This window comes from Solanum lycopersicum, chromosome 4 (assembly GCF_036512215.1).
Source record: "Solanum lycopersicum chromosome 4, SLM_r2.1".
NCBI lineage: Eukaryota > Viridiplantae > Streptophyta > Magnoliopsida > Solanales > Solanaceae > Solanum > Solanum lycopersicum.
In genome coordinates, this window is record NC_090803.1 from 66942236 (window position 1) to 67005696 (window position 63461).

The following is a 63461-nucleotide window of genomic DNA, read 5'->3' on the forward strand; positions in this document are numbered from 1 at the left end:
ATAGTAGTAATTTTTTGCTTCATATAAATATTCAAATGTATAAAAATGATAAATACGATACAATTGTTCCTTTCATTAATGTATAATATACATAAATCACATAGTGTAAAGAGTAGATTATATATCATTCCTAATTTTTTTCTAATTACAATAATTTCTTAAAATTTGTACCTTCCGGATACATTAAAGAGTTTTTGGATACATTATTAATATAAATCGGATACATAATCTGTTGCCTCGAATACATTATAAAATAAATCGAAATATATGATAGGTAGCTCAGATACATTAAATATTTGCTTGGATACATTAAATACATTAGGAGAGAAATAAGGGAGTTTAGAGGGGGTTTTAGAAATAGAAGGGAATATTGAAAATAAGGGAAATATATGACGTGTATTTCAATAACTTTTCCTTTAATTAAACCACACATTTAACGATATGTACATGTATATTCATCAACCACAAAGTGGAATATTTATTTCTACACGTATAACTTTATATTTAAGATATATTATTCTGTCAGTATATATAACTTTGATCCTATTCAATAATCATACAACGTAGTATATACTTTATTAGAAAATATGAAATCAGCTACTGTGTGTGTTGATAATTTCTAGCTAATTCGCGCTATTAGTAAAAAAAATTAGATCATCATGAATATGTCACTAAATAGTTTGAGATTTTGTTGTTTAGCTGCAACTTTTTTCTCTCGTTAATTTCTTATTTTCTATGATTATTTTACCATTGGTGTAGATATCAAACTCAGAAATCTTACCATTCAAATAAACTATAAACTTAATTTGTACCTGCCTGCATGTACCTCCAGCTAATTAGAAGGAAAATTTGATTTGGTACTCTTTTTAATTAATTCATTTGTCCCCATTAGCATCTAGCTAACCCAATTTTCACTTTCTTTAATCCTACTTAATTTGTCCTATTATCAATCTCTCTCCTATATTAATCTCTAACTAGATACATTAAACTCCATTAATTCCTTCAAATATGTTGATGAGAATCACCCCAATATTAGATGAAATAATCGTCACACCTAATACTCATGAGTCCGAAAACCAAAATACTATACCAGATATTGATATTGCTATCGATGATTCCCCTCTCAGTTCATCAGAAAATCATAGTCTACGATTCTTAGTATTTTCAATGCTAACGAGGATTCATGCAGGCTATTTTAGAATAAGCCTATCTTTGTGTTGGGAAACTTTGTTATGGAAAACACTTCTCGATCCAAATAATAACGAAACAAAATTCTTACATCGCGTCCCTCAAATAATCTATCGTCCTATTTTAATTTTCTTATGGTCGTTTGCTTTATTGATTTTAGTTCTACTTTCTTTACTCTACCTCTTGAAATGCGTCTTTCGATTTAATTTAGTCAAAAGGGAGTTTCTACACCATGTTGGTGTAAATTACCTTTTTGCCCCTTGGATTTCTTGGCTTATTTTACTCGAATCCTACCCTTTTATTATAGCTCCAAAACACGCTGTTTACAAAGCTCTTTGGTGGGTTTTTGCTGTTCCGGTTTTAATTTTGGATGTGAAAATTTATGGACAATGGTTCACTAAGGGGAAAAGGTTCTTAACAGCCGTGGCTAACCCTACGAGCCATTTATCGGTCATTGGGAACTTAGTCGGGGCTCGAGCCGCGGCTAAAATGGGCTGGCAAGAGGTTTCCGTTTGCTTGTTTTCACTAGGCATGGTTCATTATTTGGTCCTTTTTGTTACGTTGTATCAGCGGCTATCGGGAAGTGACCGGCTACCGGCTATGTTACGGCCCGTTTTCTTCTTGTTCTCGGCTGCTCCGAGTATGGCTAGCTTGGCTTGGGCATCAATAACCGGAACCTTTGATACGGCTTCGAAAATGTTCTTCTATCTCTCGTTGTTTCTCTTTACGTCACTGGTAATGTTACATTTAAAAAAAAATTATTTTTCTATAAAAAATTTCAAAATATATTATTCGATATTATATATAACATGTTAGATTATATTGAAATCTATTATTTGAACTATAAATCAGATAAACTGCTATAACAAATTATATTACATCAATAATATGAAATTCTTTATAGGGTATATGAGTTGAATCCAAAATTAAAAGAGTCTTCGACTCGCAAAAGTTTTGTAAATTAGCTTTAATTTATGTATTATTATTATTATTATTGTTTTTCTTTTCAATCCTAAGTTGAATTTCCACTTCATTGCATGTGCAATTAGATGAAATTGACTTTACAACAACTTTATCTTCAATTCTACGTATGTGTTTGTATTAAGAATATAATTATAATATCGTTTTCTTTTTAGGATCACAACTTGTTATTTATGTTTCTAATTTCATTGTTTTTGTCTTTTTGTATATTAAAAATATTAATGTTATTAAATATTAGCTTGCTATTTAAACTATTCGTGTTTTCTTGTACGAGCCGTACATGCCGTGATCAAGACGACTCTCATTTGTCAGTCTACTAGATCCACTATCCCAAGAAAATCTAAGATTGATCAAATCTTTTTAGGTAGTCAAAAATATTAAAATTATAGCACCTACATTTTTTTATATGTATAATATATTTGTGAAATATTATTTTGAGAGATATTTTGAGCGTGATAAAGATCAAGATAAACAGAGTCAAATGTAAAAGATAACATTAGGGTTCAGTCAAATTCAATAATCTGTTTCAAATCTTGTAATGTGCTATAAAATTCAAGTTACATAATGTATTGAAAACTTATATTATAAACTAACTTATTGGTATAACGTTGATGTTCCCAAATCTTGAATTTGCTTTTGAACAATCGTGATTAATTATAGTTTTTTTTTTTTTTTTTTAACTTTTTAGGTATGCAGGCCAAGTCTTTTCAAGAAATCAATGAGAAAATTCAATGTGGCATGGTGGGCATATTCATATCCAGTAACACTATTAGCATTGGCATCTACAAGATATGCAAAAGAGGTTAAAGGAAAAGTTCCACACACCATAATGCTAACTCTATCATCTCTCTCAGTTTTGGTCATCATTGCTTTATTGCTCTCCACTGCTCTTTACTCGAAAATCCTCTTACGTGACGATGATCCTTCTCTCAAGCATTCGTGTTTATCAGAGACGCATTCAGAATATTAAATAAGTGTGTTTTTTCGCTTTTGCTATCGACTATGATTGAGTTTAGTAGTCTCCAGCTAGCGCATGAGTCTGCCCTATGTATTAATTAATTATTGTAATTGTAATTAATTAAGTGCTTAGGGCTGGTAGCTACAAGTCATTATCGTTCCTAAAGTATTAATTAATATATGTTATTGTATTGGAAATATCGTCTACTTGCCATAACTAGTCTTTACTCTTTGGGTTCTATCTGTATTACTTAATTTATATGAATTTAATAAAGTAGAACTTTATATATATATATATTTTTTTTTTTTTTATTTGGGTTTTTTTTTTTTATCATATTCTTTGTCACATATATGACGACGTTTCAAATATGCCCATGTTTAAGTGACCAACTTTTTGTCTATAGATAAATGACAAATCATTTTTTTTTTGTTATATATAGACAGCTAATTAGATGCCTAAGTTTGATGAACTATATATATACACTCTACGTACGTAGTACACATTTATGATCTTCATCAGATATGGGAAGATCAGAATAAATATATAACTTTCGATAATTTCTACGATAATTGAATTTTCTTTAAATTCGTTGCTACTTATAATAGCTAAACGAGATTGATATGAAATTTTTATTCTTTAACTATAAAATATTGTTTCCGTCGCTGATTATTTATTTTCTAGTAGTGAATTGGGCGTAATCATCAATTGGCAAATATAAAAACTATATGATAATGACAAGTGAAGTTTCTCCCATCGTTAATATCTTATACAGTAAAATCTCTATAAATTAATATTGATGGGACCATGAAATTTTATTATTTTATAGAGGTATTATTTAATTAATTAATATTTATTAATTTAAAGAATGGTTTGAGATTTGATGAAGATTAATATTGATTATATCAAAATCATTGTATCATATTAATTTATATATCATACTTATTGATTTCACATTAAAAGAAATATTATACATAAAGTACAACGAATACATCAAAATCGTTAAATCTTACTAATTTCAACCTTGTGATACTGTGATAATAAGAGCTTTTAAGATGTATTATCAAGCAGATTTTATTGTAGGAATTAGAAGGCTATAAGTGGACAAACTAATCTAACAAACTAAGATCAATGTTTGGATGCTATCAATTATGTACTACCTGTTTGAATTATCCAGGTGAAAGTGATTAATATTCAGAGGTCCAGAACTTAGAAGAAATTGTGGATACCATCGGAAAAAACAATGTTGTAAACGCAGTTGAAGATGATATTATACCTTTGGAACCAATGACGCGTAAGGAAACACTTATCACATTTATAATTTTTCACAATTTTATGATACAGTTCGAAAAGACAACACCCAAGCTCGTGAATGTAATAAGAAAAGTTAGAGATGAGCTTTAAATATATTTAATTTTTTAAAAAAAAACAGAACAAAATAGAATCATATTTCACTAAATTGTCTTCAAATATATTTGTACTTTAAAGAATTATTAATTTACGATATTAATTGGACCATATATTTATATAAAAATCTTCTAAAAATATATTATCTTATTATCTTATTGAAATTGGTGAATTTTTTTCCCTGGCCCAAGTCGACACCAAAAAAAATATTATTCTAAAGAGATTATTAATTTATCGAGTATTAATTTATAGAGGTTTTACTGTACGTCAATTAAGAGAGATTAGTAGGTTAGGGTGGTTTGGACATAAGCTTTAAATTATTTAGTTGATAGTAATTACTACTATTACTTTCTCACTTTAATTCCTTATTTTGACTTGTAAGTAAAATTTAAGGTGTTCATTTAATATTGACACATAAATATTAGATCAAGCTATGCCCTTCTTATTTAATTGTCGTGATGAGTGAGAATATATATATATATATATATATATATATATATATATATATATATATATATATATATATATATATATATATATATATATATATATATAATCACAATTTTACTTAAATATTATATTCTACAGGACATTTATAGCTGCCAAGCTGTCAATTTCTCATATTGCTGACTAACCAACTGATCATAAATATTTAATATCAAATTCTCTGAAAAATTCAATTCAATCGAGGTATCTAAATAGCATTTAAAATTCTGACTTAGAACAAACTAGATCTCATAATTAAATTCGTATTAGCAGTTAATTAATAAGCACGACAACGTGAATAGAGTATGACTGTATAATGATATATGGAATCCTTTTTTAAAAAATCCAGGCCATGAGACTTGAGAAGCGATCGAACATTGTACGAGCATAGAATATACGTTTATTGACTTGAGATAAATATTAAATGTGAGCATATTTTCATATACTTAAGGTGCAATAGAATCAATTTTGTTTGTGTATTCTGATACTCAAAGTCGAAATTCACTTGATGAAAATATATAACAACTAACAAGTACAAAACCATGTACAATGTGTTAAATTATTGTATGAAGTATTTTTAACATAAGAAGAAAAAAAAACTAAGTGATATAAGGTATATAAATGGAATATTTTTTTTGTGAAAATGAACCCATTGAAAATTTTATTAAAATAGTTTTATTTTTATTTTCTTAATAATTAGAAGCAAAAATGTGCCTAGCAAGTTGGGGTGGCTTTCCAAAAATGGGCTCAACTAATGATGGGCTTTTCTAGTCCAGTTTGTATTAAGTGAGTAAGCCCACAATAATGTCAACATATATTACAAATAATAAGTTTAGAATTTTTTTTGTCTTTTTTGACATAAGTTTCGTAGAAATTAAGTAGTATGACATAGGTCGTGTAAAATCTAATTCATGCATTAGATTTTAAATAAGTTAAGAGAACTTTTGTCTCACACGAAATAAATTTTGTAGATCAAACTATGCCTTTTACCATATGACTTGTGCATTTTGAAACTGAACTTTTACGTAACATTAATTTTGTAAGAACTAATATGGTTTTTGAACCGAATGAATTATGCCTTGATCAACATAAGCTATGTATATAAATTAAGCAACATAACTTGTGTGGTTATAGACTATAGTAAGTATGGTACGAAAATATAAGCTCATAGAAATCAATTTTTTTTTGGTTATTTCGACATCAAAGAAATCTTTAGCTACATATTATTTTTTGCTTAATATATGAAAAGATAAACAAAATACCATCAAATTTAAAAGATAAAAATTAAAGACCATCGATATTTGTGCGAATGACCCATACATGAAAGGAGTAACGAGGATGAACAACGTTAATATTTCAAGATTCCTTGTCATATAGCCGTGCAAGTAATCACAAAGTTGTAGGCTTTTAGTATTCTTTTTTTTTTCCTAGGCTAAAGTTTAGTATCACTTTTTAGGGTTTAATGTTAAACCATTGGTTCTTTGTTTGTCCCTTTTAGATATATACTCGTTATTGCAATGTATTCATAGTCCTGACATTTTGCCAAATCACTTATATTCTGGTTAGTTTTATGAAATGTCTATATATGTATTTAGTAATTTGTTTGTCATTCGAATAATTCTATTCTAGGATTAGTTTTCTCAATGTCTATATTTAGTATTAGTTCGAGGTTTACTCTATTGAGCAATATTTTGAAGTTTGTGAGTTCTGAATTTACTATGGAATTAGTTCGATTTGTTTTAGTTACTGAATTACTAATTTAAAAGTCTAAGAAAAAGCTATTGAATTTGTCTAATCAGGCTTGTACCTAATACCATTTAAGTTGACTATTGAATTTATTGTAGCTCGTTTTGTTTATTGAATTACCAATTGAAAGGTCTAATTAAGCAAAAGTCATTGGATTCGTTTGATCTAAACTTGTACCTAATATTGTAACTCCGCTCTTGTATCCCTTTTCATGAAATACATGCACATCGATTTGCCTTATCTATAATTATTTTTAAAAATAAAATAAAATAAAAATTCCCCTAGTTAGTACGAGTATTATATATCATGAGAATAAGTAAATGAGAGGGGCTTGACCTTACCTCAACATACAACACAAAGGATAAAACTTTTATTCTTTCAAAACGAGGGTTAAAGAGATGACTATCTACGTACCGACTAAACGCCCACACATATAAGAAAGTAAATTAGCTTAACAAAAAAGTTCGCTACAAACCACACCCTTTAGGCCTCTTTGAACTCCATTATGAGATTATGCTGAATATATTATTGATGTATAGGATTGAATTGATAGATTTGAAGATCACAAAATAGATGAAAGCATCAAATAATATTCGCATAAAATCAAAAGTAGTTTTAGGGTAGGTAGTTGCCCTAAACTTAGAGCATATGCCATATTATCTGTTGGTATAACTTAATACATATTATATATAAAAGAAGAGACCGCAATCACTTGTTTAACACAATGGTCCCTTATTTGCATTTCCTTCATGTAATGCTCTACTAATTATATATACTAGCTATACAGAATCTTAAGCAAAATTTATTGAACAAATCTTTCATTTGCAAAAATTGGTGTAAAAGATACTTAAATCTAGCTTAGTGTAATGGCAAGAAGTTGGTTCCCTTTTTTAGGTAAAAAAGGGACCCACAATGTGAAAGAGTCCCACATCGATCTGTCTTTTAAAGAATGTGTAGTCTCTTTAATATGACTTAAACAATTTTCGCCTCTTAAACTAGCATTAGATCTATATATGATCAGACTTATTTATCGATATAATAATTCACATAATAAGAAAATAAATTATACCAATTCCTCTTAGCATGTTTTAATTAAGTTTTAAAATAGGATAACCATACATTTTAACTCACCCTTGACTAAAAATATAAAGGGAAGTATTAAAAACATCTTTCAATTTGACATAGATTATTATGAGTTTTGTCACGAACTATGATTGAAATACATTCTTAATTCTCGTCAAGTTAATGAGTGTTTCAATACTTTCCTGGACTTTCTATTAAGAGATACACTTTTACCAAAGTATTAAGACTATTTACTACGCCATGTGACAAATCAAATGTATATTCAAATTGAATTAGTTAATTAGAGACTATTTGAAACAAACTTGATTCCAATAGAAGTATTGTTATATATATTAATTACTGAATACAAGTTACAACTTAGATTACACACAACAAAGTGATGACACCACTAATTAATAAGAGATTAACAAAGAAAGAAGTAACTAGAAAGTGATGAGATACAATTCTGTAGAAGGGAGATGAGAAATATAAGAAAATCAAAGCTTCGACATAATTTTCATAACCGTTCTTCTAACTCCTAATCCTTTTTAATAAAGTGTAAATGGGCCTTTTTAACAATATTTTCGTAATTGTCAATAATTTAGAAAGAAAACTAATAACTCACGATCAGAGGTGTTATCAGTACTTCTCTCGAATATAAATGCTGTTGGGTGACAAGTGACTGATAACTGAGACGTTGTGATGGTAGGGACAACTACAACAAGTGACAATTGATTGATTCTTAAATTACTTTTATCAAATTCTGCAATCACCTTTCATTGTTTTGGCATCCCTTTCCATTTTTAGTAACTCCATCTTTCTAAGACTCTTCTCCTCCTCCAATATCTTATCACAAATCAAAATAACAAAAAACATAAAAAAAATAAAAAAAAATTGCACAATAAAAAGTTAACTTGGCCTTCTAGGGTTTGAGTATTCAAGATCTCAAAAAGAAAAAGAAAAAGGTTATGGCTCGTGGTAAGATCCAGATCAAGAAAATAGAAAACCAAACAAATAGACAAGTGACTTATTCAAAGAGAAGAAATGGGCTATTCAAGAAGGCTAATGAACTTACTGTTCTCTGTGATGCTAAAGTTTCAATTGTTATGATTTCTAGTACTGGAAAACTTCATGAGTTTATAAGTCCCTCAATCACGTAAGAAAACAAATTTTATTATTATTATTATTTTCAAAATTTTTGTGTTTGTTTTAATTATTTTGATGTTGTTTATGTTTTGTTTAGGACCAAACAATTGTTCGATCTGTACCAGAAGACTATTGGAGTTGATATTTGGACTACTCACTATGAGGTTTTAATGTCTTTGATTTCTTCCTTCTAAGATCTTTAACTTTCCCCTTTTTTTTGGTTAAATTGTGTAACAAATTCATCTTAAAAAGTGCTTTTTATATTTGTTTTTAGAATCGATCACACTTTCTATTTATTTGGTTATATTTTCAACATGTCCTTTACGGTTAAATTTGATTCTTTTTTATGTAAAGATTCTTAAAATAACGGCTGAGATATGAATTATCTAAGATCTCGATCGATCCCCATGTTTTTATACAATAGCGAAGTCAGGAACTTCATTTAATCAAGATTTTATATAGATCTATGAAAAACAATTTTTAAGATGTACATATTACATTATTTTCTATATAATTTTGAGTGTTCAATTGATCATCTAAATCACTTTTTTGATATGATGTTGAACTGTATGTGCGTCTCATTTAAAAGTTCAATTACTAGAAAAATTGTTTTATTTTCTTGATTACATATATTTTTGAGGTATTTTTACGATTTATTATTTGTTAAAAATGAGCAGAAAATGCAAGAGCAGCTAAGGAAGCTAAAGGATGTTAATAGGAATCTACGAAAAGAGATCAGGTAGATATCTAGATCTTTAACAAGAATCTATGACTTTTTAATTTATTGATAAAAAATCTTAATAAAATAAAATTATATTATATTGTTATTTATTGATATTATAATTTATGGGCAGACAGAGGATGGGAGAAAGCCTAAATGATCTGAACTATGAACAGTTGGAAGAACTCATGGAAAATGTGGACAATTCTCTGAAGCTTATTCGTGAAAGAAAGGTTAATTCCAATTATTAGACTAAAATTTCTAAAATTGAAATAATCGTAATCGAATCACTTTATAGTTGTCAAGTGAAATCTAAGAAGGTAATTAATATGTTGCAGTCTTATTCTTACCTTTATCACTTTATAGTTGTCAAGTGAAATCTAAGAAGGTAATTAATATGTTGCAGTCTTATTCTTACCTTTATGGGTAAAGATGTTTTCTCCTTCAATTGACCCTCGACAATCCTTTTCATTTAGACGAACATGAGAATGATGATGTGAACAAGCTCACGAGGACGAATTTTAGTTGAATCTTGATCAAAATAACTAAAAAAGATAAGAGATACAATATGATCTAAAATGATGGCGTGAACAAGCTCTCAAAATACTTTGTTAGGACGTTTTATGGAGAGTCAAACTATTCAATATTTTAAGATATACTAAATTCAATCGAAATTCAGAAGTGAAATTTAATAATTATTTTAGAATAAAATAGTATATATATATATAAAATGACAATGTTTTCTTTCTACCTTGGACTTTTACTTCATAGTCCTAAGAAACTCAGCTTCTTCTCATTACCAAACACCTATTATTCAAGAACTTGAGCTAATACATCTAAAGGCCGATCGAATGGATGCAGATCTAGAGATTGGATTCTTCATCACTAATTGTGATTCATATTACTTATTACTATCCGTTTATCGTGTAGATTCATGAGTATTTTGTATGATGCATATTGCTTATTAATATAATTACCTCTTTTTACATAAAACTAAATGTATAGAAAAGAGTAATCAAATGTGTTCATTTTTTATTTGCTTGCCTTCCATAAAGTTGGTCATTTTCTTTAAGTAATGCCTAACTTTATTTTATTTGTGAAAGAACAGTTTAAGGTGATTGGCAATCAGATTGAAACTTACAGGAAAAAGGTAAGATGTCATATTTCTATATGTTCGAAATATAATTAACTAATAAAAAGTGTGTTATCTCTTTAAGTTAAGTTTTTAGATGAAATGATCACACACTTGAATACTAAAAAAAAGAAGAATTCATATTTTGGTTGATTGCAGGTTAGGAATGTGGAAGAAATAAATAGAAATCTCCTACTTGAATTTGTAAGTGCTTGAGCTTGTTAATACTTTTTTTTTTTTTGCATAGCATAGAAATTAAGTTTGTTTTTTCAATCATCCACAACCCTATTTTGCAATATTGCTTGATAGAAGTAGTAGTTAGAAGCAAAAGCATTTGTCTAGGATTTATATTGTTCTCTAAATCTAGAAAGAATTGCTGTTTTGCTCGGGTTATTCAAAATGCTATTGCACTCGTTTTTTATTCTACAAAAATGCACTACTTGAGGAGGATCTGGGACATATCTGTCAACTTTTTAAAAAGTTCGAGCAAGATAGAATTAAGTAGATGATATAGTTGGGAATAGTATTCTTGCCAATGGTTTGTGATCTATCCACACAATTACTAAAAGGCACACATGAGATTCTACCATAAGGCATTTGATTTACTTGGTGCAAAATCAAGTATTTATACTTGTATAGTGAATTTTATGATAACGTTACTAGGACAAGATGGAGTTTTACGGATGGTAAACATCTTCATCTCCGACCTTAAAATTTTGATACCTCTGAGTTTTAAAAAAATTCAATACATAATGATCAACTATTCTCAACTCATTTGTGCAAGATACATATTGTGTGGCAAATGAAGGATTTTCACAAAGGAAAATTTTAACCTCTATTATACATAGCTAAAAGACTTTTAACCTTATATATACAATATGATTAATCGACAAAAAATATTCATTAAAATCCCGTTTCCTTCCCTCTTTCTCTGCCCCAACAATACATGATACTGATGATTGATTTTGACTGGCGTAGGATGCAAGACAAGAGGATCCATATGGTGGATTAGTTGAGCATGATGGAGACTACAATTCCATGCTTGGATTTCCAACTGGAGGGCCTCGTATATTAGACTTACGCCTTCAACCAAACAACAATTATCATAATCATCTTCACAGTGGAGGTGGCTCTGATATTACTACTTTTGCTCTAGGTTGAGTAGTAACTTTCACCTTATTGTAATATTGTCATATTTTCTAAATAATCACATGCAATGTTTGTTCACTAGACATGCATGAGAGTACTGACTGTTTAGACTATTCTCCTACTTTTGCTTAATCCAGTGTGTTAAAACCTAAAAAAAGAAAAACTATAAGGATGTCAAAACTCTATTGTATTTGGATTGAAGTGTTGTGTATCTTCTAATGTTTAATGTAATGTTTTAGTACTATCTTATATATATAAAGATCATCTGGAAGTATGGAAATGTTTTAACTTTTAGTTTCGTAAAATGAATTTTATATCAGCAATATTTATTAGTTGAAATTATGTTTTTTCCCCTTCATGTTGGTATGTTTGTCATGATACAATGTCTACATTATGTCTTGTATGTATATGGTTTAAAGTTTTGTATAAAATGAAATTAGTCCTTAGTTATTATTATTTTTACACATGTATGATGTATCATAAGATCATAGTTTTCACTCAAATTATTTACTTGAAAATTTTGCACCTTTTTAAAATTGTCTTTGATAACAATAAATGAATATGAACTTAATTACATGCAACATAAACAATAAAAATTTATATAGCCAACATAGAAGTAAAAAATGTTTTTTTTGGGGCTGCTGTTGTTCAAGGCTCCCTTTCAAAGTTTCACCACTTGCATTTTATATATTTTTGGAATGAACACGTAGTGAAAATCTAAATAGATAGATATTTTTTTTTTTGTTATTGGAAGCTTAATTAAAACTCAAAATATATTGTTTATTTGTTGTAGTTTATGTTCATATAGGTACTACCAAATTTCAGTCACAATATTGTTTGTTTTATCAACAATATTAGAGCAAGGAAGCTTCATTTTTTTTTTGCTCATGGTAAGTGGATATTCTTTAGTATAGATAAAAATTTAAATAAGTTGCTAACAATTCTTTTATATATATTTTTAAGTGAATCGTATCATGAATTGAAGTGCTTAATTAGAATAAATTATAATTAGAGTATCTTTATCCACAAGTTTAAATGATTCTATCTTCGATACGAATGCTAATTTAACCTTCTTTTTTTTTTGGATCAAATGACTTTCACTCGTTCTAATCTAAACGATGAGCGCCTATGTGGAGCTTATCACAATCAAATTAGTCAAAATAAAAAATCAAAGTTTTATTAAAAAAAATTCTATTTGTGGCTGTCCACTCAAATTTACAAAAAATTAACTTCTAAGGAAATATTTTAATGTTTTGATCTCTCCAGACTAGTATAAATAAGTACTTACATTAAGCTTATTTTCACTCACAAATATAAAATATTTCCCCTCTCTTATTCTCAAGAAAAAGTCATTTCTGCAACGCTGCTATGGTACCACAAAAAAATTATTCTTTTTTTTTTTTTGTCTTTTTACTTGTTTTGATGTTTTATTCTTTAAATGTATAATTTCACGTTGAATTAACTTCTTTTTTTTTTTTGCTTATTTGAGAAGGTGCACATGCTTGATTTTTTATTTTTTTTTATTTCAGAAATTGATTTTTGTGATTTTTATTAGTAGAGGACGAATAGTTATTCTTTTTTCTTTATTGCTTTGTTTTTTTCTCTCTCTATATATATGAGTGTACCTAACTCTAATTTGATCTAAAATGTGGTTTGTTTGGTAGAATTTAATTAAAGAATGATAATAATTTATAGTTCCCTAGAAGTTTTTTTAATTGATTTTTTTTATGACATGTTTGGATGTTTAGGGTACCTCTAATGAAGTTCAAAAAGTTGAAGATCAAAAGCTTCCCATTTTCGAAAGTATCCATCCCAAAGTGACAGCTGATCCTACCATGCGCGATGGAGTTATCTGTTGCGTTATAAATACGGAAGCCCTAGATATTCCGAACAACGACCACATTATATTTCCTCGTATTAAAAGGTCATCAATATCATCTGCAAATCAAAAAAATACTAAGAAGGCCAAGAAACAACATTGCAACAAGTCCCGTTAGGAACTTCAAGTGCAACAAATACATTTCATGGAGCAAAATGTATTTTATTACTTTATTTGAATTTACTTTTCTTGTAAGGGAAATAGTCTCATGTTCGGTAATTTAATTTATGGTATTTTTGTATATCGAAAGCTCATAAAATATTAATGGAAGATCAATGACTTTATTATTTTTTTTTTACAACTACTTAACTTTTAACTTCCTATCTCTTGCTTGCTAAAAAGTGTTCAAAGTTTTATATAGTCTGTTTTTCTTTTCCTATTTATTGTGTTTTTTTTTTTTTGAGATTAACTAAATCTCAAAATACTGCTAATATAGTTGGAAAAAGTTCAAATAAATTATTATATAGTACTCTAATAGTTTATTTTTATATAGGTACTATCAAATATCAGTAACAATATTATTTAGTATTGGTACAAATTTGAATAAGTTACTAATAATTTATGTTTATCAACAATAATAGAGAAGGAGGCTTTCATTTATTTTTTTTGTGAATGGTAAGTGGATATTGTTTAGTATTTGGCAAAAATTTAAATAAGCTACTAACAATTGTTTTTATATTTCAAGCATATCTTATAATGAGTTCAGGTGCTTAATTAGAATAAATATAATTTGAGTATTTTTACTCATAAGTTTAAATGGTTGTCTATGTATCAAGTTCAAAATCGTCCTAATTCAATCTCTTTTTGTATAGTTTTAAGAAAGGAAAGTTGAATTCTTATTTAGAATTTCTTTTCTTGTAGTCAAATAACTTTCACTCTACCTAATCTAAACTACATGCGCCAATTTGAATCTTTTCACCGTCAAAGTAAAAGTTCTTTTTTGGAAAAACTTTTAGAAAAAATTCTATTTCTAGTTGTCCAAGCTAATTTACAAATTCCCTAAAATGAAATTCTTAATCGGACTAGAAATATTATCTAATAAAACACTTTAAATGCATTGGTGTTCCCAAACTAGTATAAATAAGAGCACTTGTTAAGCTTATTTTCACTCACAAATATAAATTATATCTCAAGAAAAAATCATTTCTTCAACGCTGCTATGGTACCAAAAATAATATATTTATTTTTTATTGTTTTCTTTTTCTTTTTGTTTTGTTTTTTAGTTATTTTGATATTTTATTCTTTAAAGAGTGTAATATGTTTTTAGTATTTATTTGAGAATGATTTCTTGTTGAATTGAGTTTTTTGCGTTTTGCTTTTTTGAAAAGGTGCACATTTGTTCCCGTATTTTTTTTTTCATTCATAAATTGTTTTTTTGTAATTTCTATTTGAAGATGAGATTTGTCATTTTATTACGATTATTTTAACTTTAAACTTCCTACTTATTACTTGCTAAAAAGTGTTCAAAGTTTTATATATATAGATCCACAAAAAATAAATTGATCGGTAACTAGTACAAAATTAATTATTGAAGTGAAAGCAAACTAAAGGAGCAAGATGATTTATACTAAAGTTTAATGGGAAATTAAGAAGAAAAAAACATACTTAATATTAACTGTATGATTTATACTAAAATTTAACGTATGCATATGCATGGTAGACACATTTTTTAATTGAAGTGTTATGTATCTTCTAATGTTTAATGTACTTTCTAAAAAAAAAATTCGTAGTTTCGTAAAATAAATTATTTTTCTTTTCTTCATGATTACGATGTCTACTTTATTTTCAATACGTATGTTTTTTATGAATCTTATTCTATAGGTGCTATCAAATTTCAGCCACAATATTGTTGAGTATTAGTAAAAAAATTGAATAATTTACTATTCAATTTATGTTTTATCAACAATATTAGGCAAGAGAGCTTTATTTTCTTGCTCATGGTAAGTGGATAGTATTTAGTATTGGCAAAAATTAAAATAAGTTACTAACAATTGTTTTACATAGTATTAAAAATATTTTATCATGAATTCAAGTGTTTAATTGAAATAATTCACAATTATGAGTGTCTTTACTCACAAATTTAAATGGTTGTCCTATGTATTAAGTTTAAAAATCGGTTTGATTCAATCTCTTTTTGTATAGTTTGGAGAAAGGAAAGTTGAATTTTAATTAGATATTCTTTTCTTGTAGTCTAGTGACTTTCACTGTTCTAATCTAAATCGTGTGTATTTATTTGAAATTTTTCACCGTAAAAATCGGAATTTTTTTTAAGGAAAAGAGTTGATTTTTTACTAATGAATTTTTTTAATTCTATCTTTGACTAATGCGATTTTAAAATTTAGATTATAATGATCTTAAATTTTATAAGATGTATTGTACTATAACTGAGTTACATGTGAATCCCACCACTAAAAATCTTACACCTAATTCATAGATTTGATTTTATATTTATAAATAAATAAAATTACAAACTTGAAATTAAAATCCTTTTCAAATAAAATTTTTGTCCAAAGTTTATAAATAAACACTAATTTCAAATTAAAATTCTCTCCAAATCTTTTTATCAAATGTTTTATTTGTTTCAAAATAGCTCATTTCTTAATTAATATGTTATGTTAGTAACTACATTTATAACTCTACTATTTATATCCTTTGGTTTAATTATAAAATTGAGCCTAAATAAGAATAAAAATCATACATGATTATGATAAACCAAAAAGAGAAATGATCACTTGAGCATATATAGAAAAACTTCAAAATTTTATTTTGACCTTCAAATCATAATTATTTCAATAAGCACTTCATTATACAAAAGAAAATATTTTAATTTGACTTATATTTCTGACTGTCAAAACAATATTTACAAAATTTAAAGAGAATATTATCTGATATAGAAATACTTTAATTGCACTGCCCCTCCAAGCTATTATAAATACACAAGCTTGTTAATTAAACAAATATCAAATATTTTTCTTCACTTTACTCAAATTAAAAAATAAATGGCATCTCTTCCACCAAGTTCTTCATGGACCCCTCAAGATGACATTTTGCTTATCAACGCTGTTATGGTAACCATAAATTTTTATTTTTTTTAAACTTGTTTTGATTTTTTAATTATTCTTTAACGAATGTATGGTTTTTAGTGTTTATTTTTCATTCCGATTTTGATTTTTGTAATTTTTAATTTGAAAGGATATATGTTGATTCATTTATTTTATATCTAGTTAATCGATTGTTTTTGTAGTTTTGCATGGACAACTTTTTTTATTAATCTCAAATTTATTAGAAATAACATTTTTGTCCTTTTAAGATAGAATTAACCACTGAATATATCTTACTCTCGATTGTTTGATTTCACTTGATATGTAATTATTGTGTTAGTCTATTTCAAGGACCAAAGGACAAGAATTTTTTTTTTTTTTTTTTGTGGATGGGATTTTTTTGTTTGGAAAAAAGAAGTAATATAGTACGTATGGAATTTAATTTATGTATTTTGGGGTAAATAGAAATGAAATTGGATTCAAATCGGAAATTTCCTTCAATCAAATACTTAATTGTCTAGTTAATTTTTCTTGCTTATTATGCCTTATTTGTTTGCAGTATTTATTGTGAAATTATGAGAAATTAAAAATTTTCCTTACTCAATTTAATCTAATTTATTAGAGGAGAAATTATTATTTTTTTCCTTTATTGTTTGTCAATATCTAATTATACCTTTGTCTGATTTCTCCAAAAATGTTATTTATTTGGTAGAATTAAAGATTGAAATGATTATAAAATGTTGACTCTGTAGATAACTTTTTTTGAACGTTTCATTAATTTAATTTGTTGACATATTAATTTAATTCTTTTGTAGACTGGTGCTTCTTTGGAATTACTTTTACGAAGATTTAGTGATCAAGAATTGCAAGCTCGTTGGCGAAGTCTCCTACGTAACCTCGATGAGAGAGAAAGACGCATGCAAAATACATTAGTACCTCTTGTTCGCGATGGAATTGACACATCAGCCCCACTTGTTCGCGATGAGGCTGACATGTTTGTCTCTTTCGTTCGTGATGGGGCTAATACATCAGTCTCTTCTGTTTGTGATAGGGCTAATATATTAGTCCCTCTTGTTCAAGATGGGGCTAATACATTAGTCCCTTCTGTTCGCGATGCGGCTAATATATTAGTCCCTCCTGTACGCGATGGGGCTGACACATTAGTCCCTCCTGTTTGCGATGGGGCGAATAAAATGGATACATCAGGATATGATATCTCAACTATTATCAACTCATCATCTAGAATGGGAGATCAAAACTCACGTTGTACCGATGATGAGTTATCATTGCCTTTTACAGTACTTGATGAAAATGATGAGACGTTTGATGTGAACTCATTCTTGTTGGATACTCCTTATGAGGAGAGTGACATGACTGATAAGAATAAGGATGTTCTTGATCCTGAAAAGCGTGATGGAGCAATTTATTGTACTCTAAACACCAAGGTTCCTCAAAATGACAACGTTTCGACATGGCCCTAGAGGAAAGTTGTTGATCCCTCGAGCTCCAATGCCAATTCAATATGATGATGGGGTCATATTGAATTGGAGGGCTTTGCAAAACACCATAATTGCCTTCGAAAATCCCATAGCTTCGATACCTATTTAGTATGTCTTGCATGTTGAGGAAGCTAGAGGATGTGAATAGGAATTTACCAAAGTAAGAAACTGAATCCCTAAAAATTCTACGATTTTTTAGTGTGGAATTGTTGCTTATCTTTTAATATTTTATGTAATGTTACTTTTTCTTATAAAGATCTGAGTATGAAAATGTTTTAGTTTCTTTAGTTTCCTAAATAAATTTTATATAAGTGGTATCAATCCATTGTAATTATCTTTTTCACTTCATGTTTGTGAGTTTTATCATTATATAATTGTCTATTTTATGTCCATTTTTATGTTCTTTATGAATCTTTTAGTCATACGGTGTCAAAATTTAAATTATGTAAGTTCCACAGTAATGGCATGGGAAATATAAAAAAGAAATGAAATTTTGTCTAATTCGATCTTAAAATCTACCTAGTACAAGGATAATTGCTTAAATCATATAAAATGATCTTTCAACCCCTAAATGAATTACGTGGGATTCAACAATACCTCAAATTAAATATAAGATAAAGTTAACCTAAAATTATATTCCAAAATTATTATTTCTTACTCTATTATATCATAGTATAGTTTCTTAATTAGGAGCTTCCAGGGTTTGAGTCTTACCTTTGATGATATTGAACTGTATCAAAAATGCTCCCAAGTTTAAGACTCAGTATTTATTAAGTTTTAAATTGTCTACTATTTCTAAGGTGTCACAAAATTGGAGTAATTAATTAAAAAAATTGAAATTCTACTCGTGGGAGAAATATATTAAGAATTTAAATTATGTTTTGAAATTGAAATTATATTCAAAATGTTATATATATATATATATATACTACTTATACTTCTTTCTAAAACCTTTTTAAAAAATGTTTGATTTGTACGTAATAATATAAAAACATTTCTGAATTACATTTAACTACATTTGTTACCTTACTTTTTATATCCTGTGGCTACTTTAATATAATTTTAAAAGTGAACCTAAATAAGGACAAAAACGAAAAACACTAAAGGGAAAACACTTGAACATATTTGGAAAAACTTTAAACTTTGATGAAGGCCAATTTTTTAAGGCTCAATACTCTATAACCATTTAAATTTGTTAGTAAATTTTGTTTAGATAATCAAATTATGGTTTATTTCAATTAAATATTTGAATGTAATAAAGTATTTCTATCATTCACTTTCAAATTTAATTTTAAAATAATTTTTTTAATTATATAATCCAAATTATCTATTACGTAATGAGACCTCATTTAATTATATGAATTAGACTCAAATAAGTCGTATAACGTTAGACCTGTTTCAATTAAGGAAAATATGTATAATTTCAAGGAAATGATATATTTTAATGAATTAACTTATCAGCATGCCAATGATATAATAAATTCCTTTAATGTATTTGTTGATAATATATAAAAGTGTTATCTTTATCCTATTTGGACTCAAAAAAAAAGAGATCTTCTTTATCATAAAAAAATATGCAAGTCCTGACTATGTATAGAAAACATAATAGTCAGCGTATTTTAGTCATTTAAAATTTATTATATATAAATTTATAAAGTTATTTAAATTATATAAAATTAATAAATATATTAATCAAAATAAATATTATAAATTAATATAATTAATTTAATTATTTAAATTCAGATAAATATAAATTTAATTAGAGTCCGTTCCATAAAGCATATAGGACATTTCACTTAAATCTGATTGGCTGAAGGGAGTCATGTTTCAATAGCAACTCCTTTATTTTAAAACTAGAAATATGGGTCTCATCATAATTCAGAAAAAGAGAACCAAGAATTCTAAATAAGAAGCTAGAAAAACTAGTGGATCAAAAGTCATAAATTTCTTTACAAGTTCAAGAATTTACAATTTTAAGAATTCAAGAATTCAAGTGTTCAAGTTCAAAATTTGAAGAAGTCAAGATCATATTCAAGAACGATCAAGATCAAAACCACCAAATTCAAAATCAAGCTCAAAGCTTTGAATTCAACTAGAAAGTCAAGATCAAAATAAAGTTCAAATCAAGATCAATATCAAGTCCAAGTATAAGTTCTAGTCCAAGATCAAGTTCAAGAACTATCAAGAACACTGAATTCAAGATCAAGCTCCAAGCCCTTGAATTCAACTAGAAAGTCAAGATCAAAATAAAGTTCAAGTCAAATCAAGTCCAAGTAAAAGTTCAAGTCCAAGATCAAGTAAAGCCCTAACTTTTTTTCCATCTTAAATACTTTTATTTAAAATTTACCCTATGTATTCTAAATGCGAAGTCATTAATTAAGTACTGGTTTATAATCTATTTATTTTAATAATTCCTTTTCAAATGATAATATAGCTAATTCATTCAATCGCTCTTGAGACATTTATCTATTTATTTTAATAATTCTTTTTCAAATGATAATATAGCTAATTCATTCAATTCCTCTTGAGATATTTGATCTTAAAGAAACTTTATACGTGAACTTTTAACATTATTCTAAAAGCAATATGTGTATTTGGAAAGCAATCAAGGTTAAGACAATATTTTTTAAAAGAGTAATCTCAATATTTTGCCACTAAATAAGAAATCAAAAAAATATTTTCACATCTTTCGATTGGTTCAAATCTATTTTGAAATAAAAAAGTAGATCGTTCAAATATATTTTGAAATGAAAAAGGAGTTTGATCTACTCTAGATTATATTATTTCTTTATCCATATTTTCCTCAATTTGTTCCTTACAAAATTCGAATTTATATTCATATGTAATTTTTTTAGTAAAAATTATTACATTCATAGTACATATAATTGTTTTCTTAAAAAAACATATATAAGTAATTATTTCTTTAAAATGAGGGCTAAAAAACTATGAATCCCAAAGTGATGGCTTTAGTGGCCTAGAGGTGAAACCTACAAATACGCATTACCATTAAAATAATATAAGACTTGATGCTATTATTAGTACATATTATAGATATAGATTCAGAATAATTACTCTACTAAGTGTGAATTTTTTTTAAAGAAATTATCAAAGCAGCAGCCAACGAGGAATATATCCGGCATGAAAATCGTAATTTCATGTTCGATTGATGAATAAATACACCTGGATGAATAGAAAAAAGAAAATTTAACGATTAAAAAAAATTCAACTAAAATTATATACAAATAAAAAAAAAACTTAAGGAATTGAGTTATCATTAGCAGGGTGTATCTTGTTTTGTTCACCACAACAAAAAATACGTCTCATAAATGTTGATATGCATGGAAAGTCATATCGTGCACAAACAAATAGTAGCATCCACCAAAATAATCCTACAAAAGGTAAACTTAGTGAATATATTAAATCTTTATGATTCACTTGATGAACCCTATTAATACGTATTATAAAAGTAATACACATGACGATTCCCACCAAGGTGTAACAACAACCAAATAAATTGGCCATAAAAACACGATCATCATCATCATCAATATTACTTGCAACACAACATTCAACAATTACAACCTCCTCTTCCGCCATTAAATCGATTCGTAAACAAGCTAAATCGATTTGATATGATGGTAAACAAACAAACAAGTTTTTTTTATAACAAGCTAAATGAGTTGTAGTCCTATAAGGACTCAATTGATACATGGATCCTCTAATTTTTTAATTTATTTGTGCTTATCTATAAGACTATATAATACATCACTATTTTTAAAAGACATTATTAATTTAAAAGTAAATTTAAATAGTGAGGTGATATAGATGCTTCAAAACTCCAAATTTAATTCGAAGCCCATTAGTCAACACTTTGAACAGCCAAAAAAGGATGACTCCATGAGCTTAGATCCAAATGAATTGAACTTTCTTTTTATTAAAAAATAATTTAGTATACGATATTTATCGATCTGATAATATAAGATCCATTTATACGAAGGAAATGTTTCTTTTAGAATCTTTTTAAAAAAAAATTATCAACATTTTCATCAAAACTTTTATTTAATTATATTTATCTCTTGTCAATATTATTATTATTATTATTTGAAGAAAAAAAGAAGAATTAATAGGCTTTTGTTATATTTTTTTTTAAAAAAACTATCGTATATAGTTGAAAATAAATGCCCACATCTCAGGATTGATTAGTCATCTTCCTCCATATTCTACTACCCATTATGTATTTATTTGTTAATTTCACATAAAAAAAATAGCCAAAAATCTAGCTCAATCTTTGGACGGAAAAAGTGTTATTTGTCTTTTTTGTGACTTGTACCCTCCTTTTGTATTTTCTATTTAATATTATATAATTGTGATTAATAATATAAAAGAATAGAATAGAAGATTTCTTGCATTATCTCCTTAATTAATTAACTTATTGACCAATTGTTCCTAAACCTCAACTTTTTCTTCCACTTGAAGAAATATTTTGACCCCACAAGCTTGAATACATTATGGTTGATGGTGGATGAAGCATGTCGAAAAGTACATTATTTCATCAAAACTAAATTAATTTAATATAATTTAATTATTTTTAAAAATAATAATAACAATAAATATTCAGTAAAATTTTACAAATGAAATCAATTGAAAGGATAAACATAAAATTCGAGACAGTCCAACTGACATATGGTAAGTGAGAGTTGAGAAAAGAGCTATTAAACACTACTTACATGAATAACTAAGCCTTTCATACCTAAAATAATTTGAAATTTTTAGAATTCTTTTTTTATTCATTATATATATATATATATATATATATATATATATATATTATTTTAAGCTGGTAAAATTTGAAAGATTTAATTATTTTAAGCTGGTAAAATTTGAAAGATTTAATTATACTTTTCTTGTAGCCTAATAAGAAAATGATATAACTCACATTTATTCTTAAATTTTACAACTTAACGTGTTTATACTCATAAGTTTTAAAATAATTTGCTTCATTGTAAAAAAATAAAAATATTTTTAGATCGTTTTAAAAATAATTCCTACACGTATATGAAACTTTTTGAAAGAAATTATCAAAAAAGATAAATCGATTCGATAGCAAACAAACAAGTAGTATTTTTATAACAAGCTAAAGGAGTTGTAGTCCTATAAGGACTCCAATGATAGATGGATCCTTCTAATTTTAATTTATTTGTGCTTATTTATAACACTATATAATATTGGGTAATTTTCACATATAGCAAATGAAAAGTTCATATTTGTATGCTGTAGCAAAGTTTGCATAATTGCGCTCTATAGCAAATTTAGAAACTGTATAATTCGTTATACATATACAATTGAAGCAAATTGTATAAAATGAAGTGTATAAAACGATAAAGAGAAAGACACTTGCGCAGAGAATTGTATAAACGAAGTGTATGATTATAAGTGTATAGAACGATTATATACAATTTGAATTTGTATAAAATGAGGAAGAGAAAGATAAAAGAGACTTGGACAGGGAATATAAAAATGAATCGAATTGTATAAAACGAGAAAGAGAGAAATTAGATACAATTTGAATTTGTATAAAACGAGAAAGAGATAAAGGCAAAAGAAACTGGCAGGGGAGTATTTTTATTGTATAATTATAAGTGTATAGGACGAAAATATATGTACTTGCATGTGTATATACAATTTCTCACGCTTTATACAAACAGAAACATAATTTATACATTTCGCTTAGGTTTGTATAAGTGGGAAAGGCAAGGGTTACGTGCGAGATCTGGAAGAGGAGAGAAAGGGGAATAAAAATATATATATTTATACAATTTTCTCTGCTTTATACAAATAGAAACAGTTTTTACACACTTGTGTTTATATAGAAAGTGAGGAAGCGAGCGAGAGATTGGAGCGAGAATGGGAGAGTGGCGAGTGAGATTTTTGAGAGAGAGAGTCGACAGACAAATTTTGGCAAATGTTTGCTATGGAGCACAATTAAATCAAACCCTAGCTACTCCATTTGTTTTAGATTATTAGTTTCCTATTATATACAATTGTCCCAATAATATATTACAACTTATCACTATTTTCAAATGAAATATTAATTAAAAGTAAATGTAATATATATGGTAAATCATAATAATAAAAGTTACAAGAGCTCTATTAAAATCAGCAAATAATTAATAGTAAATGTAATATGGTTAATCAAAATAAAAATAAAATTCAACTGAGAAAAACGAGGATTCGGAAGCAAAAAAATTATAGATATATATTGGAGTCGAACAAATTCAAAAAATAAGGAAAAACAAATTATTTTCGACCCGATAAACCATCACAAATCGAGTCGTGATTTTTACAAGAGGAAGTACATAGAAAGTGAAGTTTCACAACATTTTGAATGTATATGAAATGTATAAGTAGTTGCAGTTATGTATATACAATTTAAAATATGTATACAAACCTGAATATATATATGTTTAAATGAAGAAAATATCATTTTTGACGGACACAACAATAAGTTATGATTATATAAATCGCTTAAATAAATAAACATAGTAGACTTTATGTATAATAAAGTTACCTGATGACAACAAAAGAATCAAATTATAAAAGTTATACATCAATCATGTGCAATCTACTTCACCTATACACAAAATCATGTGATAAATACTCAATTTCAACAGCGGTCCAAATATTTTAGTGGCCTAAAACAAAAATTTAATGGAGCCTTAAACTTGAATAATTTTTATACAATTGATTTCTTCTAGTTTTCAATTGATAATATAACCATTCATATTTTAAATTATTTTTCATGAAATATAGTATTCCAAATATGTCAAATTTCTTCTAATAATTCCTTCATTTTTTATGAAAATTTTATTTTTTCTACAAATTCTATTCAATATTAATTAGAAAATAATAACTTATGACCTATTTTTATTAAAAATAAGGGCAACTTTCATATATAGCAAACAAAAAAATCATATTTGTATGCTATAACAAAGTTTGCATAATTGCGCTCCATAGCAAACATAAAACTGTATAATTCGCTATACATATACAATTGTATAATTCGCTGGCCTAAATTGTATAATTCGTTGGCCTATTTCGCTGCAATTGTATAATTCGCTATCCTATTTCACTGCAATTGTATTATGCACAATTGTATAATTCGCTGCAATATTTTTATAAAAATTGCTTTGCATACAGTTGAATCGAATTAAAATGTATGTATATTGCATAATTATAAGTGTATAGCAAGAAAATATATGTTTTTCTCTCGCTTTATACAAAAACAGAAACACAATATATACACTTTTGTTGTATAAAGTTTGAGAAAATTGTATTTCACTGCAATTGTATAATTTGTTGGCCTTTTTCTCTGCAATATTTGAAGTAAAATGTTTGTAAATAAGTGTATAACACGAAGATATATATTTTTGCATGTGTATATACAATTTTCTCTCACTTTATACAAAACACAAACAGAATTATACACTTCTGTGTATAAAGCGAGAGAGGTGGCGAGCGAGATTTCTGGGAGAGAGACGCTAGCAAATTTTAGCTAACGTTTGCTATGGAGCACAATTAAATCAAACCCTAGCTATTTCATTTATTTTAGGTTATTAGTTTGCTATTATATACAATTTTCACTAAAAATAATGCCCCTTAAATATGAAGGCCTAAAATAAATATCTTTATTTTAACACTATCAAGCCATCTCTGCGTAACTCTTCCTATTTTAAAGGAGTAAAGAGTTATATAATTAAACATTTATAATCAAAATTTAATAGGCCGTCAAAAAATGACTTTATCAATTTCTGCCGAAAAATTCAAATAGTGAGGTAATATAGATGCTTCAAAACTCCAAATTTAGTTTGAAGCCAAAAAAGCATGACTCAATGAGCTTCAATCCCAATGAATTGGTATTTCGTTTCATTAAAAAATAATTTATTATTCAATATTTATCGATCTGATTATATAAGATTCACTTATACGAAGGAAATGTTTCTATTAGAATCTTTTTTTTATTTTTAATTGTCAATATTTTCATAAAAACTTTTATTCAATTATATTTATATCTTATCAATATTATTTTTTCTTTAAAAAAAAATAAAAATAATAGACTTCTGTTAATTTTTTTTTTAAAAAAAATATATTATAGTAGTTGAAAATAAATGCCGACATCTCACGATTGATTAGTCATCTTCCTCCATATTCTACTGCCCATTATGTATTTATTTATTAATTTCACATAAAAAGTGGCCTAAAATCTAGCTCAATCTTTGGACGGAAAAAGTGTTATTTGTCTTTTTGTGTGAGTTGTACTCACCTTTTGTATTTTCTATTTAATATAATAATTATGATTAATATAGATATAATATAATAAAAAGATTTATTGTAATATCTCCTTAATTAATTAACTTATTGACCAATTATTCCTAAACCTCAACTGTTTCTTCCACTTAAAAAGAAATATTTTGACCCCACAAGCTGGAATACATTTTGGTTGATGTTGAAAAGTACGTTATTTCATCAAAATTAAATTAATTTAATTCAATTTAATTATTTTTAAAAATAACAATAACAATATATTCAGTAATATTTTACGAATGAAATTTGAAAATAATAGACATAAAATTTGAAACGAATTCAGCTGACATATGATAAGTGACGATTGAGAAAAGAGCTATTAAACACTGTACGAATAACTAATCCCTTCATACATCTTAAAATTAATACCAATTATTATCCTTAAATAAATAAAAATAATTAAAGGGACTAATGATGTGTACTGAAGGAGAGGAACATCTTCGTGCCCTACCAGGTGTTAAAACCAATAATAACAATAATTATATTCTACTTAGTACAAGTGATTAACAAAATATAAATATAATTAAAAGATATTATAACTCAAAAGTATCCTACTAATATTTGTTGTTGAATATGTCATGCATGACATAATCACTTCATTTATAAAATAATATTATTTTACCCCATTACTAGGAAGCAATTAAGCAAGGATCCACATGGTGTTACATGTTGTAAATTATTAATATTATTTTGAGGAATATACAGCAAGATGGGGAAAATATAATTCAATAAAGTTTTCTCAGATTTTATTTCCATCTAATTTATTAACTCATTTCATTAATAATAAAGTATTTTTCTTCCATAGCAAGGAAACCTAGTATGATGGACTGAAAATTACAAGAATAATAATTGATCACGACTCAAAAGTACTGTATATATATATGATAATGTTATAATATTATGCATTTTAAATCAAGTTTAATTAATTTTTACAAAAAATTTTATATAGTAATATAATGTGTGTTCTTAATTTTTCAAAAGTATGACGAATGATATCTCTGCATATTATTTATAATAGTTAAGAGGTATATTTATTTTTTTCCCTATATTATTTCAATGGAAAAAACGTGATGTTTTAATAGTGATTTGATGTTAATGTCAAAACTTATAAATTCATCACGTAATATCATTTATATATATTTCATCTAACATAATTAACATGTCAGTTTTTCACGTAATATGTATGCATAGTAGAAATCAATAAAAATATTTTGTAATAATCAATAAAAATATTTTGTAATATTTATTCATATTTATTTTTTCGTCAACGCTAAACTCGAAAGTATCAAATTAAAAGTGATATTTGAAAAAGGTGTTTAATTGTAGTACCAAATACCCCGACATTTACTTTTCTAGAATGACTCATAATGAAAATTGATTAATTAATTAATTAAATAATTATATAGTCTATGGTTGTGACTGTGCTGCAACAGAAACCATTAGCTGGTAGCTAAGGAATCTACTAGCTAATTAAAGTAATTAACTTTTACTAGGAGGATTAGATGTCATAAATCATAATTATTGGTAATTACTGTTTGACTACTATTTCTCAAATCTCAAGCAAATTTATACTCTTTTCGTTCGGTATTTTTTGTCATGGTTTCTATTTAAGATTTTAAGATGTATTTTTTAATCATATTAATATGCAAAAAATTGTAATTTATAGTACTTTTTATATAATTTTAGAATATCTAATTTTTTTGTTTAAAATATCGAATTAATGTGATCTAATTTATTTTTAAAAATTAATTAAATTGACTTTTGATAAACGCAACATGATCAACATTTTCGGATGGAGGGAGTAATTGTTTATACATAATGGAGGGCTAAGAAATATTACTATCATAGCTTCTATAAATATCAAGTTAGAGTAAAATCTCTTTAAATTAATTAATACTTACTAAATTAATAATTTTTTTAAAGTAATATTTTCAGTGTCCCAATTTGGATCAATGGAAAAAAATTATCAATCTCAATAAGATAATATATTTTCAGAATTTTCCTATATAGATATATGGTCCCATTAATATTACTTCATCCGTTTAAAAAAAATAAAAAAATTCCTTTTAGTTTGTTAAAAAATAATAACTCATTTTCTTTTTTGGTAACACTTTAATTTTAACTTTCCACGTGACATCTTTAAGACCACAAGATTAAAGAGCATTTTGGTACATTTGATATAACTTTAATTTAGAACCACAAGATTAAAAAGTCTTCTTTCTTTTCTTAAACTCTGTTCTAAGTCAAACGAGGTCATTCTTTTTTAAATGGGGGGAGTATAAGTTAATGATTCTTTAAAAGTACAAATATATCTAACGCAATTTAGTGAAATATGATTCTATTTTATTCAATTTTTATCAAAATTTAAATCTAGTTTAAGCTCTTCAACTTCATCATCAACATTGCTTTTTCCGATAGTATCCACAATTTCTTCTAAACTCTAGACTTCTGAACATGTATCACTTTCACCTGATAATCCAAAAGGTTATTGACATCAATCTTTTTTTGTGGTAAATGAGACCATTAATCATGACTTCAAGTTCATGAATGACGTTTTCACAAGTGGGTTCATTCAAATTCTCTGAGATTGCATCCCCTAACAAATTTTACAGTGTCGAAAACAATTTGTTATTATCTCTTACTGAACATTTGTTGTCCAAGCAAGGATTGCAAAATTTATAGCATCTAAAACATTAATCTTTGTTGGATCAGTTTGTCCACTTCACCTCCTTCAAATATCCTACAATAAGATTTGTTGTGATAATACTCTTGAAAGTTCTTATTATCCTAACATCATAAGGTTGAATTATGAATGTCATTTTAAATGGCAAGAAAAACAATTCAACATTTTGTAGTCATTCAATATTTCTATTAGGGATCGGAGAATTATCTATCATAAGTAAAACTCGTCTACCATGTATTTTGTGGTCAAATCAACACATATATTTATTAAAAAACACACTTGTCATTCACATTCTTTTGTTTGTTTGCAATAAATATGATACATAAATTAGTAAGATATAATAATTTGAATTTTGATATAATTAAAAGTAACCTTTATTAGATTTAAATTATTCTTTAAATTAATAAATATTAATTTATCGAATAAATAATATTTTTATAAAATAATAAAATTTGATAAATTTCACTTATATTAATTTATAAAAAAATTAATATTTTAAAAATCTGAGTATTACTATATTTTTGGATCGACTATTAATAATTTTGAATATTGAATGATGTAGTTTGTTCTTATATGGTTATAAATTACTCTGATAATGACTTGACTGATGGTAGCCTTTAAAAGTTATCGTAGAACTAAAAAATATTTTAACCAATCAAACATGAATTAATCTTATTGATATTAGAGGTTTTGCAAATATTACTATAAAGACTACTTGAAGTAAAAAAAAAAATCTTATATCTCGATTGATGTTAAAGGTTTTACAAAAATATTACTATAAAGACTACTTGAAATAAAGAATTTTTTTTTAAGAAAATAAACTTCTTAATTGAAAAGAAAATAGAGAATTTTTTTTTGTAAGTGACATTTTAAGTTTATCATTTCCTCTCCACCGACTGAACACTCTCACCGTTCACCATCACCCTCAAACTCTTAACTATATAATATTTTGTTAATTATATATAAGTATTACGTGATAATTTTTTTACTCAATTACTTACTTATTAAACACTAAAAAGTAAAAAAAATATCACTTACTTTCAACAAAATATTTTAAAAAAAAAAAACATTTTTCCATTTTATCACATTCTGATAAAACAAAATCAACCTTTCTATTGTTGATGACATACCTGAGCCATTTTTTGTACAGCATACAATTATATCACATTCAACATTTCGAGATTCTATCATTTCTAATTATAGCACTATTCCATATAATAAACTTTTTATTTTCAATTTAGATGATATTTTTAAATTTCGAGATTTAAATAAATTAATTTTTTATAATAATTTTTTTATACTTTTATTTATCAATTATGGTAACTTATACTATATATTAAAATTTTGAAAATTTTATACTCAAATTACCATTAACTCAATATAGCTCTTTGAAAATAAAGAATATGACATAAATTGAGACGAAGAGAGTAATATATTATAATAATCCCACCACCATTCTTCTCTATCTCTTTACCAATTTTCAACGCACCCCACAATATTTCCTTTCTTATAAGCTCTCCATTTCTGCACTTTTCTCTATCATCTTCTTCTTCAATTTTTTTTTTCAATTTTGATCTATAATATAATTAATCAAATGAAGATCCAGTGCGATGTGTGTAACAATAATGAAGCCTCTGTTTTTTGTGTTGCTGATGAAGCTGCTCTTTGTGATTCCTGTGATCATCGTGTTCATCATGCTAATAAACTTGCTAGCAAACATCAACGTTTCTCTCTAATTCAACCTTCACCTAAACAAATACCTGTTTGCGATATTTGTCAGGTAAAGTATTCAGAGAGAGAGACGGATTTAGAATTTGAATTTTAAACTCTGAGTCATGAGTTTATTAATTTTTTCTTTTTTTTTGGTACTTAATTTTACAGGAAAGAAGGGCGTTTTTGTTTTGTCAACAAGACAGAGCAATTCTATGTAGAGAGTGTGATGTTTCGATACACAAAGCTAATGAACATACACAGAAACATAATAGATTTCTATTAACTGGTGTCAAAATCTCAGCGAATTCTTCGCTTTATACTTCATCAGAATCAGTATCAGCAACTTCATGTAGTGCGAATCAAGATTCTGTTACCAATCTCTATAAGTCTCAAATTTGCACAAAAAAGACTTCCCCTGTTTCTGGTTCTGTTCCTCAACAACAAGTCTCAGTAGCAGCTAATATTGGGGAAAATAGTTACACAAGTAGTATATCAGAGTACTTAGAGATGTTACCTGGATGGCATGTTGAAGAATTGCTGAATGCCTCAACAATTCCTACTAATGGTTTCTGTAAGGTTTGCTTTTTTTTTTTCTCATTTTCATTTAACTGGTAAAGTTATTGTCATGTGATCAATAGATCGTTGATTCGAGCTATTGAAATAGTCTTTTGTAGTAATACAATGCGAGACTATAGTACAATAGCTCAAGCTTAGTGCATCAGACTGTTTTTTTTGTTCAGATGATTATCAAATGCTATTATCTGATCTACTTTTTATATTGTAGATTGGTGATAATGATGTATTTCCGATTTGGGATACTGAGATTGAGAGCAGTATGAATTCATTCTCACCAGAAAATATAGGCATTTGGGTACCTCAAGCACCTCCAGCTCCAACTCCTAAGAAGAATCAGAACCAAGTTTTCCCTCAGAATATAAACTTTGGTGGACAAATTGAATTCAAGAATATGAAGGAAGTTACAAGTAACAAGTCAAGTAGAAAGTGGAGAGATGACAATTCTTTTGCTGTTCCACAAATCAGCCCATCATCATCTTCTATTTCCTTCAAAAGATCAAGAACTCTTTGGTAGTTGGATCCAATCATCTTCTTTAAATTCCCTAGTTTGATTTTTTTTTCTTTTTTTTGTGGGTATTTTTTTATTATTTTTTTTTGCCTTCTCTTGATTTAGTTTGAGCAAAAAAAAAAAAAAGAAAAAAGAAAAAAAAAGATCACCCCATCTCCTCTTTTGTGCTTAATTAATACAACTTGGTTTTGTTGTGTTCTTGGAATTATTGTTCTGGTGCAAGGGCCTCTCTTTTGCTTTGTAAATATATTTTTTTTGGGCATAATACATAAGCACACATTTAAATTTAGCCTAAATTCTCAAGCAAACATTTTAATTTACGAAATGACTTTCTAGCACTTTCAAAATTGATGTGTTACGTCAGTGTTTGATGCTCATAAGATACAATAAGAAGGATGAATATTGGAATGTTTAGTTGCTAGTCGAAACCAAATTGAGGTGTTAAGATATGTATTTTCAAAGTTATAAGGCTTATTTATCAGCTAAGATAAAATTTAAGTGTTTGTTTTATGTATTATGACAATTACAATTATGTTTTACTGAATCCCATAAAACTTAGCGATTTATGAATCAATGTTGGACATAATCACATGTCATGTCGTATTGCAACAAGAATATGATCTTTTATGATCAGTTATAAGCTACAAAAATGTGTTATAGTTTATCGATTTCACTTGACAAGATATGTATAATGGACTATAAAACCTATCTCCACTATTTTATAGGACATTGATGAAATTCTATGTATGAATCAAAGAAGTGACAGTTAAGAAAGGCACTTAATTAAAGAACTTTTAGTTCTCCCTTTTGGTCTGGGAATAACACCAACAAGAGTGTGACATTGCACTGCAAAGATGATTGTTATCAGATAAGAAGGCCAGACTGGCAAATTCATATAGATATATTATTATATATAGCAGCCATGTAGGGGCTTGATATCTTAAAATTCAGAAAAAAGAATTTAGTAATTATAAATTAAAATTTGTGAGTCCAATACAACTACTTGCATGTCAACACCTTATATTTATTGTTGGCAGGAGGTGATAGATATCCTGTAAAATTAATTGAGGTACGCGAAAGCTGATAGAGAGGTTGTTGAATCAAGTAGTATCTAAACTCCAATCAAGAGTATTAAATTTTAACAAAATTTTACACAATTTAACAGCCAAACAAGATGGGGCCAAAGTGACTTGTGATCAATCAATTTTCAAGAACTCAAAAATTTTAGTGAATTTATGGACCATAATGAATAGTAACAACCACCCTGAGGACTCCGACCAGACATTTGAAGTATGAAAAAAGTGGAGCCCAAATCACAATTGGCAAAATTAGGACATACATAATAATAGTAGTGGTAGGGGCAGAAACAGGTACGATTCACGAAAAAATTATATTATTTATATGATATTAAAATTATTTTTTAAGTATATATAGTACATATAACTTCTTCATATTTTGTACATTTTAAAGAAAAAATTGACTCCGCCACTTATAATACACTAACACTTAGAAATAGAGAACAAATAGGGACCAAAAGCCAGCAAAAGTGCATCAAATGTTCAGCCAACATGGCCAAACTTTATGGGGTAAATTACAAGAACATTTAAGGCTAGCTAGGCCACTAGTAAAGCCAGCTCTATCAACGAGGGTTATGATATAGTGAAAAATATTTTTTATCCTTAATTGGAGGATTCGGATTTAAATACTTTTAGGTATAAAGTAGCTTTTGTCTCTCTAGGAAGCATTTTTACCTCAATATAAGGCTTCTAACCATGAATTTGAATTTGGTTAGACTCTAATGTGAATATCAGACATAAAAAAGCCAACTCTGACTGAAATACTACTAACAATGTAAACAAACAAGTATATAGAGCAATGGACAATTAAAGAGTACTAGTTGCTAGGACCATTTCAACTTGCATACTTCATTCTCAATTATATTATCATTGCTATGTCCCTATCCTTCTTATTTGTCGAATATGCAATCACCCTCACGTTATTTATAACCAGGATCCCCATCCACCCACCCAAAAAAAAAATTAAAAAAATTGTGGGAAAAAAAAGTCCAAAAAATTCTCCATAACATCCGATCTATCTTTCGTTATACTTTTCGTTCATATATCCTTTAGTTTTTAGTCATTTATTTATTTTTTTTTTAACTCAATTTTATACCGTCCATTATTAGCATAATATATTATTATTATTATTCATGTACGAATAAGTCGTGTTCTAATAGAAGTGTAGTTTATTTTCCTCCCATATATACAAGGTATGATATACCAACACATTCATGATATACCTACACATTGAGGACCACAATTCTTTCTGCTTTTTTTTATTTATCTGTCGGTATTTGAAGCTCGCATTGAAAATCACAATTCTAAACATATTTATTTTTTAAGTATGGTGAAACCACAGAAGGACGACTGTTTAGAGTCTATTTTGAAGATAATAGGTTTTCTCTCATTGATTGCAATAGCAATTGGAATTTGCCCTGCTGAAGGACAGTTATAGAAGTTTAATTATCTTAGTTTGCACTTTTTCTTTATATTTTTGCAATTTTTTTTTTTTGGTTTGGTTGTTTAATTATTATAATAATAATCATATAAGTATTGTCACTTCTCAATTCCTTATGTTCTTGGCCGTTCTGAGACCTTTGATGGACATTTTATTAAAAAAAATATCTTGGAAATAATCTTCTTAATAAAAATAGGAAAAGGGATTTTACGTATATGGTTCTACACATTAATTATATTCTTCCCATCCTATATTATTAGGCTTGCAATATTTAACCATTAATTAGGTACTCTCTTCAATTACTTTTAGTTTTATGATCAACTAGGATTAATTTATTTGTAACCAAAATTTTAATATCTCTGGCTCACAAGATAGTGCCATGTATGTAAAAAATTGTTAATAAAATAAGTTCGGAGATAATAGGACTTTATTGTAGTATAATTGTGTCTCCGAGATTTCAGACATAAGTTGAGGGGTACTTGTATATTTTTTCTATTATTATTATTAGTAGTAATAGTAGTTTTTATTATTGTTATTTTTATAGAATAATATATTACACATAGTTATAAATACATGTATCAGAGGCTTTATCCATATATCTCGAAATTAATAAACTAAAAGCCTATGTAACTAAGATAACCAATTGAGCTATTAAAATTTTTTCATAAAACAATATCAAAAGATAGTTTGTATAATAATTTTGAATCAAAGTTCTTTAGGCAAAAAAAAAAAAAAATGAATAAAAAAATATATCTATATCTCTCTTATTTTTGAATGGGGAGAAAAATTAAAGAAAGAAGAATTAGATACAGAAAATCAGGTTATTTAAAATTATTTTTATGATACAGACCTAGCTTATTTTCTGCCTTTTTATTCAATTTTATTCGAATATATTAATTTTTATTTTTTAGGGGTATCAAAATGGGCCATCAGTGGGCTTACAAATTGTTTGGATTTTAAGAAATTTGGGCCTATAATATGTTGAAGGGAAATGATATATAATATCAAATTATTAATTCAAATTAAACGATATAGTTATGGTTGATTTAATTATATCTCGTAGCAAACTATTTCTGTTTTGTTTCTCTCCCTAATGAATCTAGCTCGCCGCTCTGGTTCTCTTTGGGCAGTCTTCCTCACCTTTCTTGCTTTTATACAAACACAAATGTATAAAATGCATTTATATTTGTAAAAAGCGAGAAATATTGTACATATACATATATTATCGTTCTCCTCTCCTAGATCTCGCTCGCACTCTATTAGGTCTTGCTCACCAACCTCACTCGCCTCTCTCACTTTATATAAAAACAAATATGAACATTGCACTTGTATTTGTATAAAACGAAAGAACATTGTATCTACAAATACAAACACATATATTTTCGTTATATACACTTATGATCCTACAAATACGATTTTCCCCTACCCAGTTTCTTTTTCTCTTTCTCTCTTGCTCGCTTTATACAAATACATATTATACTATTGATTCGTTTGTATGTGTATACCGAAACAAATTATATAATTGTTTTTTTGTATAAATATAGCGAAATATACATATTAATAGCCAAGTTTGTTATGGAGTACGGTTATAACATATAAATATAAATTTTTATGTTTGCTATAAGTGAAAGTTGCTCTACATTGAGTTGTGTTCGGCTCAAAGTTTTTAATGTGGTTTGTTTGAAATTTATTCTTAAAAATAAATAAATGTCTATTATATTGTCAATAAATAGTTTCTTATATGCTTAATTGTTGAATGTTGGATAGAAAAAATAATAATAATTATCATATTTTACTTTTAAAAGTAAATTTAACTAATCTTCTTCTATATAATTTTGTATATATAACTCTTTAGCTATTGAATAAAAAGTTTAGTTTCTCTATATATCATCAATATTTCATATATTTTTTTTATTATGTATGATTACTTGGTTACTTTTTTTTTATAAGTTAAAATATTTATTCGCGTATGATTAAAATTTGAAGTGATAAAAGACAATCGATACAAGTTAAAGTTAAAGTACATATTTATATTTTAAATAATTATATAACAATAATAATAATAATAATTATTTATTATTATGAATATATTTGGACAAACTTAGGTTTTTAGGGTTTTAGCATACATATAGCTTCTTCTACAGACGAGCAAAAATCGAGTTCGAGAAAACACTATCTGTGCCGGCGATTGCTTTTTTTGGATAACAATGGGGAAGAAGAAGTTCATTGACAAGAAGAAATCAGCTACTTTTCAGTTATTCGCCTGTGATTCATCGGATCCGGCATACGAATCCGGCTCCTCCGGCGCCGACAGAGTGTTCGTCAGAGTTGACAACAATACATCCTACTCAGTCGACGCCTTTCACTCCTACGATCAATTTAACCCAGATGACCCGAATTCGATTTACGCTGATGCTCCAGAAGATGAAGAGGCGTACAATGGATGGGCAGCCGGGCATTCGGGTACCGGAAATCAAGCTGTGATGTTACCTGATAATGTAAGAAAGGAGATATTGGAGCTAGGGTTTCCTGATGATGGGTATAATTACTTGCATCACTTGAGGGAGATTAAGAACACTGGTGGAGGCTCTGCTTATTATGAGAATCCCAAGGCTAAACTTACTGAGCTTCCTCGTGATGTGAAGGTTTGTTAATTCTATGAATTTTTGTATTTTTTTTTTTTTACTTTTTCTGCCTAAAAATGTTAGCTTTGGTTGAATTAGTATTATTCTGTATCATAATTATGTAGAATTAGCATTATTTGTTTTGTATGTGAGTTTCAATGAATAACACTAAGGATTAAAATTTAGTCAACCCCAATTTGTTTGAACTGAGGTTTAATTGTCGTAGACTTTTAGTTGTATTATATGGAAGTAGTATTAGGATTTCAGCTTTGGTTGAATTATTATAGTGATACAATCAACTATGCCTCAATTCCCTTTTAGTTGGCGGTGTATAAAAATCCTTTATGAGTATAATTCGTTATAATGATTACGTTGGTTCGTGTCAGTATACTTACTGAATGAAAGGAAAAACAAAGAATTGATTAATAATTTTTAAAGACAGTAGCTTTGTGGCTCATCTTTTCTAGTTAACAAATGTATGGTTTTGGATAGGCATATGATGCTTCAAGAGTCGCGGTTGCAAAAGTGGATGATGATTCCAATGAGAAGTATGTATACAATGTGGCAGCCAAGACGGTAGGGGTAAGAGTTCAGAAGGCAGTGGATCCTGAAGTTGCTGCTTTGCTAGATGACAGTGATTTGTCACGTTTTGGGTCTGATGATGAGGATTTAGAGTTGGAAGAAGATTTTGTTATCACGGCAAACCTACCCGATGGGGCAGATAATGTGGAACTTGACAAGAATTTAAGGTTACTAGAGAGATCAGATGTTGACAAAGTAGGAAGCAATGATACTGCTGGACATGTGCAGAGAAATGAGGCCAAATTTGCGACTATTGAAGAGAAGCCAAGAGCACGCCGCCCTCTGGATGAACAGTTTGATATGGTAAGCTGTTTGTTTCTTCTATATTTTCTTTTTCTTTTTGTTCAAAATCTATATTTTTCTTTACGTGAATTTTTACAAGCCCGATGACGACTTAAAAGAGAAAAATGACTCCCCCACCAAAAAAAAAAAAGGAGAGGCTAAAGTGACCATAAGTGTGTTATAAGAGGACATCGGCCCATGATAAATGAATTGGTCTAGTTTGCCCTTTTTCTGGTAATGTGGTTCCAGTCCATTTGGTGCTCACCTCAATCAACTCATTGAAATATTTTCTAATTTCTACCTTGCACTTGTTGAGCTCAAATTTCCCTTCTAAAAGAAAATGTTTCTATCTTGCAACTAGCACAGGTATTTGGTAGCTCTTCCTTTGTCTTAGGTAGATGGGGTTTACCTAGTCATAGTGGGGTGGCTGAGGAGCAATGTAGAATAGTGGAGGTGTGCGCAAGTTTCTATCTTTGATAAATAGGCCACCTCATTAGGTCTGAATTTGCAGCATCTGCTTTAAAAATATTTTCCCAAGACATTGTTTCTTTTTGAAGTTCTTTTTCTCCTAGTGCTTTACTCGATAATAGAGGCAATCTAAGCCACCTTTTGCGTGTCTTATCATAGTAATTGCTTGTAAGATCTTTTACTATCCTTTATCAGTGTCAACTGATACAACTTCACATACATGTACAGATGGCATGTTTTCAGCTGAAATTGAGTTGAAACATTCTTTTTTTGATAAGTTAAAGGTTAGCAGAGAATGAAATTATTTTAGTCTTTGTTATAGGTATAAAGTATTTCCACTAAAGCTCATCTTTTCCCTCAAAATGACTTCTAAGTAGTACATACAGTTAGGTTTAAACTATTATTATCCAATAGATTATATGGATTTTCATGCCATTTATCTTTGCTTAATCGAGTTTATTCAGCAAGCTGTTAGAATCATTCCTCGAGCTTTTTGTTCTGATGACTGGTTTCATATCATGGTTGCATCATCATTGGGCTTGAAAAATTTTATTAGTCGTTATGGGCTGAGAGGGAATATTTTGTCTTGCATCATTGAATGAAGCCATAAGCATGTGTTAATTTGTATGTTTAGATTATTTATATTTTCAGTCCTAAGTTGCTTCTTGGTTTTAGGGTAATTGCATAAGCTTATAATGTGTGTAGTTTAATCAATATGTATTTTTGTAGTATTTTCTGCAGTGTTTGTTTCTTTAGGTTGTTAATGTGTATGAATTTCCATGTTTAGATTTTGAGTCTACTTGTTTTTAGGTAGATGAATAAGATAGTCTGCTTATAGTAGATCTCCTTGTAAATTTAGCACCACTGTTAAGAAATGTGAAGTCTCTTTGTAAGTTTTTTATTCACTAGAGAGTTGATAATTTAAATTTGTTGTTGTTTCTTCATGATTAAGACAATGTCCGTTCTTCTTTATTGATATATTTGATTGAAAGTTTTCTTGTCTCTGTCTTGCATCTCATCTTCTCAGCTTGAACTTGAAGAGTATGGATCTGATACCGAAGAAGAATATGATGGTGATATGATTGAGGAAAATGAATGTCACGAATCCCTTGCAGAAAAGCTTAATCATGCATTTAAGGAGCGTGCCATTGATGGCTTGGAACTCAATAATTATGGACCAGATGATGCGGAATTGCTTGAACCTGAAGCTGATGTCATAAACCGGTGCAGAGAATATGCAGAGAAGTATGAAAATGAAGGTCCAGCGGAAGAAACAGCTATTTTTGATGAAAGCAGCAGTGACTCAGAAGTATGGGATTGTGAAACTATAGTGTCAACGTATTCAAATCTTGATAACCACCCTGGAAAAATTGTAGCTCCTGAAGCAAGGAGAAAAAAGTTGCTCCCTGCTATTTCTGAAGCTTCACCTATAATATCCCTTAAAGGAAAAGCAAATCTTCCTGTAGACTATTTGCCTAGCAAGGGAAAGCATGCCTTGCTAAAGGAGGATAAGAAAAAGCAAGGTTCAGAAAAGGAGGGAAAGGACAACCCAATGAAGGAGCAGCTCAAAAGAAAGCAACATGGCCAGGAGTCAAAGGAGGAAAAGAAAGAAAGAAAGGTCAATGGTTTTGTATATCAATATTTTTTATTGTGGAATTGTATTGCTTGATATCTCTCCTCTGCTGAGCTCGTTTTTACTTTGCCTAGCCTATTTGGATTTACTTTTTCTTCTCAATTGTACATAAAACATCTGATATAATGTTTTAACATTGAGGTTCTACCTTTTCAGGCTGCTGTGAAGGAAGAACGACGTGAGGCGCGCCGTATGAAAAAAGAAACGAAGGAGCTATATAAGTGTGAAGCACAGCGTGCCCAGAAGGTTGCTGCTTTTACCGGACCATCTGCCATACATCTCATGTGAGTGTCCCTTCAGAATTTGTGTCAAAATCTGGCAACATATACATGCCTTTGTAGTTTTGTATGTCTGAATTCAGGGAGAAGTCACGTGTCTCCATGGTTTTGTAATTCTGATGGAAAAGTGAGCAAGTTGCTAGGGCGTTGGATGAAGTTTTGGTTGGATCCTTGGTGCTTTGTTCAGCTTTGCTTAGGGGGTGCAATCACTAGAGTCCATGTCCTATTTATAGACAACTTCTTCCTTCTTTCCTACCATTAAATTCTAACGTCTTTCTAATCAATTTCTTCCATGTCATCCTTGCTGAAATTTTATCTTTCCGATAGAAGTATAGCTGTCCCCGAGTTAGTGTTCACAACCCCTTGTATCAGGCTTATACTTTTGAAATTTTCTTTGGTGTTAAGCTCATTGTTTTTCCCCAATTGCAATTTGCAAAGAGGTGGCCCACAGGCTAGTTCAAGAACTCTAAATGCTCGTGCTCCCATGTTTATTGGTTCTAATCCAGAGAAACTTTAATTCACTACAGCATTGCAGTTACTCTGTTAACAACCCAAAAAACCATGAAGTTTGAAATGCTAGTTAAGAACCATGGAAACCAGGTCTCATAAAAAAAGAACCATGAACCAGACACCATTAACTTTAGGCACTTTTGACATTTTAACTGACAAGTAGCTAGATGGTAACGTATACAGAAGATTGTCTATAGTCTAGCAATCCATATCCAATTCTCAACTACAATCCATTTTATTATGTCTAATGGCTATTTTCTTGCCCCTTAAACTCAAAGCTATAATTTAACAAGAAGGTACTGAATGTAGTTTTTCGTTGGCTTCAAAATTCAAAATTTCCTGATGGCAATTTACCAATGAAAATATCTGGTTGTGTTTCGCATTTAACAGTGGAGTAATTTACCAATGAAAATATATGGTTGTGTTTCGCATTTAACAGTGGAGTAGTTTGTGGTTTCAAAAGAAAACTGATAGAATCTTCGGTCTGTTTATTCTCTCACAGGTGACATTATATCGGTTGTGTACTTTAAAGTAAGAGCCTTTGCAGCTGTAGTTGATCCTCTATTGCACCCAAAATGGGAGTTGTTGGTTGACACGTTCTTTAAACATCAAGGCGATGTGGGAAAGCTTTTCTACTCTTTGATGGTATATAATACATGATAGATCCTCCGTCCTCGAAACAGTTCTCAGCTACATAACGTATGTGTGTGGCCAAGCAGAGTTGCAACTTTGATGAATATTTACTGTTTAATTGGTGGAATATGCCGACTTGTGGACATTCTATGTAGCCTTTTTACAGTGTGATGTTATTGGAGTTTTTAACAGTTTGCAAAATTCATGTCGTGCATTTAATTCTTAATTGAGTTTCATTCCTGTAAAGTTCATCATTGTGTTTGTGGATTGGAATTGGATTCTTGGAGTTCTCTGTTATCCCAGTGCTTAGCTATATCTGCCATATGCTTGAATCTTTTTCTGTTGTGATGAGCAGACAATTTGTTCATAAGCTAATATTCACCATAAACTTGTCTGCATTTATTTGGTAGCATTACAGAGTGCGAAATCTGAATCAAGCAGATAACAACTCTTACTTACATCATTTGTTCATATCATAAAAGGTGATTGCTGCTACTGAATACTGGTGTGAATTAGAGACTAACAACTGTGTTTGTAGCACTTTGCTTTGTGCTCCGTATTGTGAGGAATGGGAGCTGGATCACCTCTACCGAAGTATGGTGCTGGACTCAAGGAACCATAATCTTGGTAGTGTTGTTCTGTCTGAAACTGATATGTGATATCTTTGAACTTGTTTAGTTCTTCTTCTTGGATTGACGCGTAGTTGTTGAGCTGCTCTTCTTCCTGGAGTTGCGAGATTACTGATGCTGGTGAATCTGATGGTGACAATGGCGATTTTGTAGCCATGAATAGTATTATAAAAACCAGCATACACAGGAAGTGCATGACTGACCTTACAGTAAATATTGGCATGCGGAAGTGATTTATGGATTGTTGTTGGTAAATTTTGTCAATTGATGTTTAAGTTTAACTTGTGCTGGTATTTGTTATGTTTCATGTATTGGGGATGACATAATCATGGTTCTTGCATGTACAATATTTGTGAAGCAGCTCATGTCGTCACACATTCAACTTCTTTCTAGTGCTAGTTTTTCTCGACTTCCATGCTATTCTATCTGAGATCATGTTCTTGGTCTACCTTTACTTGGGCTTCGTATTATCCACCTCTTCCATTCTCACCTAATTAGATGATAAAATTAAAGTTAGTGCATCTAATACATTCTACCAATCGAGATGAATTGTCATTTAGTATCTCCTATATTTTTCTTTCACCCCTAGATAAAATTAAAAAATTATTTCATTTAAAATCTCCTATATTTTTCTTTCACCCCTAGATAAAATTAAAAAAATATTCCGTTGCCGGGACTTGAACCCGGGTCTCTCGGGTGAGAGCCGAGTATCCTAACCAACTAGACTACAACGGATTTGGAAGTCTTTACAGAGTATTAGTATATAAACTAATATAATCTACAAATCAGAAAGGTCAACTTGACTGCAGGTAAAAAGAATCATATTCAAAACTTGAATGACAAATTATGATAATTTTTGTAGAATAATTTGAATGCATGGAGTTCATTTACTTTGTGTTAGTTCTTTGTTAATATCAAGGATAAAAAGAAACAATTTGTTAATGTCAACAGTTTACATAGATCAAGAGTATAATAAATGATGAAATAAAGCTATTTTAAATAGTAAAAAGAATAAATTTAGTCATTTTTTTTCGTTTAAAATACCTTCCTTTTATGAAAAGCCTTAAAGTAAAAGCCTAATGATAAAGAATATCATAAACTATCATGATTCATAATGATTGTTAGGTCCCTGCTTAGTTTTATACTTATCCCTGTATTATTTCTAATTATTTCATTATAATACTAGATTTTCATAATTGCACTCAATATTTTACAAAATAAATAATTCAGTATTGATCGCGATAAACAAGTACAAATAAATTAAATTGAAACAAGCCTAGACCACAGGCCTTCATGATTAAGTGAGAGATTCCTATAAATAAATTAAATTTAAGCATTCGTTTAATATAAATATTGGATGGGATAAAAGTTTGATCTTGGTGCCAAATGGATTTTGTATAACGATTAAGGACATATAAATAAACCATTTGTTTTATACTTCAATAAATAATAAATATTTTGCCTAATGACCTGGTCAATACAATTGCCATTTGCTTCATCTTTTCTCTGATTGATTAATTATTATTGCTTCAGACTCAACAATTCTTTAATACTAAGATTCTATCTTCTTATTAAAAAAAAATATGATTAGTATATAGTCCAGGCTGGCTAAACACTTAACCAACATTCCCTTATAATATGGCTTCCTATACACATTTGTCAGGTAGTTACAGAGCTACATTGACCCAAAGAAAAATTAAATTTCCTTCGTCGAAAAATTATAATAAGAAATTATTTATAGCTTTTGCTATTTGTTACTATTACCTCTTTTAGTCTTTCAGAAACAATTTCTACCGGTAGAAGTAAGATTTGCGTAATACTCTACTTCTGGTATTTCGCCGAGTTGTTATTGTTGTTGCATTTACCCTCTCATATATAACTTAGATACACATATTAAAGAAATCTATGAACAAATACTCTTGTGCTAATAAGTAGAATCAATTGTTGGTTAATGCAATAAAAATCCATCCATAGCCATGTTCAGTACTACAGAGTGAAAAATCAAAGGGGAGAACATAGAACTTTACACTGATGAACTTACAAGAGATACAATCCCTCAAAAAAGTGAAAAAAAGAAGATTTAAAGGCACCCACAAAGAACTACAAGTCCCTAAATAGTAAAAATACTGCCTTTTAAACAAAGAATTGATGGTCACAACTTGAAAGGGTTATTGTACAAGAGGCATTGAAGCCCAGAGGAACATGTTTCAAAAGAGCTAGATATAGTTCACACCCTGAACATCTGAAAAACATACACGAGTACGCGCTAGGCTAGGAAGCAGTAGGCGAGGATGAGCTTTTAGAATGGATACCAAACCACAAGCACTTATCTTTCACTGCCTCAGCTTCACTGGCATATTCTTTAAACCTGTACTCTTCTTGTTTGCTGGTTGGGGGTACTTTTCCTTCACTGTAACACTGACTGCATAAGCTAAAATGTGACTTTATCTCCTTAAAGCGAGACCCAATGATTGGGTAACGACAAGTTGCACAAACATGGCTACCATGGCGATTCCTATCCCCCGTTTCAAGCTTCAGCAGAGTGGACATTATACCAAAACCCCAATCAGGATCATCAAACATTGCAGTGAATTCTGCTAAAGACACTAATGACGTGTCCATCTCCCCGTGAATTTCTAGCATTTCACTTGCTCCTTGGGAAGGAATGTAAATAGCTCTCAGAAGTTTGATGTACCTTTGAGCATCAGTTTTCCTTATTTGGTTGCTACCTTCATTCACAGGACGCCACAAAAGCGCCTCATATGCAATGCGTTTTCTTTTGTCTGGTGATCCTCCACAGACAGGAGCAAGAACAGCAAAGAACATGCCCAAATCCAGCCGACCTGATTCTGACTCATCTAAAACAGAGAGAACTTTCTGGTTAATGGCTTTAACAGCACCTATAAAGGTTTCAGGCTTCAAGAATTTAAGCAATCTGTGCAGAATCTCTTCCAGTGAAGCCTTGCGTATTGACTTTTCAGGTACACCACCGGAATAAGACATTGGTACAACAGTTTCATTCATTTCCTTCTTTATCTGATCAACATCACAACGATTAAGACGAGTAATCCTCTGAAAACTTCTAATATCGAGAGCAGTAGATAAATCTGCTCTCAATGTGGTTTTCTCACCCACGGACTTGAACTTAGAGGGTTCAACAATGATAAAGGCCTCCTCCCCATTGCCACCACCATTCCCCTTCAACTTCTTTTTCTGAAGTTGTTTCAAATGTGCTACTGCATCATGCAATTCAACTCTGTTCGTCATCTTCAGAGCTTCTTTCAAAGCTTTCTTAGCCTCCTCAGTTTCCCCAGCCCCCAATAAAGCCACAGCCTTATTGAGCTGTGCTCTCCAGTGATTCGGCCAAACACTTAGTACCCTAGTGTACATCTCTGAAGCACGCTGATACCTACCCATATCCATGTAAAGTCCACCTAAATTGTACAAGGCATCAACATGACCAGGTTTCAAATCAATAGCTCTCTGAAACTCCTTAATAGCATTATCATCATCACCCATTGCGTGCAATGCAGAAGCAAGATCACAATGTGCATCAGCATAGTCACTCTTCATATAAATGGCCTCTTCTAATGCCTTAACAGCTGCCTTATACTCACCCACGCCAAAAAGTGCACTACCCAAAAGTTTCAAAGCTCTAAAATGAGTTGGACACAAAATAGCAGCCTCTCTATAATGTTCACAGGCACTTATAACCATACCTTCGCCTTCAAGAGCAATTCCCAAATTCACATGAATCTGAGGAAGCAAATAAGCCCACTGACTGCCGCCAGCTTCAGCAGCCTCCAATGCCAGCAAGAACTCCTCTTTCGACTCACTATGTCTCCCGAGCACATACAAACAATTGCCAGCCCTGAAATGTGGCCTAACATCAGCAGGCTGCAACTCACAAGCTCTCTTAAAGCTCACCAGTGCTTCCTTAAACAAATGTTGATCATACAAAACCCTGCCAATTGCCATGTGACCATCAAAAGCTTCTTCCCTTGACCTCGAGCCATCAGCCCTCGATCTCAACACACCCAATTCCTTCACAAACACAGCATAGTCATGTCCAGTCTCTTCCCAATTAACACGTTTATCCGTAATCTCAGTCGAAGGCCCTAATTCCCTCGACCAACCTTCCGAATAAACATCAGAATTATCATTCTTCAGCTTCCCATCTTTCGATTGTTTCGATTTAAGCCTCTTGATCAATATCTCAAGGTCATCTACAAGCTTCCAAGTATCATCAAACACAATGCCATGATTCGGAGAAGCTGCCCAAGCTGCAGTCCGCTGTTTCTTATGAGGCTCCATCACTCTCTCATCCGCAATCGACGACGAAGAAGCCTCCTCCGCAGCAATTGAAGTTCCAGCATTATCCTCCGGCTTAAGCTCAAGCCCAAGAGCGTCAAAATCACGATCAACATCACCAGCACCATCATCATACGTACGCAAAAGTCCCTCATAAGTAAGCCCCTTTTCACCATCAATAAACTCGCTGTACGTACGGAAAACCTCATCGAGAATAGCATTAATTTGCTCTTCGCTAAACTTAACCCTAGGGTTTACAGCAACCACCAAAGCTGCCATTTCCTCTCGATTAAGACCCCCATCATGATTACCATCAAATTGCTGAAAAATCCTCTTCACCTTTTCCGATCTGCTTCCCCTCGTAGCCATTTCCCAAAAATTAACACCAATTCAAGTACAAATTCTAACCTTTCACGTTATTGGGTGTCGAAAACTTCAATCAAGATTCAAACTTGGTGGATAAAAGGTAGAGAACCTGTAAAAATTAGGGTTTTATACTGAAAGCAAAAAAAGATGGGATTTTTAGGTTAGGGTTTCAAAAAGAAGATAAATTAAGGAAAATTGGAGAAATAGAAAAATGGGTATTGAAAAAAGATTAAATTTTTGGTATAATTTGGATCTGGAGAAAGAGAAAAAGGGCAAAGATGAAGAGGAAGAAGAAGAAGAAGAAGAAGACAACTGTTTTCTGTTTACATTTTTTTTCTTTTTTCTTTTTGTTCTTCTTCTGGTTGTGATGATGGGGAGTGGTGGTGGGGCAGAGTGACTGGAAAATTTCAAAGATCATAGAATTTTTTATTTTTATATTTATTGTTGCTTTTTTTAATTTGTTTGGCTAAAATAAGAAAAAGTTTCCAACTGTCAAAGAAAAAAAGAGGTACTTAGTTAAAAAGAAGAAAAGGAAAAAAGAAAAAAGTGATTTTTGAGATTTTACATTTTAATTGTTAGATGAGAACATGTGAGTTAATGATGATTAGTAATAGATACAACACATGTCAAATGTCATGCATTATTTATTTTGGTTAGGTTAAAGTTTATCTACCTAGGGTATTTTTAAATTAGGAGGTTAATACTGTGTATTGTTTAGTTAATTTATTGATTTTTATGATTAAGCATCAATTAATATGAATATTGTGATAAAATATTTATATCAATTCTTATTTTTAAAGAGTTTGTAAAATTTAAAATAGACAAATAAAAAAGAACGAATAAGAAAAGACATACATTTAATTAGAAGATTGCGAAGAAAGTATGATTTAATGATAATCATGTTTGGGAAGACATGTTTATGCATTTTATTTAGTGGTGAATAATTCTTTACTATATTGGTGTGTTTATTTAGTCATATGTTTTGTGAATCATATTTAACTTCAACTCATTTTATTATATTTGTAATTGTTTTCATGTTTTATTACATGTATTTTGATCTTTTATTACATGTATCTTGTGTGAGAGGTACACATAAATAGCATTAATCTAATACGAATGAAATTTTATAATAGTGATTAGATATATAATTTATATGTTTTAGATCGTTATAATAACAAAACCTAATAATACGATCATTATATCACTTCAAATTATATATTTTATTTTATGACTATTATTTTAAATTTACATGGAAAATTCTCTTTCGGAGAGTTAATTCTTCATAAATTTAATTTTACCTTTTAAATTGAGAATGAAACAAGAAAATTTTGGATTACCCTTATATCGAATTGATTTTGCTGTTTAATTTGGAAAAAGAAAGTCATTTAAAAGTGACATATAGAGATAAATATTATATATTTTGCTTGAAAGTTACACATTGCATTGTCATAACCTTGTTCTTGTAGTTAACTTATTCTTGAAAATTATTATTAATTAGTATTATTTCAGTGATATTGATTGATGAGTTGAAGAATTAATGAACAAAATCCAAATCTATGATCTTTAATTCCAATTTTACTCACATTATGAAGTTTTCTTCTAACTTCATGGCTGCCACTCATCCTATTTCTATCTTCAAATAATTTTTAGTCAATGTTGATCATTATTTATTCATAACTTAAAAACTATATTTCCACAACTTATTTAAATGGAACCAAAATCATATCTAGACGAAAAATTAATCTGAGTAGTTTAAATCGCCCTTTTAACTACATGAATCATGATTATATAACATGTTGAAGTTTTCATTTCACTCGAACAATACAATTTTACAAGTCTTACAAATAAAATCTAAAAAGGATCATGTACGCAAACCTTATCCCTCACCTATAATACCACATATAATAATACAATATCCGATCAAGTCAAGTAAAACAAAAAACACAATATTTACCAAGTTACAAGCAACAAACTCCATTTCACTTGAGCAATTTGCATAAATAACCTTTTTAAGGTTACTATTTTAAATTATGTCCCAATTAATTCAATGTGCTAAATTTATTCCACAAATGAACTAACAAGTATAACATGGATACAATGTAAAGAGTGTACTTGAAAAGATGTTACAAAGATCGTAATAAAGTGATAAATATTCTTTTATTTTTAATAAAAATTTTTGAAAGAAAATACTTTACTCTAATACGAGACTTTTTCATGTGAATTTAAATTTAATCAAATTGTAACGCGAAAAATATAATAACATCGATCTTGAAAAAAAGGCCACGTTGTGCAAATGGATAAAAATGTAAAATTTTCTCATTTTTATCGGTGCTTATTTAATTCCTTGCAAATTCCAGTTGAGTCGTTATAGTTTGAGCGGTAGCTGTTTATTTCAAAGTTCCGTACAAATCGCTTAAAAATGGAAACACAGAAAACAGTGAGCGTTCCAGAAAAATTCTCAGCTCAAAGTTGTTACATTTTTTCGACCATAAATCTCAAATTCCGAGTTTTTAGCGTGTTTTCAGCTCACCCCATTATCTTTACAACAGCAAATATCATCATCTTCAACCTCTCCTCCCCAAAAAAAAATCATAACAGTTTCTTCTTTTTCTTGCATAAACCACAAAATTTTAATTGCTGTACTTTGGTTTGCCAAAGATAATTTTCAAATACCACTACCAGCACAAAAGGTGAGCAAGGTGATGACTATTCTTGGCAATAATTTGAAAAATATGGAGCTTTTTGTAAATGATTATGGTTCAGTTTGTGGGGTTGAGGTGTTTGATGAAATGCGTCTAAGAACATGTTATGAGCTAAAGAACCAATTTTTAGGTGTTTTTTTGTTACATTTTTTTTTCCTTAGTTTGTGGGGTTGAGTTGTTTGACAGAATGCATTCAAGAGTTGCAATTTTATGAGCTAAAGAGCCCATTTTAAGGTGTTTTTTTTAATTACTGATCTTTTTGAGTTTGTGGGGTTGAGTTGTTTGACAGAATGCATCCAAGAATTGCATGTTTATGAACTAAAGAACCCATTTTTAGGTGCTTTGATTTCCATAACTATTTTTCTTAGTTTGTGGGGTTGAGTTGTTTGACAGAATGCATCCAAGAATTGCATGTTTATGAGCTAAAGAACGTATTTTTAGGTGCTTTGGTTTCCATTACTATTTTTCTCAGTTTGTGGGGTTGAGTTTTTGACAGAACGCATCCAAGAACTACATGTTTATGAGTTACAGAAAACATTTTTAGGTGTTTTTTGCTCTTTTTCCCCCCCTGATGTTCTGTTGTCTGAATTTTGGCAGATAAGAAGATCATATACGAGGTTTTTAATCAAATTAGGCATATACAGAGGGTAGGGAGGTGGTTATAAGGCAGTTCCTCTCTTTTAATACAAAGAGAGGGACCATATGAAGATTTGTAATTCATTGATATAATCTATTTGCTGGTCCTCTTCAAGTGCATTGATTCTGGGGAAAGAAGAGGGTGCTAAAAATGAGCTCAGTTTATGGGGAGGAGGCATCTCAATATGGTGATGATCACGGATCAGTTGCACATGAAGAGAAAGAGAAGATTTTTGTTGCAGTTAGATTGAGACCTTTGAATGAGAGGGAGATTACATGTAACGATGTCTCGGATTGGGAATGCATCAATAACACCACAATTTTTTATAAAAATTCTATGTCAGAGCGTTCATTGTTTCCAACTGCTTGTGCATATGGTAAGCTTCTTCACATTTTCATTTTCCTTTGCGTTGTGTTTTTATTTTTTGAATTGAAAAGATTCCTCCTTAAAATTGGTGTATGAAATTGAACAGACCGAGTATTTGGGTATGATTGCTCCACAAGGCAGGTGTATGAGGAAGCCGCCAAAGGAGTTGCTCTTTCAGTTCTTAGTGGTATTAATTGTAAGTACTAGCCCTTGTTCACGGTCCATTTTCTGCACCTACATAATGATGTTACAGTAATAACGTATGAAATCTTTGCAGCAAGTATCTTCGCATATGGACAGACAAGTAGTGGGAAAACGTATACTATGTCTGGAATCACCGAATACACATTAGCAGATATATATGATCATATATGCAGGGTGGGTAAACCTTTCCTATTCTTCCATGCAATTAATTTATGCTGTACAAAATTCAGAGTGTCTGATGCTTTTAAGGTGCCTTTTTATTTTCAAAAACTTTTAGAACGTAGACCGAGAATTTACACTAAAATTCTCTGCCATGGAGATATACAATGAAGTTGTTAGAGACCTTCTAACCCCAGAGGACACTCCACTTAGACTCCTCGATGATCCAGAGGTGAATATATGTTTTAAGCATGATCAAGTTTTGTTTTATTCACAGACAATATTATGCAAGTAAGTAACCTCTTTCATTTACAGAGAGGAACTGTAGTTGAAAAACTTACAGAGGTAACACTGAAGGACTGGAACCATCTAAAAGAACTGCTGTCAGTATGTGAAGGTAAAAGGCTGAGACTGCTGTGTAGTGTTTCCAGCAAGTTAATATGATATAACTTCAATTGTTACCATTCTTGCAGCTCAAAGGAAAATAGGAGAAACTGCTCTCAACGAAGTGAGCTCAAGATCTCACCAGATTCTGCGTTTGGTTAGTGCATTGGTTGCAAGATGGTTTATGAATAATAATATATAAAGGAAATACATCATTTTCTTGACTTGGACAAATGATCTTTTTGCAGACAGTTGAAAGTACCGCTAAGAAATTTGTTGGCTTAAACTCAAGCACTCTGACAGCTGCAGTGGTGAGGAAAATTACCTCTGCACGGACATCACTTAGAAGGATTATTGGAGTCCTTAGTTCCTATGAAAATGATTGATAGACAATATTTTGTTCTTCCTGCAGAATTTTGTTGATCTTGCTGGAAGTGAGCGTGCTTCTCAAACCATGTCAGCAAATGTAAGACTGAAAGAAGGCAGCCACATCAATCGCAGTTTGCTGACTCTTGGAACTGTCATTCGCAAATTAAGGTTGCCACATAACTACAGTTTGCTGAGCTTCAAATTTGTTTTTGTTTTGGCTTCTTCCTTAGATCGCTAAAAGGCTATTTCTAAGTCTTGTTCATCAATATAATTTTGTACTTTTATCAGCAAAAAAGGAAATGGACATATTCCTTTCAGAGACTCGAAGCTGACACGCATACTACAGAATTCATTGGGAGGCAATGCCAGAACTGCCATCATTTGCACCATGAGTCCTGCACATAGCCATGTTGAACAATCCAGGAACACTTTGTTGTTTGCAACTTGTGCCAAGAATGTCATTACTAACGCAAAAGTTAACGTGGTAATGTCAGAGAAGGCACTGGTGAAACAATTACGAAAAGAACTAGCTAGATTGGAAGCTGAGCTAAGGAGTTTATCGGCACTTGCTGCCTCAGGTGGATCATCAGAGGCTCTGAAAGAAAAGGAGGATCTGATTGAAAAGGTACCAATGGTTAACCTTTGCAATAACTAGTATTCTGGGGAACTCCTACAATATCTTTTCATACATTGTTCTTCAACCTAATTTTGATCTCTTAGGACTTCTCCATCATGCCTATAAGACATGACAAGACAAGAATTGTTCCAAAACTAAATGTCTCAATGATGATTTATCTTTTGGTTTGCTATGGATCTCAAAAACTTACTGTTTTAGCATCAAACATGTGAGTCGATTAATACATATGTCTGCCTTTTGGTGCACTTTGGGCGCAGGACGTTAGTATTTGTCATAGATGACAGTTCAGATTCAGTGTTTCTTAATGATTAAATATTTATCTAACTTCAATTGCTTGAACTTCGATCTAAGAGTAGTGGCTTTCATTCAAGACAAGATATCCATAACCTATTCCCTTTTTGTATGACGATGCAGATGAGCAGAGAAATAAGGGAGCTAACCCAGCAGCGTGATCTTGCTCAATCTCGTTTTCACAATTTTCCAAGTTCAGGGTCATGGGTACGTGTAGTTAGTCTTGAATGAGCTCATAAACTTTTCAATTCATAATATACATCGGGGAGCTTAATCTGTTCTCTCTCTCTTGTAGACTGAACTAAGTAGTGTGTCATCTCCTGATAAGGCCCAATGGCTGGACGACTGTGCAGCATCAGAAGTATCAGAATGTGTATATCCTTTTCGTCCTGATGGTGTATCCGCGATATCTCAATATGGCAGATACGGAGGCTTTAATTCTAACAAGCTAGGTGAACAGATTCCTGAACCTCCAGAAGATCAGTATCTCTGTGATGACACCTCCCCAAGGCTGTTCATTGAGAAATATTTTGGACCTGATCCATGTAAGGGATGGGAAAATAGTGCTCAAAGAACTGTTCAAAATTTGGAAGATAACTGCAAGGAAGTACAATGTGTTGAAGTGGATTCAAACACGAAGAGTATAAGCTCTGATAAACATTCATCACCTCGAAAGGGAGATCAGGAGTCAAGTTTCATTGACAAAGATCATAACGATAAGGAACCAAAGCAAACTAGCAATCTAGTCGTGGAACACTCTTCTTCTTCTTCTTCCGACACAGATTCTGACTCAAATAATTTACCAAGGAGCAGAAGCAGTGAAGCAATTATCATTAACGTGCCAGTATCAGAAGGATCTGAAGTAATTAAGGAAAATGTGGACATATCAAGTAAATCTGAGGAAGAGTTATCTATTAAAAAGATTGATATTGAGGAGAAACCTTCTCAGCCGGAGCTTTCTGCTGATAATGTTAAGTTGTTATCAAAAGAACACAACCGCAGTTTCACGATTGAAGTAAAGCTCAAAATGTCAGGTGAAGACTGTGAGAAGATTTGTGCTGAGGAACCAAAAATGTCCGGTGAAGATAGCATAAAAATTTGTGCAGAGGGTGAGGTTGCCAAATCTGTGCCTGAGAAGCAATCAGGGGATAATTTGGTAAGTAACTTTCTGCTTGAGATTAATAGCTAGAACTGCACATCTCTAAAACACAAAAAAATTCTTAAATGTGCTTCTAATGTATATCGATATACATACTTTGATAAGTTCGTATAGAGATCATAAGAAATTAACTTTATCTTGTTAGGTTCAGGATGATGAGCACACCTCCAAGGACTTGGGAAACTTTGCCGCTGATTCCTTAAATTCAGAGAATGAATCAGAATTATCTCCTTCCAGACAGTGGATGGAATTTGAGAAACAAAGGCAAGAGATAATAGAACTATGGAATGCATGCAATGTGCCCCTTGTTCACAGAACATACTTTTTCCTACTCTTCAAAGGGGATCCAACTGACTCAGTTTACATGGAGGTGGAGCTTAGAAGACTGTCCTATCTTAAGAACGCATTCTCTTTAGGAGCTAAAGTTGTGAAAGACGGTCAAGTTTTCTCACAGGCTGCAAGGTACTCATTTATATCTTTTTCTTTTCTGTAGTTTTTGGAGATTTCTTGCATGGGCTGCTATGTCTCAAGTTCTGTCTAACTTTCACAAGCAATGAGACAAGACAAATTTCATATCGGGAAAATGGTCAAAAATACCCCTCTACTATCCGAAATATCTTAATTTTACTCTCCATTACACTTTAGATCATTCATACCCTTAGCAATTCGTCTCATATATGTCCATGATGATAACGAAGTTCTAACATGAAGTATAACAAAGGGTAATTTTAAACCAAAAGTAGAGTCTAACACCTTTTTCCTAGAATTATTTTCACATGTGGAGTCCACATTAGAGCTCTGCTAAAGTCAAGGGCAAATATGAGACAATGTGCTAACAGCAAGTCCAAAAATATAGTGGGGAGTAAGATTAAGATATTTCGTTCAGTAGAAGAAGGGTAGATTTCGAAGTTTTTTCCTTTAATATATTTCAAGCATGCAAAATTAATCAATCTGAAAGTATGATAAAAATTGATCCTAAAAGTACTCTAATCCTTTCAAACAGTTTAAATGCTCTGAATCGCGAGAGGGAAATGCTGAGCAAGTTGCTTCATAAGAAGTTTTCTTCAAAGGAGAGAGACAGCTTATACGAGAAACGGGGCATTGGTCTTAAAACTAAAAAAAGAAGACATCAACTGTGCCATCAGTTATGGAAAGATACGAGAGACATGGATCACATTAAGGAAAGTGCAGCACTCATCTCAAAATTAGTTGGATTCGAAGCACAAAACGAAGTCCCAAAAGAGATGTTTGAACTCAACTTCTCACCAGGGCCAAAAAATCTCAGGTCTTTCAGCTGGAAGCCAAGAAAAGCCTAATGTGATCTTCTAATGCAAAAGATTTAAGGATTATTTGAAGCATTGTAGTGGCTTCAAAATGAATTAACCCTCCCTAATTCATGTAAAGTTTAGAAGTTAAACCACCCCCATAGTATCTAAATATACACAAAAGATGTCCCATACTTGTACTTAATACACCTTCTCCCTACTCATCGACGAGCTTTTATTAATGTACATTATGTATATTCAATCCTCAACCTCGAGATCTCAAGTTAAGAGAGTCATCCCTGTATGTAGATATAAGTGGAAGATATATTGCAGCTTATATGTATGTAAAACAAGACTCAAAATCATTGGGACAGCATAGGATAATTGTCTTCAAAAGGCATCATATTTTGCAGTTTTTTTTGTTCTGGTTGGAATATAAACCCACATCACCTTCTTTTCCTTCTCCTTATCTGTTTGGTTTTTCCTGGGATACTTGTCAATACAATTAAGCCAACTAGTTCACAATATATGTACAAAAAAGACCAAAATATAAGTATATAAAACCTATATATTGCATACTCAGCGCGAATTAGGCAACGATAACCTCTGTTTCATTATAGCATTTAACTCGAGATGAATCCTGATCATTTTTTTCGACTACACTCAATTCTTTGATCCAAACAAGGTACATTACAATTAGCTGAAACAAACCATTTACCTAACTTTGAAAGTAAAGCAAACTAATCAAAAAGATGCACTTTACATGAAACTTTGTCAACATATACATCCATTATCGCGATTTAAGAACGGCTCCTTCCACAATTTTCCAACCGGAGTTTGCCCAGGACATGTCGTACCTTGTTGTATAGGTAGTACTGTATGAGTCATTGTGCTCTGGATGGGCTACATCAGTTAAACTTGCTGATTCCTCTAGAGTAGCTTCCACAGTAGCACGTCGGCCATCAGCTGAGACAGTTACACTATCAATGGCAAGGTTTAAAAGCTTGTACTCCCAAAACCAACCATGCTGCGCAATTTCTCTTGCACGGTCTGTCCAAATCTTCAGCATCTGACCATCCAAAACCTGTCATTTTGAACAATGTCGTCAGGCAAAATACAAAGGTGACACCAGAAATAGCAAGGAGGTGTATTAAGCTGCATTTGGACAACAGCAAACAACAAAAAAGATGCTGGGTAGTTCATCACGAAGCAACTCGTGTTGAGCAGCTGAATTCTACAAGAAATCATTTGGCTCTAACAAAAAGTTGGTGTGTATGACATTTTGCTGTAAAGATATTATCATAACATTGTATAGAAATTGAGATAGAGCAGCTAACACACAATCCTACCTCTTGCTTTGGCAGGAAGTAAAATCCATTAAGAATTATCTCAAGGCTTTCAGGTTCTATTGCATTTCACGTCATACTATAGTGAAACATAATCAACAATATAAAAAGAAAGGCATTACATATTGATACCTCTGACAATCTGTTGAGACAGTGATCGGTTCCAAGAGACTGGGATTTGATATTCTGCCACTTCCGAACTATACTTTCTGCAAGTCTTGCATCCATTCTAGGAACCTCAAGAGGATTTTCAACTGGTGAGGCAGAGGTATCTGCAGTAGCAGATAAAATTTCTGATATTCAGAAGAAAGGGAAGGTTGGAAAAAGAAAACATAACTGAAACCCTCAGACAAGAATTTAAAAGAACCCCAGACTTGAGAAAATATAATAACAATAATAGAAGAAGATAATTTTTATTAGATAGATGTACAACTACCACTTGTAACAATAAGATTTTTTCTCTCAAATCCAGGTCGTTGAATGAAGCAGCAGAGAAAAGCAAAAGAGAATGGCTCCATAAGGTCATATTTGGTCAACCCCGAGAGTTATTTAGAAACTAAAATGGTCAGTGAGTCATACCCACATTGATAACATCCGAGGCAATGGCTGAACCAGTAGCACTAGCACTATGTTGAACTGAAGACCCATGTCTAAAGGAAGAAAGCTTCAATCCAACCAAAGTCAAGAAACCAACCGCTACTCCAGCACACATAATCTTCACACTTGCATCTTTTATTCTGTCAGTTATCACATCTTGCTCTTGATAGTTAGAACTCTTTCTCTCAGGATCCCCAACAGTCGTAATAAAGTTATTTTGATCACGGAGTTCTTCAAGATCCTCAAATGGCTTAGCAATATCAAATTCGTTCATCTCATTGTCACCATATCGTCTTACACTGCCTTCCCCGTCACCAGCAGGAAAAACTTTCTGTAGTGCCTGAATTGCACTAGCCTTAACACTATCAAGCACAGCTGTAGCTTCAGCTCCAATCCTTGCAATAGCTGCAGCAGCAGCTAAAGGTGAAGCACCACCACCTTCCAGCCTTTCCAAATATCTTAAAACAGTAGGGTCATCATAATAGTCACCAAGCTTAAAAGTGACATCTTCTGTCTCTCTAAATCTGGGAAAGACCACTTCCATCAACCAGGTCTCCAAAAGCTTACATAGTCCAGGGAGCAGATCATTTTCGTTGTCGTCCTTTGAGTGTTCTGCAACAAAAGTCACTATAGATGGATCTCTATAAGGGGAGTCCTCACTGTCTAGGCCCAACCAAGAGCGACATCCATCGACTTCTCCAACAAGCAGTGAACAAAGGCCCCTCTCCAAAGCAAAGTCTATTTCACGGTTTTCTCTAACAGTGTATACAGACACAGAACTGCCGTAAGCTGTAACTTTGGTCTGCTGAAGCTGCTGAAAAAGGTTATCAGCATCTTGAATGAGATGAGGTTTTTTTCCAACAAAAGCTTGAGCAACAAGTGCAAGCGCCACCCCGTAAACTTCAAAGCTTTCTGCAGGAATGTTACTTGGCGTTGCGACGAAGAGGTCCACCTTTTAAAAAGGAAGAGGAAAATGAAGAGAAGGAGTAAAAAGAACAGTTACAAAAGAAACCAAAATAAATGAATGAAGTTAAGCCAACCTGCTCAGCAGCTGTCATCCGTAGGAAGGCCTCATTCATGAAATCTTCTCGTGTGAACCCCCCTGAAATTGCAGCTGCTCCTCCTCCTCCAACAGCCCACAAAATGTTGCGCACGCCTTGAAGAGCCTCTACTCTTTTCATTCGGTATTCATCACCAAGAGGAAAAGCTAGAAGTTCAAGTACGTAGCGTGGATTTATCTCTTCTAATGTCTCATCTATCTGGGATTGCAGATCAAGGGCAAGATTACTTGCACCTTCTTCCTGGAAAAGGAAGGAAGAAAGTTCCTCATTATTTGCTCTTCACTGTAAGCTTACAATTCGACCCAAAAAAGGCATGCATCAGCATTAAAGCAGGCGAGAGGTAAAGAAAAAGTGCAGTCACATATACCCCACACACATACATTACCAAAAACAAACAAACAGAGACGTCTTAAGTGAATCATGGATGACCAAGAAGAGCACTATACTCATTTATAGGTAAATCAAAATGAAGTTAGCAATCAGTACAATGATACAAACCCTCTTCCATTATTAAAGTCATTTGTCAACAGACATTTGCAGCTGGCAAAAAGCTGTGTCATAGTGCATAAACTATAGAAAACAGTTATTTCCATGTGTGTTCCCTTTATAGAATTTCAAATATACCATCACATTCACTCTAACATACTCATATCATCAGAAGTAACTATACCTGCAACAGCTTAAGTGCTCTTTCAAGCAGTTCACAACCTTGAACAAAATCAGGAGGCGAAAGTGCCATCGCATCTCGCGAATGGTCAACATATGCGAGTGCCATAGCTAAGACCACATCTTGCTTGAATGACTTTGGCAACCGCTCTTTCAGCAAGCTTTCCCCAATCTGAAGAACTACTCCAGTCTCACCAGCTTCTTGCAAAACACACAATGCTCCCGGAACCTGTAAAAGCCATGACATTCTTTTAAATTCTTTGCATCCCACAACAACTTTTAGAATATTTAAGTTTTATAACCAACCCGGGTACAAATTTTACTACACTATCAGTTAGTTATGTATTGAGAACTAAGTAAGTGTAGACTGGTAATCTGGAAAATAGGTAGGTGACATGCTACAACGGGTTAAATTACACTGGTCATGTACAAAACCTTTTCTTTAATTTGCATAACTTAAACAATTACCTTTATCAATAGTAAGCGTGGTCTGGTAATCTAGAAAATAAGGTAAGCAACAAGCAACAACTCATTGAACTACATTGATCATGTTGTTCTCACTATATAAAATCTTATCTTATAACCGCGGAATAGTTTTGGCCCAATCCTTAGGAACAACCGCAGCCTTCAAAACTCAGGAAAAAGGGCCCGTCCTTCTATCCTTCTCCGCTTAAATACTAGGCTTAGTTTGCATAGCCAGAACCTATGACCCAAATTACAAGTCCTTCAACCTTGGCGACTTGAACTAAGCCTAGATGCACTTAAAACTACAAACTTCTACAATTTTATTCACTGCTACTTGCAATTGGTAATTTGTAAAATATGATAAGCAACATGCTACAATTATTAGCTAAATTATACAGATAGTATATAATTGAAAAAAGGCATCTAAGATCAACCTGACTTACTTGGGGAGCATAAGTTAATACAGATAAACTTAATTCCAAGTTTCAAACTCCCTATAGCACTTTTCAATTAGCTAAAAAATTATTCAATTAAGAATGTGGGCAGTAAATAAAAAAGTGGAGTAATTGAAATAGTACTTTATCCCAGGGGACCGGAGTTAGAATAGTATCGAACTCATGCTGAGCGAGGCCTTGATTGTATTCTCTACGAGAGGTAGAGTCAGCAAGGGTTTCACAAGCAGCTTGAAGAATCTGTCGTCGGCCAATCAATGCCTCTTGACTGTACCCGTACTGCGGCGGCTTAGTAATTCTAGCATCGTAGCATCTCCTGATACCATCACCGAGGAAGTGAGCTTCAGCACCAAGCACTCTATAAAAGTCTATAGGCATTAAAATGTGGCGGTCTGAAGGAGCAACGGGAGGAGGAATAGTCGTAACAGAGGTTGTAGAAGTTGAATTCTGGAAATCCGATGAGTCGGAGGTGGTGGTGGGGGAAGGAAGGAATTGGAAATCGGCGAGAAGACGATCCGCCCATTTACTGGCGGAGAAGTTCGTCGGTACACTACTTGTTCCACCGGTAACACTACTGGCTCCTCCGGTAACAGCATTGAGTCTCGGCGGCTTCTTACCGGCGCCGCCTGCTAGTTGAAATGGTGGTGAAAGGCGTGCAGTACAAATGCCAAAGCTTAGGTGTGTTAATGCCTCCATTGTTAAGGAAGCTTCAAAATGTGCTCATAATTCATTGTTTTTAACTCTTTCAGATATTTTTTGTTCACTCGTAAAGCAATTGGGCCGACTCTTTCATATGGGCTAAAATTTCTTGTTGGGCTTCGAAACTGAATCTTATGGATGGATAAGTGGATAGGCCCGTTTCATTTGAATGATTAGATGGATCCAATTGCACGGTTTGCTATTTGAATGAACTTATCGTAGTCATCGGATATTATGATGTAAAAATATAAATGTAGATTCCGTAAAAAAGTTACTTTCTCCGTTTCATTTTATGTGCCACTTTCGCATTTCGAGATTCAAACAAGTCTATCGTTGACCATAAGTTTTTCATAGACCTTTTTAACATTTTGAATTATCAATTATTATGACTTATAGTACTCTTTACGTAGTTTAATAAATATATAAATTTTATTTTTAAAAAATTTGAAAATTTCATACGCAAATGTCCGATCAAAGTTAAACTATTTAATTCTCGAAAAACGAAAAGTGTCACATAAAATGGGACGGATTGAGTATTTATTTTGAGGGCTAAGAATTAAAGACCAACACAAAATAAGGATAAAACTGCAAAAGACATATTTTATATGAACCTCTAAATTAAAGGGGTTTTTTACGAGTGAAATTGGACGGAATCGTGGTTCAAATGTAAAGGAAAATATTTTATGAAAAATCAGTTTCGTGGTGAAAAATATTTGTGACGCATATAACAACTATATTATATGAAAATAAAACACGATGATAGTGTTTTGATGATCGTAAAATTGTTGTATTTGTAAAGAAAAAAAACAAAGAAGTAGAGCTTTAGAAGTTACTTGCAATGTTTAAGCTGACCACTTCTAAAGTATTTGACAAACACAAAAAACCAGATTGACATGGAACATATCGCCATTGACAAAACATGAAGACAACTTCAATCTCACATTCTGCAAGTACAACAATAAAAACGACAACCTTAAATTCATTACATTAAGGGATCGGAATCAAAATCTCTCCGTACTTTTTATTATTATCATATTATATCGAACCAAATTAAACCATATATCGAATCCGAATAAGTTCGAATATTGCAACAAATTCATTGCTAATCCGTCCTAATAATTAGTGGGTGGTCCCATTAACACCACTAAGTATTTATTTTTGTCATAGTTGACATTTATAGTCATTTGATTGACTCAAAGCATGCAACTTTTATAATTAACAACATCTTAATCATGGTCTCTAATCTTATTTACAATGTGTCTTATCTTTCTTTATTTTTTTTTTCTTGAATACATCATTAAAATAGAGACTATTATTTCACCATTCCACCTAATTATATAAGTAATACCATCTAAATATAATCATTTGGTTACGTGAGGAGTAATAGATTATTACTTTAATTAGTATTAATAGCGAAATCAGAAATTTTAATAAGAGAATTCAAAAGTTAACATTCTACAAATAAGTTATTGATTCAAGGAGTATTACAGATTTAGTTAGTCTTCTTTCTTCGTGTATTAGTAATACGTGAATTATAATTTCACGTCTCATTTTTTATGAGATAGCATGCGACCTTCATATATAAATGATACGAGCGTATATTTTATACCTATCTTTTGTGATAAGGGATTATTTTTGGTAGTGTGGCAAACCAAGAGACCCCATATAGACTAGAGATAACGAGAAATGTTACTATTATTAGGATGTTTAGTTTGTTAGAAATGGTTAACTATTTTTGGAGTGACATATATAATATCATTGTATATCTTTTGTAGTAGCAACTACATCTATGTATACTACTTAATTCACCCCCCTATCTACCTAAAACCAACTCAACATATACCATATTTCAACCATAAGAGTTTGAGTAGTGGGTGATAGTGAATAGTGGTCCAAAGAATATTGTTCATTGCATTCAACTTCCTCACATCTTAAAAGTGATATATGGAGTTGAAAGAGGCAATGGCAATGGAACAAGTGGACACACTACCTTCGACTATCGTGATGAAATGAATAGAATTTCTCCGGTTCTTAACAAAAAGTCTTGAATTCAAACTTTTCAGGCTGGTATTTTTAAAAAAATCTAGTAGTGAGGAGCAAACTGCACGGATACTTGATTTTGACGTTGTTGTTTGACATTTGCTCATTTTTTAAAAATGTATACACGCTTCGAAACAATTTCAAATATAGTCAGTTTGACAAAAATCTTAAACTTCAAATACAATTTTTATAGTTTTATTTGACTGAAGTTTAAAAACATATGACATTATCAAAATAGACTTTCCCGTGAATTTTTTTACGGTTGAAAGCTATTATTTCTCTTATTCTGTTTGAAGTTTCATATAAATGAAGTCCAAACACACATTGACGACGTCCTATTTGACTCTCTCGTGATATTTTTTTTTATCGTATAGTGCTGGTGTTTGTCCTAATAATTCAATACGACATGAGTCGATATTAAACGAGACAGTAACTTAGATATTAGATATTGAATATCGATTAGGAAAGATAAATTTAAAAAGTGCAATTGGACACGAAATTAAGTGGCCCCCCAATTGATGACATTGATTGCAAAAAATGAAAAGAAAAATGGCTTTATTTATTAATCAATCTAAACTTTAAAGAACATATATAATGAAGATATCAGGCTAAAGGAGTGAACATCGGCTTTTAATGTTATGTACATTATATTATACATATTTGATACATACGTGACCCTCTCAACTATAAAACACAAAGAATCAAGTCGCATTTAATCATTGCCAAATGCACTTTTACCCCCATTTATATTAATGTCAATTAATCATAGAATTTGTCAAAAGCCGCAGAAAGGTAGTAAACCCTTATTTTCAGCCCCTTTTAAAGACCACTTTTTCATAATTTAAAAAGTAAAAAAAATGTTAAAAATGGCCCATAAGATTTAATATAACCAACCA

General features: G+C 30.7%; 7 protein-coding genes and 1 non-coding gene across 11 annotated transcripts; 5 read left to right on the forward strand and 3 right to left on the reverse strand.

Annotated features, from left to right (window-relative positions):
- The first annotated feature begins 910 nt into the window (after window positions 1-910).
- Window positions 911-3424, forward strand: LOC101246923 (S-type anion channel SLAH4-like). The gene is made up of 2 exons (XM_004238566.5): window positions 911-1923; window positions 2858-3424. The coding sequence occupies exons 1-2, from the start codon at window positions 1009-1011 to the stop codon at window positions 3137-3139; spliced, it is 1197 nt and encodes a 398-aa protein (XP_004238614.2). The 5' UTR covers window positions 911-1008; the 3' UTR covers window positions 3140-3424.
- Window positions 3425-8630: 5206 nt separating this feature from the next.
- Window positions 8631-12227, forward strand: DEF (floral homeotic protein DEFICIENS). Its single transcript, NM_001247148.2, is given in 7 exon segments — window positions 8631-8981; window positions 9069-9135; window positions 9649-9710; window positions 9826-9925; window positions 10801-10842; window positions 10984-11028; window positions 11803-12227. Coding segments are annotated over 7 exon segments (687 nt in total). The 5' UTR covers window positions 8631-8793; the 3' UTR covers window positions 11986-12227.
- Window positions 12228-30896: 18669 nt separating this feature from the next.
- LOC101251580 (B-box zinc finger protein 21) lies at window positions 30897-32522 on the forward strand. Its single transcript, XM_004238269.5, has 3 exons — window positions 30897-31216; window positions 31318-31725; window positions 31934-32522. Exons 1-3 carry the CDS (start codon window positions 31031-31033, stop codon window positions 32237-32239), a joined length of 900 nt encoding a protein of 299 aa, XP_004238317.2. The 5' UTR covers window positions 30897-31030; the 3' UTR covers window positions 32240-32522.
- Window positions 32523-36796: 4274 nt separating this feature from the next.
- LOC101251881 (uncharacterized) lies at window positions 36797-42057 on the forward strand. The gene is made up of 5 exons (XM_004238270.5): window positions 36797-37395; window positions 37867-38259; window positions 39734-40324; window positions 40496-40623; window positions 41630-42057. The coding sequence occupies exons 1-5, from the start codon at window positions 36958-36960 to the stop codon at window positions 41631-41633; spliced, it is 1554 nt and encodes a 517-aa protein (XP_004238318.2). The 5' UTR covers window positions 36797-36957; the 3' UTR covers window positions 41634-42057.
- A 994-nt stretch (window positions 42058-43051) lies between these two features.
- TRNAE-CUC (transfer RNA glutamic acid (anticodon CUC)) lies at window positions 43052-43124 on the reverse strand. Its single transcript has one exon. It is a non-coding gene; the product is annotated as a tRNA-Glu (tRNA).
- A 1193-nt stretch (window positions 43125-44317) lies between these two features.
- Window positions 44318-47641, reverse strand: LOC101252387 (uncharacterized TPR repeat-containing protein At1g05150-like). The gene has a single exon (XM_004238272.5). It carries the CDS (start codon window positions 47067-47069, stop codon window positions 44661-44663), a length of 2409 nt encoding a protein of 802 aa, XP_004238320.2. The 5' UTR covers window positions 47070-47641; the 3' UTR covers window positions 44318-44660.
- A 1789-nt stretch (window positions 47642-49430) lies between these two features.
- LOC101252983 (kinesin-like protein KIN-7E) lies at window positions 49431-55698 on the forward strand. 3 transcript variants are annotated; one of them, XM_004238274.5, is made up of 14 exons: window positions 49431-49756; window positions 50366-50781; window positions 50878-50967; window positions 51049-51149; window positions 51253-51366; window positions 51450-51531; window positions 51608-51675; window positions 51767-51829; window positions 51931-52055; window positions 52176-52512; window positions 52939-53022; window positions 53111-53971; window positions 54120-54436; window positions 54978-55698. In XM_004238274.5, the coding sequence occupies exons 2-14, from the start codon at window positions 50556-50558 to the stop codon at window positions 55288-55290; spliced, it is 2781 nt and encodes a 926-aa protein (XP_004238322.2). In that variant the 5' UTR covers window positions 49431-49756; window positions 50366-50555; the 3' UTR covers window positions 55291-55698. The 3 variants fall into 3 exon arrangements, with proteins under 3 accessions (XP_004238322.2, XP_019069259.2, XP_010320414.2); XM_019213714.3 differs by having other exon boundaries at window positions 54126-54436; XM_010322112.4 differs by having other exon boundaries at window positions 49438-49765.
- A 133-nt stretch (window positions 55699-55831) lies between these two features.
- LOC101055525 (Hop-interacting protein THI044) lies at window positions 55832-60552 on the reverse strand. 2 transcript variants are annotated; one of them, XM_010321742.4, is made up of 6 exons: window positions 59953-60552; window positions 58914-59138; window positions 58223-58483; window positions 57165-58134; window positions 56718-56878; window positions 55832-56323 (listed from the first exon to the last, which is right to left on the reverse strand). In XM_010321742.4, exons 1-6 carry the CDS (start codon window positions 60520-60522, stop codon window positions 56030-56032), a joined length of 2481 nt encoding a protein of 826 aa, XP_010320044.2. In that variant the 5' UTR covers window positions 60523-60552; the 3' UTR covers window positions 55832-56029.
- Between the last annotated feature and the right edge of the window lie 2909 nt (window positions 60553-63461).

Excerpts from the sequence above, each read along its gene's own strand:
- LOC101251580 (XM_004238269.5), top strand. The coding sequence starts at position 31,031 with ATGAAGATCCAGTGCGATGTGTGTAACAATAATGAAGCCTCTGTTTTT. Across the intron at positions 31,217-31,317 it reads CTGTTTGCGATATTTGTCAG|GAAAGAAGGGCGTTTTTGTT; the intron begins GTAAAGTATTCA and ends TTAATTTTACAG. Across the intron at positions 31,726-31,933 it reads CTACTAATGGTTTCTGTAAG|ATTGGTGATAATGATGTATT; the intron begins GTTTGCTTTTTT and ends TTTATATTGTAG.
- LOC101252387 (XM_004238272.5), bottom strand. The coding sequence starts at position 47,069 with ATGGCTACGAGGGGAAGCAGATCGGAAAAGGTGAAGAGGATTTTTCAG.
- LOC101055525 (XM_010321742.4), bottom strand. The coding sequence starts at position 60,522 with ATGGAGGCATTAACACACCTAAGCTTTGGCATTTGTACTGCACGCCTT. Across the intron at positions 58,135-58,222 it reads GGATGACAGCTGCTGAGCAG|GTGGACCTCTTCGTCGCAAC; the intron begins GTTGGCTTAACT and ends CCTTTTTAAAAG. Across the intron at positions 56,324-56,717 it reads GTCTCAACAGATTGTCAGAG|GTTTTGGATGGTCAGATGCT; the intron begins GTATCAATATGT and ends TCAAAATGACAG.
- LOC101251881 (XM_004238270.5), top strand. The coding sequence starts at position 36,958 with ATGGGGAAGAAGAAGTTCATTGACAAGAAGAAATCAGCTACTTTTCAG. Across the intron at positions 38,260-39,733 it reads TGGATGAACAGTTTGATATG|CTTGAACTTGAAGAGTATGG; the intron begins GTAAGCTGTTTG and ends TCATCTTCTCAG. Across the intron at positions 40,325-40,495 it reads AGGAAAAGAAAGAAAGAAAG|GCTGCTGTGAAGGAAGAACG; the intron begins GTCAATGGTTTT and ends CTACCTTTTCAG.
- LOC101246923 (XM_004238566.5), top strand. The coding sequence starts at position 1,009 with ATGTTGATGAGAATCACCCCAATATTAGATGAAATAATCGTCACACCT. Across the intron at positions 1,924-2,857 it reads TGTTTCTCTTTACGTCACTG|GTATGCAGGCCAAGTCTTTT; the intron begins GTAATGTTACAT and ends TTAACTTTTTAG.
- LOC101252983 (XM_004238274.5), top strand. The coding sequence starts at position 50,556 with ATGAGCTCAGTTTATGGGGAGGAGGCATCTCAATATGGTGATGATCAC. Across the intron at positions 51,532-51,607 it reads ACTGCTGTCAGTATGTGAAG|CTCAAAGGAAAATAGGAGAA; the intron begins GTAAAAGGCTGA and ends CCATTCTTGCAG. Across the intron at positions 51,676-51,766 it reads CTCACCAGATTCTGCGTTTG|ACAGTTGAAAGTACCGCTAA; the intron begins GTTAGTGCATTG and ends ATCTTTTTGCAG.